Source organism: Lathyrus oleraceus, chromosome 4 (assembly GCF_024323335.1).
Source record: "Lathyrus oleraceus cultivar Zhongwan6 chromosome 4, CAAS_Psat_ZW6_1.0, whole genome shotgun sequence".
Taxonomy (NCBI): domain Eukaryota; kingdom Viridiplantae; phylum Streptophyta; class Magnoliopsida; order Fabales; family Fabaceae; genus Lathyrus; species Lathyrus oleraceus.
In genome coordinates, this window is record NC_066582.1 from 296,003,182 (window position 1) to 296,075,270 (window position 72,089).

The 72,089-nt window shown below is 38.7% G+C and overlaps 2 protein-coding genes, 3 non-coding genes and 1 pseudogene across 17 annotated transcripts; 4 read left to right on the plus strand and 2 right to left on the minus strand.

The window, feature by feature from the left end:
* The first annotated feature begins 3,135 nt into the window (after window positions 1-3,135).
* Window positions 3,136-4,788, plus strand: LOC127137183 (uncharacterized). The gene has a single exon (XM_051063666.1). The coding sequence runs from the start codon at window positions 3,136-3,138 to the stop codon at window positions 4,786-4,788; it is 1,653 nt and encodes a 550-aa protein (XP_050919623.1).
* A 4,567-nt stretch (window positions 4,789-9,355) lies between these two features.
* LOC127076977 (U1 spliceosomal RNA) lies at window positions 9,356-9,518 on the plus strand. Its single transcript, XR_007786979.1, has one exon. It is a non-coding gene; the product is annotated as a U1 spliceosomal RNA (small nuclear RNA).
* A 438-nt stretch (window positions 9,519-9,956) lies between these two features.
* Window positions 9,957-15,514, minus strand: LOC127137184 (respiratory burst oxidase homolog protein E-like; annotated as a pseudogene).
* Window positions 12,687-31,258, minus strand: LOC127075205 (endoglucanase 5). 13 transcript variants are annotated; one of them, XM_051016697.1, is made up of 10 exons: window positions 30,934-31,258; window positions 29,440-30,010; window positions 27,432-27,645; window positions 24,704-24,916; window positions 24,420-24,620; window positions 24,176-24,319; window positions 23,982-24,095; window positions 23,855-23,891; window positions 23,680-23,727; window positions 12,687-12,979 (listed from the first exon to the last, which is right to left on the minus strand). In XM_051016697.1, the coding sequence occupies exons 3-7, from the start codon at window positions 27,447-27,449 to the stop codon at window positions 24,063-24,065; spliced, it is 609 nt and encodes a 202-aa protein (XP_050872654.1). In that variant the 5' UTR covers window positions 27,450-27,645; window positions 29,440-30,010; window positions 30,934-31,258; the 3' UTR covers window positions 12,687-12,979; window positions 23,680-23,727; window positions 23,855-23,891; window positions 23,982-24,062. The 13 variants fall into 13 exon arrangements, with proteins under 13 accessions (XP_050872654.1, XP_050872651.1, XP_050872648.1 ...); XM_051016694.1 differs by having other exon boundaries at window positions 23,810-23,891; XM_051016696.1 differs by lacking the exon at window positions 12,687-12,979 and adding an exon at window positions 21,416-22,261.
* LOC127077014 (U2 spliceosomal RNA) lies at window positions 25,189-25,383 on the plus strand. Its single transcript, XR_007787003.1, has one exon. It is a non-coding gene; the product is annotated as a U2 spliceosomal RNA (small nuclear RNA).
* On the plus strand, window positions 26,219-26,414 carry LOC127077001 (U2 spliceosomal RNA). Its single transcript, XR_007786992.1, has one exon. It is a non-coding gene; the product is annotated as a U2 spliceosomal RNA (small nuclear RNA).
* Window positions 31,259-72,089: the final 40,831 nt, after the last annotated feature.

Here is a 72,089-nt window from a genome sequence, read left to right on the forward strand (position 1 = left end):
TTATAAAAATATTTAAAATAAAATGTAAATAATAATAGTTTTTTATAATAATAAAAAAATAGATATTGTTTTTTCTAAAATATTAATAATAAAAATAATTATTTTTTAGAATATTAATAATAGAAATAATTAATTTTTTTAAGAATTACAATGGAAGAAATACATTTTATTGATATAATGGAGGCAATACATTTTATTTATAGTGACCGCCTATTTCACATCTTGTGCCAACTTTTTTGCGTTTTCCCTTGCCCAAGTCTTCTTGTCTTTGTCTTGCGAGAGACGGAGATGAGTCGGAAGACAATTCATCAAGGGCGTCTTGTTGTTGTTGATGTTGTTGACTTTGATGTTGTTGTGATGTGTTTTGAGGCATATCCATACCGTCGAGTTCTTGAATGCGAAAAGAAGGCATACTCATTAAATGGTCATCGGTGAGGTCAAAGTTGGGTAGTGAATGTGTGGCTTGTGTGTAGGTTTCGGGTTGGGTGTGTTGGATATGAGGATAATAGACATCATCAGGGTTGTATGTGGGAGTGGGATGTGCGAACGTGGTGTTAGAAGGTTGGGGTTGATAATGAGGGTTTGAGTATTCAAAGTTGGGTTGAGGAATTGGAGTGTATTGTATGGGTGGGCGTATGTTGGTTTGTTGTTGATATTGTTGGTTGTAATAGTAGTTTGTTTGAGGAAATGGAGTGTAGGGATTATGGTGTTGGGTTGAGGTGGAATAAATTGTGTGTTGTTGTGTGGTATGGGTGTGTTGGTAAGTTTGTTGAGCTGAGGATGATGGTTGGTTATGTTGTTGTGGGGGTGATGTTGTTTGTTGGGTTGAAGAAGCTACACGTTGATGGGGATCATTCAAAAACTGTGTCGGAGCAACGTGCATAAAAGGAATTGATAAAAACCAATTCATGTATTCTCTACCCGGCTTAGACTCACCAATTACCGAGTTTCCTTGTAACACCAAATGCCTTCTTCTTTTCCATTCTTTCAGCTCTTCTTTATTTAAATCTTGCCAATGCGTGTCCCAAGCTTGGACCATAGTCATGTTATGGTGTTCACTTAGACATCTTGGCTGAGACGGTATTTGTTGTTCAAATCCAAATTGGAGTTTGACTCGATCCGTCTGATGCATCTCAACGGTAAAGAAACATATCATACATGTTGTTGCACTCCAGACTCGGATGTCATTATAATCAGGCACTGGATATTGTATGTACGGCCTCCAAATAAACTGTTAATAGAAATATAACTATTAGAATGTATAAAATAAGTTTAAATAAATTTAATATTATAATTAATCATTCTTACATCGTTTTCTTCCATGTGTTCTATTGCAACACGGTACCCTCGTAGATGATGACGAGGATTATTTCCATAATTCATACCTCGTTTGCACCATCTTGCATATTAAAAAAAATATGTTAAAGCGACGTATAAATAATTTTGATAAATATAAATTGCATTTAAATGAAAATCGTTACCTTAATGCATAAGGATGTGATGGAACCTCGTTACTAACCGGGGTTAACAAGGGTATGCGTGTGAATGCCCATACAGTTAGTAATACAACACATCCTCTTATGCTCTTGACTCCTTTATGGGCCTCTTGCACATATGTCTATATAGTGTCGCCAAACAAGCAGAACCCCAACTGTATGTATTACACTTTTCAAGGTCTCCTACTAAAGGTAACCAAGAAGAATGCAACAAATTGTGACTCTTATCTAGCATTAAAAAAGTAGCAATTAAAAGTAAAATATAAATTTTTGCATGTAGAATATTTTCTGCCTCTGACGGGTTAGGGTTATTTTTGAGTTGTGTTAATACTGCTTCTAACCAAACTATTTTGACAGAAGCCCCATTTTTATCCGAAGTTGTTTGTTCGATGCCCAAATTTTCCATGTAAACATCATTGGTTACGTTTGTTGGGCCATTAACAGCTTTACCATGGATTCGGAGACCGAGTAACATACTCACATCCTCTAGTGTGATAGTACATTCACCTGTTGGTAAATGAAAGGTATGTGTCTCCGGTCTCCATCTTTCTAACAATGAAATAATTAGTTTAGAGTCTACTTTTAGACTTGCAATCTTGGCCACATTTGCAAAACCTGTCAGTTCCAAATACGGTATTATAACCACACTTGGTTGAATGTATATATGTGAATGTACCCGAAACCTACCGTCTTGCTGAAATTAAAATAAAAAACGGTAATGAATATTTGATCTGATATTTACATATTGAATTTGTGAAATAAATTTGAAAGAGACTTACGTATTCGGCAATGTTTGCCGCCGTCCCACGGTGTGATTCGCTCATCCATAACAAAGACATTTTGGAAGGAAGTGTAGAAATTGAAGAGAGTAAGAATTTGAGAAATAGAAATTGTAGGTAGATGATGAAAAGGAAGTGTAGAGGTATGGATTATTTATAGTGGTAAAATATAATAAACATATTGGTTAAGATTTTAATGGGGGATTTGACATTGCATGGAATGCATGCAAAAAAAAATTGTAAGGAATCCTGCAAGATGAGATTCTCACGCTGATGGTAAGTTGCACTGCACAAAAGCCTGTCTTAAGGCTCGTCACTTTGATGGACGAGTTATGCTTTGGTCTTTGTGAGCTCGTCCAATGGAATGGCGAGATGATGTGTTTGCCGTATTGGCTCGTCCAATGGAGTGACGAGTTTACTCTTTTAGGGTTTTGGCTCGCCCAATGAATGGACGAGCTAGTACAACCTAGGGATCACACCTTCTCTCCTTCTCTCTCTTCCTATTAAATGAATATCAGCATGTGATTTGTATAGGATGGTTTACTATAAATACCACAACATCTTCATTCATTCTCACCAAACCAAATATACATTCATATCTCCTAAACTAAATCAAATATTCCACATCCATGGCTCAAAGAAATTTAATTGTTTCTATCCATTCCGAAGGGTCCCTTTTCACAGATCCAAGTGAGGGATTCTCATTTTGCAATACGAATTTAACTATGTTCAAAATCCACATCAACTCGGACTTTTTTCATTTAAAAGACCGTATTGAAAAAAAGTTGCAACGTTATGTTGAAGACATCATTTATCGTCAACCATTATTTAATGGAGATGATAATACCGTCTTTTACATAATGACACCCATTGATATCGACGAAGATGTCAAGTCAATGTTTCAATGTCATGTAACATTATCTCAATTACCCAGCATTGAGATATATGGTCGTCTAGTCGATAATCTTGAAGAACAACCGAGTCACAATGAAGATGTTGAAGAACAACCGACTCACAACGAAAATCTCGGTTATCCAACGCAATTTGTACAGTCACACGACTATGGAATGAGTCAAGCCATTGACGAAGAGCCGACTCAAAATAATGAACCTTTCATACCAAATGAAGAGATAGGCGAGAATAGTGAGGATGATCTTGAGGAGGTTCGATTTGAAGATCTATTTGGTGTTAGCGATGACGATGAAAATGAGGACATATTCGACACACCGACCGTTGCACTAAGAGCCCAATCAATTAGTTTGTACAACCCACCAGCGCACATGCAAAACATAAGTTTGGATGATGCTGAACCAATCTCCATTTTCGGCAGTTTCATACCAACTCACAATTCTGACGAAATAGAGGAGGGCATCGAGTATGAAGATAAGGAAGAGTGTGTTCTGGCGTTGCAACAATGGCATATAAAACGTAGTCTAGATTTTTCTGTGGTTAAATCTGACAATGTACGTTTTGTCAACAAATGTAGAAATTCAACATGCAATTTCAAATGTAGGGTCTCTTTGCATAAGGGCAACTCAAGGTGGAGAGTTGGTAAGTCTAGTGGGCCTCATACGTGTACAACCACTTCCATGTCACAAGACCATACAAAACTCAGTTCAGAAATGATTAGCAAGAGCATAATAGAGCTTGTAAATCGGGACGCTTCTCTTAAGGTGAAGGTTATCATCGCTCATGTTGCTGAGAAATACAGGTGTATCATATCATACAAAAAGGCATGGATTGCAAAGTGTAAGGCAATTGAGTCGATGTATGGAAATTGGGAGACATCTTACAACGATCTTCCGCAGTGGATACTAGTAATGAAAACATATCTACCAGGTACCATTATAGAATTACAATCCTTACCTGTGATTTCAAATGATGGTTCATACTTGGGTGACCAAAGGATATTTCATTGTCTATTTTGGGCGTTTAGACCATGTATACGTGGTTTCGCGTATTGTAAACCAATTGTGCAGGTTGATGGAACTTGGTTGTATGACAAGTACAGAGGGACTCTGTTGATGGCTGTGGCACAGGATGGGAACGGGAACATATTTTCGATAGCGTTCGCATTGGTTGAAAGTGAGACAAAGGAAGCCTGGAGTTTCTTTCTTAAGAATTTGAGAATGCACGTTACCCCCCAAGCAAATCTATGCTTAATATCAGACAGGCATGAATCGATAAAGAGTGCATACAACAACCCGGAAAATGGATGGCAGTTTCCTCCTTCATCACACGTCTATTGCATTAGACACATCGCGCAAAACTTCATGCGCGAGATTAAAGACAAGGATCTGCGGAAAATAGTTGTTAACATGGGTTATGCGTTAACAGAGGCAACATTTAACTACTATCGGGGGGAAATCCGAAGAATAAACAACGACGCTTTATCATGGATAGACAACATCCCTCGGGAGAAATGGGCAAGGGCATTTGACGGAGGGCAACGATGGGGTCACATGACAACTAACCTAGTAGAAGCAATGAACTCGGTGCTAAAAGAAACCTGAAACCTTCCAATCACTACATTGGTCAAATCTACGTACTATCGTTTAGGATCACTATTTGGTAGAAGAGGCCATCAGTGGACAAAAATGTTAGTCTCTGGGCAGGTTTTCACTGATAATTGCAACAAGGGGATGGCTGAGAAAGTCATCAAAGCTAACACGCACAACGTCATGCAGTTCGATCGAGAGAGATTTTATTTCATGGTCCAAGAGAAGATTAATCATAACGACGGTCGACCAACCGGAACATTCAGCGTTGATCTGAGGAAACAACATTGTAACTATGGGAAATTTCAGGCATTTCACTTACCTTGCTCCCATGTAATCGCAGCATGTTCGAGCATACGCCAGGACTATTCCATTCACATTCCAGACGTCTTCAAGGTCTATCAGGAGAGTTTCCTAGGACTTCCCCATGAGGAGAATTGGCCACAATATGAAGGATTTACTCTTTGCCACGACGACTCTATGAGAAGAAGGAAGAAAGGGCGCCCAAACAGCACCAGGATTAGAACTGAGATGGACGACGTTGAGAAGGAAAAGAGAAGGTGTGAAATTTGCCGTGAAATAGAACACATGCGTAGGAAATGTCCTAATGTTGCAGGACCATCCCAGCGACCATCCAGATGATTATTTTGTTGTTTTAAATATCCGTCCAGATTATTATGTTGTTTTTTTTAATTATTAACTACTATGCACGTAATATATATAAACCATTGTGTATTTCTAATGTCTTTTGGGAACAAACAATTATGAAATACATTTGATAATCAAAGGTTTATGGTTACAAAGTACGACCACATTAACTAAACAACAACAACAACCAACACAACTGGTAATTAAAAAACTAATCAACAACAACAACCAACACAAGTGGACCTTCAACTCCTCTATTAACTTCACCACTATGTGCCAAAAACATACACTGGACATCTTCATCATTTTCTATACGATCCAGGTAATACATGTACGTACCATCGGGACTTGCATCAGTCAACATTATGTATGGACAACGATACTCTACTTTCCTCACCTTCATACGACGCCCGCCCAACTGTCGGAAGCCAGTGTGGATGGCTAAAATCAGTGTTTTGAAATTCCATTGCGGATCAAGGCAAACACTCATTTTTTCACCGTGTCCATAAAATACAAGACCACAAATAGACATTCTGACCAAAAGAAAGGATTTTGTGATCTAAGTTACATTTCTACAATTTCTGCTATTTATAAAAAATTAATAGTTGAATACTCGGCCAATCATTGGCCGAGACAGTACAAACACAAAAACTTTTTGGCGGGAAATATATCATTCCGAAAAAATTATTAAAATTTTGGAGGAAAACATATCAATTTTATTATTAATATATAAGAAAAAAATTATTTCTATTATTAATATTCTAAAAAATAATTATTTTTATTATTAATATTTAAAAAATAACAATATCAAAAAAAATTTATTATTATAAAAAAACTATTATTATTTACATTTTATTTTAAATATTTTTATAAAAATATTATTTTTTTTAAAAAAAAAATCAATTATATTAATTAAATATAGAATTAATTAAAAAACTATTTAATAATAATTAGAAAACTATTTAATAAAGTATTTAAAATATTAAAAAAAAAACCCTTCATACCCTCGGCCATTGATTGGCCGACACAAGGCAAAATGGGCCTTCATACCCTCGTCCAATGGATGGACGAGCCCAATAAGAAAAAGGGGGGAGATTGAGAAATTTTTTCAGAGTGGGACAAAGTGAGAATTTAATTTCAGAAAAAGGGCACTTGAGGAAAAAAGTCTTTTATTTCTTGAATTTTTCATGATTTTTTGATGATTTAACTTCATGATATGAATGTATAACTTGGTGTACCTTCTTCCTTGTAGAAAGTGAGCATTGTAGTGGAAAAATGAACTTGAAGCAACATTGGAAAGTGAAGAAAAAGCCATGGAAGTGAAGCTTGATGGAAGATAGAATTTGTTGGAAATTAGCACTTAACATAATCATGACATAAATCATTTTTGATGAATAATGGTAATTCCTTTGATCAACTGCTTGTAGAGTAGGTCTAAGAAAATTCAAGAGTCAAAATCGAGTCAATGGTCAACAATTGACCCAAGAAATCAATTATTGAACCAAAAAGTCAATTGTACCATAAAGATATAATTTTTTAATCCTCTTTTCTTGTAATCCATTCTTTTAATTTGTATATCAAACATATGCATTGTATCATGGATTTCTAATAAATGAATGAAATCTTCTTTTTATTCTAACTTTGTCCTTTTCTTTGAATTCAAGTAATCTTCTAAATTAAGTAACAATCATTTCAATCTCCCTGATAACCATGAATCTCAAATAAAGAGATGATTTGTACCACAAGTAATATGAAAAATAAACCTAAATAATCATCAAATAATATCTGCCTCGAACATAGAATCCAAAGTACAAGAACATTTCGAGATTTCCATAGGATGTGTGATCAGTACATAAAATTTTGTGAACATCACCCTTCGTTGTTTTGTGAACCAAACCTCACACGTACCCTATGTCTATGACCTACGAAACTCGTATCTTTGCTCAAGTACCATGTCTTAACTCTCAACTTGGGCGGGGTAGGCCAGCATGGTGCAGCCATAAAAGCCCAACATATTAAGCCTTATCATGTCCCATCACCTTGGTGCCCCCTCATGGGTCACAAGTTGTCACTACTTAGCTTGGTAAACCATCTAACATATATGACATTTATAATCACCTACATGCATGATGTTCTAGCCAATATGGAATTTAATGGATACAAATTGGTATAGTATTTAATAATAAGCATGCCAAACTAATTGTAATTCAAATGTTCAAGTTTTGTTAGTATAAAAATTGATGTGATGATAGAATAATATTTTGTGATTCAGTTATCGGTAATACAATATTCATTCCCAAACTCCATTATAGAGTTGATTTCAACATGTGTATTTGACAATTGGTCTAAAAAAATTATGAAGGTATAAAAAAAACACATATAGAGATTGTGATAAATGTTCATTCATTAGTAAAAAGAATAACTTCTAGTGTATGAGTATATATACAAGGTTACACATTATGCTTTGAAAATAAAGCCTAATAATTTGCTTACAAGACTAATCCTAGTGATTCTCAGTTGTTAAATTGAACTTAATTAGGAAAGTATTTCATAGACTACAGATGAATTTATTTGAAGGAAAACAATTCAACTTTTACGAGGGCTTTTCTTCTTTGATTTTTAGCATTTCAGGAAACTATAGATTCAGTCTTGTTCTAACAAATGTTATATTTCAAAATTATTAGTTAACAAAAAGAGAAAATAAGAGTTTTTACCTATTTAATTTTGTTGTTGCAAAAAATGAGAGCCACTTCTTTGCCTTAACAAAACCACTTGTTGTGCCCACACAAACGAGTTATTTCTTATTAAATATTCCAAGAAATGATTTGATGACATTGATTGTATTCTCATTGATAAATGATTCATCTAATCTTTTTAATAACGGATCGAACGCTTTCAACTCTTAACTCAAACATATTTGAATTACACAATTCTCTCTACTTTATTGAAAATACTTTTTTTTGTTAACCAATGGCTTTCCCTTTCTATACATCAAACACCTCAGCCATTTAAATAAATTGATTGTCATTAATAGCATTAGCAACCTTAAGAATTAAATTTTACCATTTAACCTTGGCATAAGATATTATAGACATTGGTTAAAGTAAATATTTTTCAAGATAGTCGTGCATCTTTATGCTTGCTCTACCCCGACTTTAGTTACTCAGACACTCTGTATACACATAATTTTGTGTTGTTTTTAAATTTTAGTCATGTCAACTAATGTGTTGAATGTATTTTATATACCGCCTTTATGTACGGGGAGAATTTGTGATGTTCAAATAATACTACTCAGTCTTAAGTCAAAACGAATCATTTCCCGATGGAGAGAGAATGTTATCTGACTACTTAGAATGTTATACAAGTGAATTAAAAGTAGAAAACAAAGCTAAATCCTACCTTTTGCATTCCAACTACTAAGACCACACCTTTAAATTAATCACTTTCTTTGATAAAGTTATTAATTAACTTGTTAGTGTAGTTGCTTTCATGAAATCAGGTGCACCAACTGACTGCATGTTATGCAGCGGAAAATCAACTTCAGCACAAGTTCGAGTTAATGTCTACAGAGTTTTCTGATAATGCAGTTGTATAGAATAGGCTAGTTAGTGTTCATTCAGCTATCTAGTGAAAAATCTAAGTATTAAACACATGGATAGGGTAGTTAAAATTCATCCAGATGTAGTTCTTAAATTTGATGTCCAAATACCAAATTTCAATTCAATTGGAATATCCAATTCAATAATAAAAGCCAAAGGGAAGCCGTCATGCTTAAAACTGGTGGCTTGCAAGTGAAAAAAATAAAAAGCAACGGTAGAGAGGGTAGGAAATGCATTGCCTACTAGTAGTTGAGTCCAAGAGTCCCACATCGAAAGAAAGGGAAAATATTGAGATAAGCAAGAGTATAAAATAACTCAAATACCGACAATGCAAATTACTTACTTGGATGGGATCAATGGTTGATCATGAAGGACCATGGCCTAGGAGAGTGACCTCCATTGCACTTAGGAGGGGTGCTATCCTAAGGTCTACCCAAGTGGTGGAACCTACATCATAATTTGTTGTTGCACTGGGGCCTGCGTCCGTGCGGCCCCTTCTTATTTTAATATCAAAGTTTTTTTTGTAAGAAATACTTGATTTCTTTATCTTACATGAAATTGTCAACTTTTCTTACTAAATGCAGTGGTCTGTGATCCCTACTGTCCTGTCTAAGACCTATAAGACTCGTGCCTTAGCTCGAGTACTATGGCTCAAATCTTAACTTTTTGAGTGGGTAGGCCAGGAGTGTGCAGCCACCAGCCTAAACTGTCGAGTTTTATTTGTTCCATCACCTTGGTGGCCCCATATGGGTCACAACATGGTGCTACAACACCTACATGTGTGATATTTTAGCCAATGTGAGACTTAATGGATACAAATCTATATAGTATTCAGATGGAACATGGTTTTTTAAATGACTTACTTTGAACTCAACACTACTCGATCACTTTTGACATGTCATAACACTAACCATTGAAAAGATGTTATTGAGGGATTAGATCTACATATATAGAGAGGGACTACTGGACCAAATTAGTGAGGGATTTAATCTATTCAAAAAGTTATACACTCACAAAAATGATCCAAAACCAATGACAGTAGTGAAAAAACAATAAATTTTTGGTTAGTTTTTAACTGGAGATGAAATAAATGAATTGAAACAGTAATAGTTCTTAAAGTATTGAAGATCTCACTTGAGTGCCTGATAGAATATCAACACCATGTTTGGCATGGTTTAACGCTTGGATCATTGTGATTAAGGTTGATCTTGCATCACCTTCTTCATAGACACTTGTGAGATAGTTGTGCAGCTCAATCAAACCCTAACAATGGTTAAGAATATAAAGAGAACAAGAATAGTTATTTTTTATGCATACATCTAAATATATGTTAATGTGATTCCACGTTGCAATATTATTTTTTGATACTATATAATTAAGAATTGAATATTACTTTGTGGTCCATTGCTGCAACTTCGTCCATTACTCCTTTAAACCATTCAAAAGATCCAGGTTCTCTGGTAACCCAATAAAAGTAAGCATTTGTAATCCTTTGCGATCTCTTGTGTCTTCCTGGCGTTACATTTGAAGAGGTGAAACTATTGAAACTCTCATCTGATTTTGTTGTTTCTGTGTTTGAGTCCTGCACTTGGCCTTGTTAAAGTTTACAGGTGATGACAAAATGTAATCAACATTATAAAAATAACTAAACAAGAGCAAGGAGTGTATCGTTTGTTCGTCAATTATTCTCGTGTCACTGAGAAGATCTCTGAGAATACTAATGAAGGGAGTTGCTCCAATGCCTAATCCTATGAGCAGCAATACATCAAAATTCTGGTAATCTTGTGCTGGAGCTCCGTAAGGGCCATCTACGAGCAGCTTCGGCTGTCTGTAACAAAATTCTAGTTTGAATTATTTACAATTTTGTAAGTTGAAATTATTAGAAAGCATATGAGTTGAAGTTTTAAAGTATAGTCACGTCATAATATTTAATTTTGTGAAGAATTATAATCAAATGCGGTTGATGCAGCCTGAAAACTTTGATAAAATTCTTAAATTTCAGTTCTATTATAAACCCTTTTTTAAAAACTTTTACATGATCTATACTTACCCTATTTGATCCATTTTTATTAGTTCTCCGAATGTTGCGCTGGAATTTACCGGAGCCAATTGGTCATCTTCGGTGAAAAGTAGCTTAAGTTCTTGTGTCCAGTCACCTACTGTTCGAATGTGAACACTTAGCTAATCGTCTCCAGGTGCTGATGTAATAGAGAATGGGTGCCTAAAAAATCAAGATCTTATTTGCATGTGCTAGTGGACTGTAAAATTTAGGATGATTAAAAATTGACCTAAGAGAAGAACCACACTCACCACTCAAATGGAGAGATTTTCGGGCATTGTAAAAATATGTACTGGCCACTTTTGTATTTGAATCCATTAGGCTTTGACATGATTAAGCTGAAGACATTTCCTGGTAGCACTGAAACCTGCTAAGTCAAATTTAGAAAAATTAAATGGAAGTTATTATCAAACCATTAAAAGCAGACAATGGAGTGTGGTTTATTTTTATTACCTTCAAAACTTTTACTGCATAGTGTTGCGATCTACGAGTTCATAGAGTACGTTCTGCAATGTACAGCAACAACGGAACAGATATATACATCCATGTCTAACATCAAAAGTAAAAAATATGTTATTGTACATTCATCATCGCTCACTATTCTTCCATACCCACGAAGATTGTGGTCGAAGTTCTTACCGTTTTCTGGTACCACTTATGTGTCAAATTCAAGAAAGATCCATGAATGAACAGAAGAATGTAAACAATACCGAGAAGATGGTGCGAGTACCAGAATGCATTAAATCCTGTCAATCTGTTGATTGGTGAAGGAAGATTTACTGCATTTCGTCGAAACTGGCTAGTTGCAAGAGTAAATGATATAACCATCAAAGTAACCATTGTGATTCCTGTTACACCTTCAATGCTAATCAAAAGGGATTTGTATGTTGGCTTTTTGTTATTGAAATCTGAAGGTGAGAAAAACAAGAAAGGGGGGGTTTGAATTGTTTGGAAAAATAAGCGCTTTTCAAAATGAAAACCACACAATGATTTTATACTGGTTCGCTTATAACACAAAGCTACTCCAGTCCACCCGGCCAAGGTGATTTCGCCTTCAACAAGGACTTAATCCACTAATCTTGAAAGATTACAAACAACGTCTAAGATAAAAATCTCTTAGCCCTCTCAAGTATACAGACTACACAGAGTCACTTGAGGAAATAAACAAACAATAGATATAAAATTTATGTAATCTAGAGTGCTTCTAAGATAAGCAAGTATTACAATAGTATGAACAAAGTGATTCACGTTATAAGCAAAAGCTTCGTGAAGATCTTAGAGAGCAAGAGGGTTTTCTTGTGTTGATGTTTCAGTATAATTTTTCCTTGTATGTGTAGTAGTTACTGAATGTTGATTTGCAATCCTTTATATAGATCAATGAGGTAGTAGTTGAAACTGATGAGTAATAAGATGAATTTACGCCATAACATAAACAGCTTCTGCAGGATAACTTTTTCTCCTTGAAATGACTACTTACCACAAGTAGTATCTTCTTTATTGAAATTGGAGATTAACGTCTCTTTCTTAATTAGGAAAACCATTTGCAAATCTTTACTTCACTTTAACGTTACTCTTTCATGATTAGCAATTCCATGCTCGGAGTATTTGTGTTTCTGGAGAGTCTTGGAATCTTGCTTCTGATGTTTAATCTCTTGTGAGTTCAGATAGTTTCTTCAGATAGCGCTGATAACTTCTGGAGCTTAGAGATAGCGTTGTTCAGAGTCAGAACTTCTAGAGCTACTTCTTGTTCAGATGCTTATGATACTTGTTGTTTTGCTCAGAGTTAGACTTTCTTGAACTTGTTTTCACTTCAGATGCTTCTGATCATTTGATGATTTGTATCTGATCTGGTTTTGTATCTGATGACATCATCAGATTTCTTCCTTCTTTCTTTAGAACCCTGCACACTTAGAAACTTTTCGTTAGGGTGCCATTTTTGGTTTCATCCTTTGTTATCATCAAAATCAAGGAATCTGTTGTAGAACAATTTTTGTTCTTACAATCTCCCCCTTTTTGATGATGACAAAACAACCTTAATTAGCAGATGAAACATGAATAATATTAGATCAGATAGACAGAAGCTCCCCCTGAGATAGTGCTAGGGAGTTCAGAAGTTCTTACCAGAGTTTCTTACGTAAAGAGGTTTCTGAAACTTTCTGCAATTTCTTAAGTTCAAGTTAGATAATTTTATTTTAAGAGAAATATGTTGCAGAATGCTTAAGGTATTAGACAATATTTTCATCAGAGCTATTAATGACTTCTCCCCCTTTTTGTCAGAATCAAAAAGACATAGTAAAAAAAATAAAGAAGTAAAGAGAAAAACTTGAATTCATAGATAGAAGCACAAAGGCAACAGAAGCTAGAAAAACATCAGATTCAGGGAAAATAAAAAACAACAGGCAAGCAAAAAAAAATAAATCCTAAGTGCCTAAGGGTTCGGAGGCGGAGGCATTCTCTGAAGCAGCATTGCAAGCATGTTCTGGATGTTGTCGTTGACAGTATCTTGCTTGTCCATTCTGGCCCGGAGTTCATTCTGATCTTGCTTGAGTTCTTTCAGAGTCTGAAGAACCATAGGGATCACAGAAGAGGACTCTCCCAGAGTCAGAGCCTGCTGGGCTTCAGCTTCAGCAGCAGCTTGGGCTTCTGCATCCGCCAGAGCTTTAGCTTCAGCTTCCTTTTACCTTAGGATTTCAGCTTCCTTTGCAAGCCTTTCTTCTTCTAGCCTTCTTGCTTCTTCTGCTTCTCTTGCAATTCTCTCTTCCTCTAGCCTTCTGGCTTCAGCCTCTCTGGCAAGTCTCTCCTGGAGTTTTGCCTCAGCATCTCTGATGTAGCCATTTCTGACTTGTTCAGAGATACTCTTCAGCCTAAAAGACTCAGAGGTCATCCAGCCAATGACTCTGTTCCAGTGTGTCCTTACAGATTTAGGATCATCACTGATTTCAGAGTTAGTGGTCAGAGACTTGACCTTTTGTACTGAAGCTTCTGCTACCTGCATGATGGCTTCCTCAAGGGTAGGTGTAGAAAGTTCAGGTTCAGGTTCTGGTTCAGAGGTATGAGGTGGAGAGTTTGGAGGGCTGAGATTTAAAGTGTGAGGTTCAGATTCTGATTCAGGTTGGGGTTCAGATTCTGCTTCTGGTTGAGGTTCAGATGTTTGGGGTGAAGCGTAAAGAGGGTTTAAATCTAAGGGTTCATTTTCAGCTTCAGGTGCAGAGGAGATGTTTGGTGGGGTGATATCAGAGGTGTGGGGTTCAGAGGGTTGAGTTACAGAAGGTATGGTGGTTGTTTGTTGTGGTGGAGGTGAAGTTGCTTCAGATTGTGTTTGTGTTTGTTGTTGTGAAGCAAGTTTATGAGCATAAATTGTGGCTATGGTTGGGGAATCAGGGTCAGGATATTCTGGGTCAGAAGAGATGGAAACATATGGGGGTGATTCTGGTTCTGAGGATGATGAAGAGGAAGTGCTTTGGTAGGTTTGTTTAGGTTCATAGGGAGGTATGAATGTACGGGCTACATTTAGAACTGGTGAAGGTTGGGAGGTTCTGGTGGTTGAAGGTGGGATTTCAGAGGTAGTAAAAATAGGTTGTGAAGAGAGAGGGTTAGAAGAAGCCATCAGAGGATTAGTGGTAACAGAAGGAACAGACGTACCAGTAGATATATTCAGAGGAGCTGAAGATCTGCTTCCAGAAGCTTCTCCAAGTCTGGCCTTCTTTGCCTGAGATGCTACCTTCTTTTCAGAAAGACCTCTCTTGTATCTGACGAAGTCTTCTTCAGAATCCAGACAGTCGTCGAGGCTGAAATCAGAGATGTCAACACCTTCATCCAGCAGACGATTAAGATAGATAGCAACAGCATCTCTGGGTTCATTCTTGAAGAACCTGGCCAGGCCATGAGGCATCTTCCTCTGATCTTTCAAACAATCCCAGGATGTATCCAGAGTTGGTTTGACTTGAATTTTCTTGATAATTCCCATACTCTTGAGATTCCTGGCGTTCAGAGGCTTCCCCACATCTATTGCCAGATCATCCATCAGCTTGGTCTTTTCCAGATGATCTACCAATCCATTCTCAATGAAGACGTCAGATAGCAATCTTCCCAGAGGGATGTAGGATCTGGGCTTCATGTTGTTTCTGGTTTCTCTGACGGAATCTCTCAGATATCTGAAAAGGAGAGCAGGGAGGCAGATCTTTACACCCTTCTGAATGCAGTACAGAATGCATTTCTGGTCTGCATTGATGTAGTCAGAGGAGTTAGAGGCAGGACGGTGGTGAATGGTTCCCAGAATAATCTTCAGCCACACTCTGAGGTTCTGGTGCAGCTCTTTGTTCTTTGAAGGATTTCCTTCAACGTTGGGTTTGAAGATTGTTGGGTTGATTACTTCAGTGATGCGCTTTGACCTAGGAGGGATGTTGTAAATCCTTTTACCTCCAGCTCTCTCCATGTTCAGTAGAGAGGCTATTGACCTTTCAGTGATAACAATCTTCACCCCCAGAACATATGAGACAATGAAGTGGTCATCTGCATCTGCAAACCTCCAGAACTCCTTGACGAGAAGTGGGTAAATAGGACCATAAAGCCTTTGGAAATAGTTTTCCCACCCTTGTTGACGAAGTTCTCCAGTTAGATCAACGCCATTTCTTCTTAAGTTGTCGAAATCAACTAACGATTCACACAACACGTCCAATCCTTCAAAAGGGGTTGAAAGGTTGATATGGCGTTCACGGTCAAGAACGTGGGGTTCTTTGTAAACAGGGGTGATAGTGACGCCTGTAACCGTTGGTGTTGGAATGCTTGAGGTTTGAGCAGTAGAACTTGATTTCATTTCTTGAGAGAAGTTAAAGACTTGTTGTTGTTGAGCGTCCATGGTGAAGAAGAAGATGAAGATTGATGAAGATGAAGAGCTTTCAGAGAATGCTTGAGAGGTTTAGGGTTTTAGAGTGAGTGAGAGTGATAAGTGTGTGAAATGTGAGAAAAGTGTTTATATACTCTAAGTAAAACACATGCAAAACGACACACATTTCAGCGTTAGCACAAGAATCAAAATAGCACGCTTGGGGGGAAAAATGATTACAGCTAATTAATGAGTGTCTAATCCCAACAGTACGCACACTACTCTAGGAGATTTCAAACGTTCTGACCTTTGATTTCTTTTGACAGCTGTCTAGAAGTTCTAGGGTTAGACGCTTAGTGCTCCATGTGTTGATGTATCTGATCTTCAGGAATACCAAAGGATTGGTTTCTGAAGATTTCTAACTCAGATATCTTCTTAACTTGGTAGAAGTATTAGAGTCAGAGGCAGAAGTACATTTGTTTATATCAGAGTCTCATTTTACTTTTTCAGAGCCATACTTCATTCAGGGCAATTTTTAATGTTCAGATTTTCTAAGATAAAAAGAAATCTATCTTCAGCTAGAGGCTTAGTAAAGATATCTGCCCATTGATGTTCTGTATCAATAAACTTCAATGTTACTATCCCTTTCTGAACATAGTCTCTGATAAAATGATGTTTTATTTCAATGTGTTTGGCTCTGGAATGTAGAATGGGATTCTTACTTAAACAAATAGCAGCAGTATTATCACAAAAGATAGGAATGTTACTCTCAAAGATTTGCAGATCTTCTAACTGATGCTTCATCCAGAGCATCTGAGTTGTGCACAGTGACGCTGAGATATATTCTGCTTCTGCAGTTGATAGAGCAATTGTTGATTGTCTTTTGCTAGCCCAGGATATCAGATTGTTTCCCAGAAGCTGGCAATTTCCGGAAGTGCTTTTTCGTTCTATTCTATCTCCTGCATAATCTGCATCACAATAACCCGAGAGTCTATACTCTGATGTTTTCTCATACATCAGGCCCAGGTTAGGAGTTCCTTTCAGATACTTAAGAATTCTCTTAACTGCTGTTAAATGAGATTCTCTAGGATCTGATTGGAATCTGGCACAAAGACAAACACTAAAGAGAATATCAGGACGAGTAGCAGTCAGATAGAGAAGAGAGCCTATCATACCTCGATAGAGCTTCTGACAAACCTTGTTGCTTACCTCTTCCTTTTCAAGAATGCAAGTTGGGTGCATGGGAGTTTTTGCAGAGTTGCATTCAGTCATGTCAAACTTCTTCAGAACGTCTTTAATATATTTACTTTGATGGACGTACGTGACTTCTGAAGTTTGATTAATTTGAATTCCCAGAAAGAACTTTAGTTCTTGCATTAAACTCATCTCAAATTCTGCCTGCATTAACTTAGAAAATTCTTGGCAAACAGAGATATTAGCAGAACCAAAAATAATATCATCAACATAAATCTGGCATATCATGAGATCATTATTAAGGTTTTTACAGAAGAGTGTAGAATCAACTTTTCCTCTGATAAAATTTTGTTCCAGAAGAAAATTGCTTAATCGTTCATACCAAGCTCTGGGAGCTTGTTTAAGTCCATATAAGGATTTCTTAAGTTTAAAGACATGTTCTGGAAAATTTGAATTTTCAAAACCTGGAGGTTGGTTGACATACACTTCTTCTGATATATAACCATTAAGGAATGCACTCTTGACATCCATTTGATATAATTTAATAGAATGATTAATAGCAAAAGATACAAGAAGACGAATAGATTCTAACCTCGCGACTGGAGCAAAGGTTTCATTATAGTCAATACCTTCTTGTTGACTGTAACCTTGAGCTACCAGTCGAGCCTTGTTTCTGACAACTTCTCCTTTCTCGTTCAGCTTGTTTCTGAAAACCCATCTGGTTCCAATGACATGAGTGCCTCTGGGTTTAGGAACGAGATCCCAGACATCATTCTTTGAGAATTGATCCAATTCTTCTTGCATAGCTGCCACCCAGTCGTTATCCTGAAGTGCTTCATCACAAGACGTAGGCTCAATCAGAGACACTAGTTCCAGAGTAGTATCTTCAGAAGTCCTGAAGGTAGATCTGGTTCTGACAGGTTCGTCCTTGTTTCCCAGAATCAAATCTTCAGATACATTGATACGACTTTTGACTTTCTTTGGGATTTCTGGAGATTTAATTTCTTCAGAGTTCTGAGTGACAGTTGCTTCTGGAGTTTTATCAGATTCTACAAGAGTGATTTCCAAATCTGCAAACTTTTCAACTAGCTTTGACTTTTCAGGGTCAAACTTATCATCAAATCTGACATGAATTGATTCTTCCACAATTTTGATTTCTGTGTTGTATACTCTGTAGCCTTTAGAGCGTTCTGAGTATCCTAACATAATACCTTTCTGTGCTTTGGAATCAAACTTGTTCAGATGTTCTTTAGTATTTAATATAAAGCAAGAACATCCAAAAGGATGAAAATATGAAATGTTTGGTTTTCTTCCTTTACACAGTTCATAGGGAGTCTTTTCTAGAATAGGTCTTATAGAGATTCTATTCTGAATGTAACACGCTGTATTTACAGCTTCTGCCCAAAAGTGTTTTGCTACATTAGTTTCATTGATCATGGTTCTGGCCATCTCTTGGAGTGTCCTATTCTTCCTCTCTACAACTCCATTTTGTTGTGGAGTTCTAGGGCAGGAGAAATCATGGGATATTCCATTAGAATCAAATAATTCTTCAAAATCTTTATTTTCAAATTCTCCACCATGATCACTTCTGACTCTAATAATTTTAGAGTCAAATTCTTTTTGCACTTTGGAACAGAAACTGGTGAATACAGAGTGAGACTCACTCTTGTGCTTTAGGAATTTTACCCATGTCCAGCGACTGTAATCATCAACAATGACTAGTCCATACTTCTTTCCATTAACTGATGCTGTTTTCACAGGACCAAATAAGTCAATGTGAAGAAGTTCCAGAGGCTTAGAGGTAGAAACAACATTTTTCTTTTTAAAAGATGTTTTTGAAAATTTTCCTTTCTGACAAGCTTCACACAGAGCATCTGAAGAAAACTTCAGTTTAGGTAGGCCTCTGACTAACTCGAGTTTAGTTAGCTGAGAAAGTTTCCTCATGCTAATGTGCCCCAAGCGTCTATGCAATACCCATTGCTCTTCGTGAACTGACATTAGACATTTAACATTTTGATCTTTTAAATCAGAAAGATTTATTTTGTAAATGTTGTTTTTCCTCTTGCCTGTGAAAAGGACAGAGCCATCGTTCTGATTAATGGCTTTACATGTTTTTTGATTGAAGATTACATCATAACCGTTATCACTTAATTGACTTATGGATAACAAGTTATGCATTAATCCTTCTACATAAAGAACATCAGATATAGAGGGAAGAGTACCATTACCAATAGTTCCGAAGCCTCTGATCCTTCCTTTCTGATCTCCTCCGAAGCCTACAGATCCAGCATCTTTAAGTTCCAGACTTTGGAACATAGACTTTCTTCCCGTCATGTGTCGCGAGCATCCAGAGTCCAGGTACCATGACTGGTGTCTGAACTTTGCTGCATAGGATATCTGCAACATACACAATCTTATCTTTTGGTACCCAGAATCTCTTGGGTCCTTTCAGATTAGTTTTCCCAGAGTTTCTTATAACTTTGGGTTTTCTAGCATTTTTAAATTTTTGTTCTTGTGTGTGTGTGTAATGATATGAAAAGGGAGACTTAAGTTGGTTACTGGTAGAAGTTTTATCTTCCTTAGAATCATACCCAATTCCCTTTTTATTGTTCTGACTAACTCCATAAATCATGGATGCCATAATACTCCTATCTATCCCATTTTTCAGAAATTCTTGAAAGGCTTCTTCGTATTTATAAATTATTGCATTTGAAGTTTGTGGAGTTTGAGATAACGCTTCTTCTAATTCTAAGCTTTTTCTTTTTGCTCCATCTCTTTCTAACATTAAAGATTTGATTGTATCTTCTCGTGATAAAATTGTTATCTCAAGCTCTCTACATTCTTCAAATTTTGCTTTAAGACAGCCTTTGATGTTTTTAAACTTTTGTTTTAATTTCTGATATGAGCTTAGAGTTTCTGACAAGCATGATTCTAAATCAGAACGAGAAAGTTCAGAAAATACCTCTTCAGATTCTTCATCTGAGCTGCTGGATGTGGTAGCCATAAGTGCTACGTTGGCCTGTTCATCAGAGTCAGATTCTGATGATCCAGATTCACTATCATCCCAGGTGGCCATTAATCCTTTCTTTTTGAAGGTATTTTTCTTGAAGCTTTCTTTTCTAGAGTTGTCTTTCTTCAGCTTGGGGCATTCATTTCTGTAATGACCTGTTTCTTTACATTCATAACAGGTAATATCTTTGTTAGCTTTACCTTTTGAAGTTGACTCTGATCGATCCCCTCTGGGTCTTGGTCTTCTGAAGTTGTTGTTCCTCTTTTTCCAGAGTTGCTTGACTCTTCTGGTTAGTAGGGACAACTCTTCTTCATCATCAGAGTCTTCTGGTTCAGAATCGTCAGTATCTTCAGTTTCTGCCTGGAGAGCTTTGGTTCTGTCAGGTTTCCGTCTTTCAGATCTGGACTTTAGCGCTACGGACTTGTTCTTTTTCTGAGGCTCATCCTCCTCTAGTTCTATCTCATGGCTTCTGAGAGAACTAACAAGTTCTTCAAGGCTGATATTGTTCAGATCCTTTGACAGCTTCAGAGCAGTAACCATAGGTCTCCATTTCTTTGGCAGACTTCTGACTATCTTCTTAACATGATCTGCAGTCGTGTATCCTTTGTCTAGCACTTTAAGACCTGCAATAAGAGTTTGAAATCTAGAAAACATAGCCTCTATAGCTTCGTCATCTTCCATTTTGAAGGCTTCATATTTCTGGATAAGCGCCAGAGCCTTCGTCTCCTTGACTTGGGAGTTTCCTTCATGGGTCATCTTCAGAGAGTCAAGTATATCTTTGGCTGTCTCTCTGTTGGTGATCTTTTCATATTCGTTGTATGATATAGCATTTAGAAGTATTGTTCTGGCCTTGTGATGATTTTTGAAGATACGTTTCTGATCTTCTGACATCTTGTTTCTGGGAACTTCAGCTCCATTTTCTAAGACTGAAGGTGTATATCCATTTGTGACTATGTCCCAGAGGTCAGCATCATAACCCAGAAAGAAACTTTCGATTCTATCTTTCCAGTAATCAAATTTCTCTCCATCAAAAACAGGAGGCTTAGCATTGTAAGAATCTCTTTCATTTGAGTGGGCCATTGTTTTTCTCGTACTGGATCTCTCTACACGGTTAAGTGTTTGATTAGAAAATCAATAACAGAGCCGGAGCTCTGATACCAATTGAAGGTGAGAAAAACAAGAAAGGGGGGATTTGAATTGTTTGGAAAAATAAGCGCTTTTCAAAATGAAAACCACACAATGATTTTATACTGGTTCGCTTATAACACAAAGCTACTCCAGTCCACCCGGCCAAGGTGATTTCGCCTTCAACAAGGACTTAATCCACTAATCTTGAAAGATTACAAACAACGTTTAAGATAAAAATCTCTTAGCCCTCTCAAGTATACAGACTACACAGAGTCACTTAAGGAAATAAACAAACAATAGATATAAAATTTATGTAATCTAGAGTGCTTCTAAGATAAGCAAGTATTACAATAGTATGAACAAAGTGATTCACGTTATAAGCAAAAGCTTCGTGAAGATCTTAGAGAGCAAGAGGGTTTTCTTGTGTTGATGTTTCAGTATAATTTTTCCTTGTATGTGTAGTAGTTACTGAATGTTGATTTGCAATCCTTTATATAGATCAATGAGGTAGTAGTTGAAACTGATGAGTAATAAGATGAATTTACGCCATAACATAAACAGCTTCTGCAGGATAACTTTTTCTCCTTGAAATGACTACTTACCACAAGTAGTATCTTCTTTATTGAAATTGGAGATTAACGTCTCTTTCTTAATTAGGAAAACCATTTGCAAATCTTTACTTGACTTTAACGTTACTCTTTCATGATTAGCAATTCCATGCTCAGAGTATTTGTGTTTCTGGAGAGTCTTGAAATCTTGCTTCTGATGTTTAATCTCTTGTGAGTTCAGATAGTTTCTTCAGATAGCGCTGATAACTTCTGGAGCTTAGAGATAGCGTTGTTCAGAGTCAAAACTTCTAGAGCTACTTCTTGTTCAGATGCTTCTGATACTTGTTGTTTTGCTCAGAGTTAGACTTTCTTGAACTTGTTTTCACTTCAGATGCTTCTGATCATTTGATGATTTGTATCTGATCTGGTTTTGTATCTGATGACATCATCAGATTTCTTCCTTCTTTCTTTAGAACCCTGCACACTTAGAAACTTTTCGTTAGGGTGCCATTTTTGGTTTCATCCTTTGTTATCATCAAAATCAAGGAATCTGTTGTAGAACAATTTTTGTTCTTACAAAATCAGCAGATACAATTGAGAACTTTTCAGGATGCTTCGAAATTAAATCTTTTTTTTGTCTCAAACAAAGCAATGCAAATTATACGTCTCATCTTTACAAGAATAAAAAGAGCAAGTGATACCTCTATCAATTTCTTACTCTAACATTCCCTCAACACTAAAGGATACAAACCTGCTAAATAATTCACACTCTGGTTAATTAAAGCTGCAGTAATATTAATTCACACTCTGGTTAATTAAAGTTGCAGTAATATTGATTGTTCTACCATACCAAGCAGCTCTCATTGTTATATAAAAAAATGGTTTTCACTTGAACTGAACTAGTAATTCAACAAAAACAAAAAAAAAAAGGAGAAGAATTGGCAGGTAGCGCTTAAAGAAACATCTTTCCACATTAAAATATTTGTCAAGCACGATAGTAGAACATGAAACATTGTAAGCCATCAAATTAATAAACAATGTAGTTTTTGCAGTCAATAACATTATGGTTGTATAAACTATATTAGCTTGTATTTTACCATAATATTATGGGCCACAGCAAAATCACAATAGCAAGGACATTCACAATTTATATTTTGACAATCACCTTAGCAAATGATGATTTGCTTAGTTCTATCAAAGGCCTACGAAACCCTCTCACTGTGTTCTTCATGGCCCGACAATCATACACAAGTTGGGAAATACATTGCATATCCTTCATGTATTATATTGGCAAATGATGATGTATTTCAACTCATACCTTTCTCGGCATTTTGACTAAGATCTTTTGGATTGCACTACTTCAAACCCTAGCACATCCCACTAAATTTAGTTCAAAGCTTCTCGTGAGGGAGGCAATGACTTACAGTGGCTGAATAAAGGGGGTGTGGAGGTCCTATAATGCTCCATAAGGTACTTTGTCAAGTTGTAGAATCTCTTTTATTTATTACACTGTTCGAAACTCTTTTGAATGAGTTAGGCTCACTCTATTTATTTTATAATTATGTAGAATCTCATTAGATGAGATATAATTAAGTTTAGTTTCGCTGCAAATTTATGACCATTTGTTAAACATATGAAAAATCCACTAAAAATTCCACTAAGTCTGAAAATTTTGAGAGGTTTAATACTGTTTGCTTTTAGTTTTTGAAGGATAGTGTCAAACTTGATAGGAATGATGCACATCAAACTGGAAGTGAAATTAAGGATTATAATTCATAGAAATTTAAGGTAAAGCATTAATAATTTTTTAAGCGGTTCGAAGGATAGACATGAAAAACTCAATTTAATTATGAACCCCACCGCCAAAAAGAGATGGTTCAAGGGACTAGGCTCACCAGATGTATTTTTTGAAGGATAGTGTCAAACTTGATAGGCACATCAAACTGTAAGTGAAATTAAGGATTATCAGTCATAGAAATTTAAGATAAAGCATTCATAATTTTTTAAGCGGTTCGAAGGATAGACATGAGAAACTCAATTCGGCAAAGAAACGCGGCAGAGGAAGCATACTGCATGTTGTTCCAATCATGCAAGTACAATAAGCCACCTAGTAAAGAGAAAACACAAGCAGAAATAAAATGATATGATGATACTTTTCTCTGACTGTTTCTTTCAAGTGATTGTTAAGTCAACTAACCTGGAGTTTTCTGGACATTCTAACCGTCATTCTTTTGCAAACAGGCGCAGGAAAAATAATCTGCTTTGGCCTGATATTGCTTTAGTATAGATGCATATGGACCAGCTTTACCTTCTAGTAATACCAACAAATTGGATTTGACCATTTAGTTTTTATTGCATGATTCCTTGAACCAAGTCACAATTGATTATTACCTTTGATAGGAGGGTCTGGACACCGGCATATTTGTTGTCCCAGGAGAATTCTTTCACTGAATAGCCATAAGAAGCATAGAATTGGTGAGCACAGGATATGAACTCATCATATAGCCCTCTGTATCTATCTGCGAACGTGAAGAGCTGCAACAGATAGAAGAATATTAATAATTCCACAACGAGTGTATATTTTGAGAAAATCTCCGCGAATCGGAGAGTGTATTGCTAGTACACTCACACTTACCTGTTTTGCATGGACTAACAAGAGATTAGAGTAAGAAGAGTTGTATGTCCTGAAAGCTATGGCTGCAGCCGCCAATGCAGCTGCAGTTTCACCTGCAAGATCAGAACCAGGATGCTGTTCATCAATTTTGTAAGCAGTTCTCGAAGTCGTCATGTCTTCAGCACGTTCCCAGCCGTAGTGATCAGAAACTCCATCACCCACCTGAAGTTTCACAGAAAAAAACAATTGTTTATTACGCCATAAGCACACTTAACATTCAACCAGATTAGTTGCACTGGTCTAACCTGTCCCCAAAGAACATTAGGCTGAGTATGCGCTTTGACGAAATAATCAGTTCCCCATTTAATGGCCCGCAGTGTATGTCCGATTTGGTTTAAGTCTGTCATTTCCTTGCTAAACTCAATAGCTCCCCATGCAAGCATTGTCACGCTGTAAGTCATTGGCAACCCAAACTTAACATGATCACCTGCATCATAGTACCCTCCCACCAACTCTACCTGTAGTAACAAACAAACACAAGAATTTAATATAAAACAGCTATCATTTTTATATAAAAAATGGGGTTCACTTGAACTGAACTAGCAATTCGGCAAAGAAAAAAAGGAGAAGACTTAGTAGGTAGCATTTAAAAAACAAATCTTTTCACACTAAGATCTTTGTCAAGCACATTGACTAGAACATGAAACATTATAAGTCCCACATCGCGAGATAACAAAGAAGCAGAAAAGATGTCAGATATAAAACACACAATTAGAATGCATTTGAACTCATACCTTTCTCGGCCTTTTGGCTAAGATCAAGTGTAGTATCTGTTTTTATCAGTTTAATATCTGATATGTGGGCCAATGGTCTACACGATATTAAATTTATTTCTTGAGGGGAGAGTCCACTTCAATAGCTTGCTATTGGGTCTCTCAAGTGTCGCTTTTGCGTTGCACCATAGTAATAGCCTGGCACACCCCACCAAATTTAGTTCAAATTATAATCTTGTTTTCTGTTGACATTTTACATTACTTCAGAATTTACTACTGTAAAACTCAACATCCAATTCAACCTCCCTTCAATTCTTTGTGCTCTTAAAAAAAACTCAACATCCAATTCAACCTCCCTTCAAAAAAACTAGTGTTTTAATTTGATTGTATTGAAAACACGTTATAATCCAGGCACAGCTGAGCTAAAAGTGTCCACAAAACAACTCGCTACCAGGAACAGCTGAGCTGAAAGTGTCCACAAAACAACTTGCTTAAAGATCAGCTCTCGCACCCACTTCGATGCTGCTAACATGCCTAATGCTTCTCTGATATCAACTGTCATATAACTGGTTGCAACCGCAGAGTTTTGGCTCCCACCAACATAACCAACTCATTCCTACTTTGATATTGCATTTAACATGTGAAAGATTTTCTCTCCAAATGTTTTTATTTAGCAGCAGTGCATGCTCTGTGTCACCAACATAACCAACCCGTTCCTACTTTGATAGGGTTCACTAGAACTGAACTAGCAATTCGGCAAAGAAAAAAAGGAGAAGACTTAGTAGGTAGCATTTAAAAAACAAATCTTTTCACACTAAGATCTTTGTCAAGCACACTAACTAGAACACGAAACATTATAAGTCATCAAATCCATATTTTATTAAACACTGTCAATACTTGCTCTGTTATTGTCCTTTAGCTTACTTCACTAAATCATGTGCTTTGAGAATAAAGCCTAATAATGCATTAAAGTCCCACATCGCGATATAACAAAGAAGCAGAAAAGATGTCAGATATAAAACTCACAATTAGCATACATTTCAACTCATACCTTTCTCGGCCTTTTGGCTAAGATCAAGTGTAGTATCTGTTCTTATCAGTTTAATATTTGATATGTGAGCCAATGGTTCACACGATATTAAATTTATTTCTTGAGGGGGAGAGTCCACTACAATAGCTTGCTATTGGGTCTTTCAAGTGTTGCTTTTGCGTTGCACTATAGCAATAGCCCGGCATACCCCACCAAATTTAGTTCAAATTATAATCTTATTTTCTGTTTTGACATTTTACATTACTTCATAATTTACTACTGTAAAACTTGTATAATCATATTTTATCTTTACAGCATGTTATCTAAGCAGTTTCAAAATGATTTATCACAAATAAAGAATTCACTACTATAAAATGATTTATCACAAATAAAGAATTCACTACTATAAAATGATTTATCACAAATAAAGAATTTATATCTAAGCAGTTTCAAAGCAGCATGATAATCATAATTGTCAAGTCTTTGTGCTCTTAAAAAAACTCAACATCCAATTCAACCTCCCTTCAAATAAACTCGTGTTTTAATTTGATCGTATTGAAAACACGTTATAATCCAGGCACAGCTGAGCACCAAGCACAGCTGAGCTGAAAGTGTCCACAAAACAACTTAATTAAAGATCAGCTCTCACACCCACTTCAATGCTGCTAACATGCCTAATGCTTCTCTGATATCAACTGTCATATAACTGGTTGCAACCGCAGAGTTTTGGCTCCCACCAACATAACCAACTTGTTCCTACTTTGATATTGCATTTAACATGTGAAAGATTTTCTCTCCAAATGTTTCTATTTAGCAGCAGTGCATGCTCTGTGTCATCAACATAACCAACTCGTTCCTACTTTGATATTGCATTCAAAATCACGCTTAATATAATCATTATGAATATGCATTTCTTGCAATTATGAAATCGCACAATTGACAAAGTCATCATTTTGGACCATTTGATCAAGATTTGATGTCTCACATCCGACCTTGTATAATAGACTCAATTACGAAATCTAAATGTAGACCATCTAATCTTAATTAATTCAACAATCTAGATTGTACGACTGTGGCAGATGAGGGATTTCCCGACTACATGGGTTCGAATCCGCAAATGCTTATAATAAAATAACACAAATAATGATTGTGTAAATAAAAAATGAGATACTTTTGAAACTAAAACACAGTGTATTGAAATTTGTTGTTGAAAGCATTATCATAACATACCTGGAGCAATATAACCATCACCTTGGTCTAGTTGCTTCACAGCCACTATCATGTCGTTTTTCTTCAACGCGACTTGATAAATCTTTCTGTTACCACCATGGCGGAATAAATTATCTTCATCCAAATGACTTATTTCCTCAACACCAATATTGAGTTGGTGAAAAGATGTTAGTTTCCATTTTTTAAACTTTTTTCTCTTGGAATCCTTACGCTTCTACAGATCAAAACCACGGCGATGAAGATAACAACAATGATCAAGAACATTACATATTTTTATAACCAAACATAACTCTTCTATGATCAATCTTTATCACAAATGTTCAAATCACATATTTATAACCAAACATAATTCTTCTATGATCAATCTTTATCACAAATGTTCAAATCAGCACTTTGGATGGAGGGAGAGCGTGTCAAAATAAGTTGAAAACAAGAGCTACACATGTTATAACACTGTAATCCAAAAATGTTGCAGCCGATACTGCCATCACAGGCAAGCTTAATATCATAACCTCGCCCACCAATATTGAGTTAGTGAAAAGATGTTAGTTTCCATTTTTTAAACTTTTTTCTCTTGGAATCCTTACGCTTCTACAGATCAAAACCACGACGATGAAGATAACAACAATGATCAAGAACATTACATATTTATAACCAAACATAATTCTTCTATGATCATAATCTTTATCACAAATGTTCAAATCAGCACTTTGGATGGAGGGAGAGCGTATCAAAATAAGTTGAAAACAAGAGATAGACATGTTATAACACTGTAATCCAAAAATGTTGCAGCCGATACTGCCATCACAGGCAAGCAAGGATTCAATCAAATAGCGATTGACTGAAAATACAGGAAAATAACATTCCAAGATGCAAAATGCAGATTAACATTTCATTAAAAAACATGTTTCTGCCATGTTTATTATCTATGCTTATCACCAATCCTTTATTCCCTACTATAATAAGCAATAGAGTAATAAAGAAAAAGATTTACTTAATCCATCACAACCTTAAAGATTTCTGTATTTTAAAGTTGAACAGAATTGGAAAAGGGAAAAAACAGCTTAATATCATAACCTCGCCCACCAACAAAAAGAGATGGTTCAAGGGGCTAGGCTCACCAGGTGTTGTGGGCTGGAGGTGCAGCGGCCCGTGATCCCTCCACTGTCAAGAGTAGGAAGTGTTCGCTGCTCTGTGAAACCAGTCTCACGCTATACCGTCCTGTCTAAGACACACAAGACTTGTGCCTTCGCACAAGTCCCATGGGTCAACTCATGACTTGGAGCGGGCAGGCCAACATGGTGCAACCACCAACCCAACCTGTTAAGCCTTAGCCATGTTCCATCACCTTGATGCCCCCACATGGGTCACAAGCTGACGCAACTCAGCTCGGCGAACTAACTAGCATGTCAGACATTTATAAGCACTTGCTTGTGTGATATTCTAGCCAATGTGGGACTTAAATGGATCTAAAATGGTGTAGTATTATGTTGGAACATATGTGAAATAATAATAATACTAGAGAAGAAATTGCACTTAGTCTCTATTGCATATTGGAAAACAAGACAAAAAGAAATCGATTTTAAGTCGGGGAGTCTTATTTCTATAGTAGCAAGCCTTCTCTCAAATCGTTTTCCCGACGCTCTGCCAATTCTTTTTTCCTTAAGACAGTTTTGCATATGAAAATTTTACCATATCTCAAACATTTTGATTATGTCCAAAAATATGTTGTACATTGTTCTTCCATATTCACCATTTGTTTGATATAGTTTGCATACAAGCATGCTATTAAATCATTGCAGTTATGCTGCAAACAATTATATGACAGGAAAATACGGTCAATGCGATGTTGCGGATACCTCAAAATACTTTTATGCTGCATTTGTAGTTCCATAATGCTTATGATAAAATGTCACAAACAGTAATTGTGTAAATAAAGCATGAGATACTTTTGAAACTAAAAAACAGAATATTAAAATTTCATGTTGAAAGCATTATCGAAACATACCTGGAGCAATATAATCATGGGTGCCAGCAAAAAAGCTATTTTTAAGCAAACCTTACAACACCAAATTCAGCAATTTTCTCATAATCTTCATCAAGCAAGATGTTGCTAGATTTTAGATCCCTACGAATAACAAACAGGTGGAGAACAATCATGGTGCAAATAACAAATCCCTTTTGCACCTCCCAATGCACTTTTATACCTGTGATTCCAATCCCATGCAACCTTCTCATACTTTCTATTTCTATGAAGAGCTTCAAAAGGATTACCATTTCGCATATACTCAAAAACTAAAAGGTTGGTTCCTCCTTTAAAAAAACAAGCATAGACCACCACCTAAAATCTCCATTTCTGCAGCTAAAACCCTCATACCATCACCTTTCTCTAGTTGCTTCACAGCCACTACCATCTCGATAAACCTTTATGTTACCACCATGGCCGATTAAAGTATCTACATCCAAATGACTTATTTCATCAGTATCAATATCCACTTGGTGGAAAGATGCTAGTTTCCATTTTTTACTTGCTGCCATGGCATTTTTGTAACTTTTTTGCTCTTCGAATCCCGATGCTTCTACATTTCAAAACCACAACAACGAAGATAAGAACAATTAATGACCAAGAGCATTACATATTTATAACCAAAGCGCATTCTTATATGAAAATGATCTTTATCACAAATCTTCAAATCAGAATTCAATGAACTTTTTGGAAATTTCTCAACACATGAATGAACCTTTGTTTCCACCAAAAACAGCAGTCTAGATGTTGAACATTTTGATTCAGTCATATCTCAAACATTATGGATCAAAAGTGTATCAAAGTCATCTTTATAATCAAACATTATAATGAATGTGATTATTAGCCATTAGGCTAAATGGATTATTATAAAAGCTTATAATGCATTATTAAAAGTAGAGGTTGGTAGTAACAACTTGCTTTGAGCATGATATGATATCACTAGTCTCAAAGTACTAAAGTCATATATATTCAATATCAAACTCCAGAATCATAAGCTCAATCTTGACAAAATAAGTTCATGTTTGGATAAACAACTTAATTAAGGGATTCTCATAAAAATGCTTGTGTATAAGCTATTCTCTATGACAAAAGATAAACTAAATTTAAAATGTTTTCATACAAACTATAAGCAATTTTTATAAACTATGACGGAAAGATGTCAAAATAAGCTGAAAAAAAGAGATAGACATGTGATATGCTAGGACTGATGAAATAGATAAATCAATTAAAAGATACCCTAAGCTTTCAATACAAAATAACTAACTTGAAGATGATAAGCTAGTACTTATCACCAAGGTTTTAAAAAATGGTCTGTTACCGCGGAAACGGCGGTAACGGTAGAGACAAAACAGTATCGAAAGATGCTGATAACGATTATTCACTACTTTTGTGATAAAGAACAATTGTGATAAAGAACAAATTGTGATTGATTCACGCCGCTATGACCGCAATCGGCGGAGTAACACCTATACATACCAAAATCACAAAAATCATTGTCGTTTTAAACCTTGCTTATCACGAAGCTATACCGAGCAACCATCTATCTAATTCTCTCAAAGAAAAAACTTTCATAGTGAAAAAAAAAAGGAAAAATGAAAAGCTTGTGGTAATTATTTGATAGACGAAGATGAGATGACGGTTGAATCTCAAAAAGGAAGGGATTTGGGAAATGGGTATTTGAGAGACAATAAGGAAAAGGAACGGTTCTTGAAGAAAAATGACTAGTGATGTCGTTAGGCTCAAAACTTTGATTTTTGTTTTCAACTCTGAATTTGTGAAAAGAATAAAAGGAGTGAGTGGCAGCTCTCCCAATTCCTTTTACCCGGGAAATTTTATATTTCATTTTAATATGTATTTATATTTTTAAATTATTATAACCCTCCCTTTAATTAAATTAGAGAATGTGATCTTATGAGTTTTTAATTAATTCAATTTCTATGATTAATTGTTTTATGATTTTCATTTTCTTAATTGAATAAATTTGTATAGATAGAATTTTAGGCATAGGGGTGTGACATACTGATTATTTATTATTTTTGTGATAAATAACAAATTGTGATTGATTCACGCTGCGAATCAGCATAGCAATACCTATACCGACTGAAATCACAATAGGAGTTTTCGTTTAAACCTTGCTTATCACAAACCTATACCAAGCAACCATCTACCTAATTCTCTCAACAACAAAAAAGGAAAAGCACAGATCTGGTGGCATTATTTGATGACTAAGATGAGATGACGGTTGAAGCGCAAAAAGGAACGGTTTTTGAAGAAAGCAACTTGGTGATAGGAAGAAAATAAGTTAGGTTTTGCTTATTAGAGTGACTAATAGTTATGTATGTTGTTAAGCATAATTCTGTGAATGCATTTGTGAAAAGAATAAAAGGAGCGAGTGGCAGCTTTCTCAATTCCTTTTACCCGGGAAATTGTATAGTTCATTTTTATATGTATTTATATTTTTAAATTATTATATCCCTCCCTTTAATTCAATTATAGAATGTGATCATATGAGTTTTTAATTAATTCAATTTCTATGATTTACTTATAGGTTAATTGTTTTATGATTTGGATTACCTTAATTGAATAAATTTGTATTGATAGAATTTTAGGGATAGGGGGCGTGACACATTTAAGAGTGTGTTAATTTAATACTTTAACTCTTTTATTTAAATTATGAAAGTATTAATAAATTATAATATTAGAATTGCCTAATCTTATAAGTGTCTAAGAAAAAAAAAGATAACTTAGTTGTAATATATTCCTTATTGTGAAATGATTAAAATATCCTTTTAGTAGACATGTCAATCCATCGTAAATATATTTCATAAGATAATTACTTTTTTGTGATATAATTATTTTCACGGTGGATATTGAGAGACCTTAGTAGTTTTATAAGAGTTAGGACTTGCCCACGATAGCGAGAGGCCATGCATGGTGATTATCGAGTTTGTGGCGATGTGAAAGGGTCAACTCACGTAAGGTGAGAGGCTCTGTGTATAAGTGTTGTGTTGGGTTAATTGTATCATGTTTATCTCCCGTTAGGGGATAAGTATTTATAGAGGGTCCACTAGTCAATTGTGGATCGTTAAATCTCTATTTTTTAGGAGGACGTGAATCAACTATTAACTCTGATTTCACTTTGACCAAGAAACGTATCTCTCCACATTTCTCATGGCTTGGCGAGTATGAGACATATATAACAAGGTGATTCCGCCTATGGGCGACATATCGTCATCACCCATTGTGAGAGCTACAACCTTCCCACCTTAGCTAGGCCTTTTATGAATATAACACTTCACATTCCCTCGAGCACAAGGGCTTTGATAAAAGGGAAAGTGCTTCTACACTATCGAGCATTGGAGTATCTTGAGGCCATAAATTTTTAGATGATATGGCATGGCGAACCAGACTAACTAGGCTTCGAGTCCCTCAAGTGAAGTTATATTGAGTTTGACTGATGAGACTATAAGTCCCTTAGGCAAGGCGTTAGACCTCTCGGGGGGATTTCTATGAACCCCTCAGACAATACTTAAATTAAGTCTCTTAGGCTAGACTTTAGTCAGGTCTCGGGCGAGATTTATATGTTAGTCACACTCGAGGAAACTCTAAATCTCTTAGACGGGGAGTTTAAATGACCTATTTAATGGGGAATTTTTATCCCTCGGGCAAAGTTATATTGAGTCTGGTTAATGAGATTGTAAGTCCCTCAAGCGAGGTGTTTGACCTTTCAGATGGGACTTCTATCAAGCCCTCAGACAAGACTAAAATTAAGTCTCTTAGGCTAGGCTTCAGTTGTGCCTCATGGGTGGGATTTATATGTTGGGTCACGCCCGAGGAAACACCAAATCTCTCAGACGAGGAGTTTAAATAACCTGTTTAATGGGAAATATTGGTCCCTCGGGTGAAGTTATATTGAGTATGGTTGATGAGATTGTAAGTCCCTCGGGCGAAGTGTTGGACCTCTCAGACAGAACTTATATCAAGCTCTCGGAAAAGATCAAAATTAAGTCACTTAGGCCAGACTTCAGTCTCGTCTCTGGGGCGAGATTTATATGTTTAGTCCCACCCAAGAAAACTCCAAGTCTCTTAGGTGGGGAGTTTATATTACTTTTTTAATGGGAAACCTTAGTCCCTTACGCGAAGTTATATTGAGCTTGGCTGATGAGACTGTAAGTCCCTCAGGCGAGGCGTTGGACCTCCCGGGTGGGACTTCTATGAAGCCCTCAGTTAAGAAGGTCTCTCTTGCTAAGGAGTTGTTGCTACCTATTGTATGAGAAGGTCTCTCCTCAATTGATCTACTTGTCTTTTTCAAGACATCTCTCTGCCTTTTGTAGGATATCTCACTTCAGTTTTACTTTCTCTAGTATTTGCCTTTTGCAAACACCAGATTCTTTTATCTTCACGGAATCCTGCTGGAATACCTTAATCATCGATCATATGCCAAAATTGGTTAGTGGAGGCAAGAAAAGAAGAAAAAAAAGAATGAGAAAGACAAAAAGACATAAAGACATGAAAGAGATAAGTCATACCCTGCATACATGGCATATTGCATATTTCATGCATACCTTTACGAAACATTTCCTTTGTACAGATGACCCATTTTTCCCCACAATCAGCTAATTCCTAACAGATAATCATATACAAAAAGACTATACACCATCCATTGAATAATTTTCCATTAGTACCCTTACCTTACACCTCACTCATTTCATTCATTCTCTACGGGCAAATTTATTGGTTATTTTGGTATTTAATCCTTTTTTACCACGAATGTTTGAAAGTCGTTATTATTCATACCTTCAGGCTCGAGAAGATTAAACAGGGCATATGTCATACCCCAAAATTGTCCCTCCTCTTTTTACTTTTCATCTAATATATAATTTGAGATTCATCTATATTCATTCATGCCTCATGCATGCGCATCATTCATTCATGATTAACACTTGCTAACAAGCATCATAGATTCAAGGTTTATGGTTAATGAAAATCAGAGTTTTGACTTGAAGATTATGGTATTGCTCATAATGAGAAGTGAAACCCTAATTTCTGGATCCTTTGGGACCTTGACCCATGAATTCTACACCATGGTATTCATATGGGCATCCTAACCCTAATTATTGATTTTGATGATATGAGATCTTGTGTTTGGCTTGTTGTGCATTGACTTGACTTTATAAACCCCAATTGTGGACCCATGGTTGGAGATGTTGCTTGTGGAGCTTTGTGTTTTGTTTGAAACCCTAACCCACTCTATCTTTTTCATTGTGGATTTGGGCTACCTTATGTCTAGGGTTTTGGATCCATCAAGATTCTTTGGTAAATGTGAGGCTCATTCCCCATCCATCTGGTGATCATATGTTTCATTGCATTGGTGTGTGATTGATTAAACCTTGACTGGTTGTTGCATTGTTTAATTGGTTGTTGTCCATCTATTCATTGTGGTGCGCATCATCATAGTTCATATCATCAGTTGATTCATTCACAAGTTGCCTTGGGGCTGTCATACCCTAAAATTCACCATACCCTTCACAATGATCATCTAGGTCACCAACCCTAAGCATTTGCATATCCTGATAAGCATTCATCTCATATACATATCCATAGTATCATGTACATTCCATTTGCATTGAGGAAAAGCATAAAATCATGGATTTAAGGGCCTCAATCACACAAGGCATGGAAGGAAGGTTAAGTCCCCAGGCTAGGCTTCATGTGATGGTCATGGTTGTATTGGAACTTTTCATATTGCAAGTGTCATCAGGATCATTCAAGTCCCTGAAACCCTAATTTTCAGTTATGGCACTATCATCTATTTTGCGTACATTCAAGCTTGAGGATCATCTGGGTCCTTTGGTCATTCATGAAGGATTCATTGGTTTATTAACAATTCATCAAAGGTTGTCATACCCCAAAATTTTCCATGCATTTTTGCTTTTCATCTGACCTATAACTTGAGATCCATCTACCCTCATCCATGTCTCATTCATACACATCATTCATTCATGATTAACATTTACTAACAAGCATCATATATTCAATGGTTATGGCTAATGAAAATCAGGGTTTTGGTGTTGAATGATTGATCTAATTGTGATTTAGGTTAGTGTAAGACCCCAATTTTGGCCCTAAGATCCCCCATGGCATCATAATATTGCATTTGCATAGCCTCAAGGATCATAAGCATCTTGGTTCCCTTTGCCTTTGGGTGGGACACCTTGTGATTGGTTTGAGATTGCCAAGCATGTTTGAATTATATATCATTGTTTCTCTTATTTTTGTTTACTAACCAAAAGCACAAAAATATGTCACTAACATCTTTTGTTTGAAGCTTAAGTATCATCCAAGACACTTTGTGGATTCTATTCGGGTGATCAGTCAATACAAGGGAATGACGTGGGTTACTTCCAACATGTTCCAATGGGATCTATTCGTCATTCAGAATGCTAATCTTGAAAGAGTAAAAATCTGTTTCTGAGTTATCATGCTCGCTAGGCGAGCAGCATGGTTCGCTAAGCGAACTGAACTGTCATGCTCGCTAGGCGAGCAGATCCTTCGCTAGGCGAAGAGCACGCGTTTTCAGAAAATAACATAAATTTTTTGGCTCGAGTTGCCCTCATTTGAGCCCACTAAGCCAGAAAATCAGTTATAAATACTAGAGTTTTCATTGAAACAAGGGCTGGACAGAAAGAGTAGAGAAAGAGTAGAAAAAGGGAGAGGCGAATTAATCTGCAACAACCTCCAGGAAACTCTGAGAAGTTCACCCTGACTCAGACACTTTTTCACCTCCGCCTCACATAAACCCTAACATTGCCTTGCAAACCCAGCCGTTCCATTCAATTTTTATCGGTCTCCCTAATCAGGTTTGCCCTTATTCCCATTACTTTCAATTTGAATGCTCTGAATGTATGAGGTGTCGTTCAATTTTGCCCTCGGGTTTAGATATGCATATATGTTTAAACAATACCTTGAATGTTTAACCGTTTCGTTTCTGAGATGGATGCCATAGGGTTTGGGGTTTCTGAGATCGTGTTGTTATCCATGAAGAACCCAAAACCTGCAGGCGCTCGCTAGCACCTTCGCTAGGCGAGCACGCGGCGAAGCTTCGCTAAGCTTTCGCTAGGCGACGCAGCAGCGATCACGACAGCATTTGTTTTTTCTGTTTGCTCTGATCTGTTTTGTGTTCGTCATTGTTTTCTCCCGATTCCATCCTATTACTCTAACCTTTTTATTGAGTTTTTTGTGAGGACTCACGTGACTCTTGCAGAGATGGCTTGCTTGGCATTCCACTTTATTTATGGGATACCACCTGGAGGTTTATTTCGATCACCTGTACTGACCTGCCCTCCGTTGGCGTGTTTACCTTATGCATGTTTATTTTTGTATTCCCTTGTTGTAGGTCTAGTAAGGTAGCATGGTTCCCTAGCCTAGGACTGCCCATTGCATAACCAACCCCCTTACCCAGATCTCTGACATTTTTACTAATTTTTGATTCGATAAAACTTTTAGGTTTTTGTTCGCTTTCTAACAATTCCTTTGGATAAATAGAAGTGTGGTGCCGACTCGACTTGTATGATTTACCTTGGATTTAGTCAATATCTCTAATGGTAACGAATACCCCGCTACAGGAAAGTGGCAACTCTGTTGGGGACTTTAAATTTGCCTAGTGGGTTTTGCCTACTTTTCATTTTTGTTGTATTATATTGTATATTTGTTTCATGACACATTTTTGTGCAATTTGGGATTACTGTATTGTATGTAATGATTTAATTGCTTGATATTAATTCCTTGTATGCTTGGTGATCTTTGTGAGATGAGTTCTATACCCGGACTCGAGTGCACTTAGGATAGGAGAATGGCATAGTCTTGTTGACTTGTGTGGAGTTATTCCTTAGCAAGTTGACTTGCAAGTCCATTCACTTGGTAGAGGTCATGTTGGGATCAATAATGTCACACAAGTAAGTTGTGGTTAGACATTACTCTTTCCAATATAGACCTTAGAAGCCAAGGACCTTAGTTTACCAAGCCCATCTTGGCATATTCCTAGGATGTAGTGCGAAAGTCGTTCAAGTGTAAGATTTGATACGATTGTTACGCGATACTACACTCATAAGAGTCTCTCTTGAGAATATTTTTGGAATACGAGTAGTCGTTCCTCCGATAATATCTACAAGATGGGATGATGACTATGGGAACCTTTTGTAGAACATGTTTGGAAGGTTTAAACCCTAGTACACTCCCTTTGGGTGGTTCTTAATTGAGACTCCATGCTCGTGACTTGCAACAAACCTTTGATTCATGGTTGATCCGTTCATGTATCCTTAATATCAATGGAACTTGGGTGTTGATAAGGTGTAAACCACAATCCACCAAAATGGATGATTGATATTAAGGATGATATGATCTATCCCATGACCTTTGTTTGGTGTGCTTTGCTCGATCCTTGAGTGTGATTGTTGCATTCATGCATTCATGCACCCATTTGCATCCATATCATCAAAATAATAAAGAAATTTTCAAGGAACTTAAGGGGTTTATTTGCAAAATTTTCAGACATGGAAAGACAAAGAAGGAATACAAAGAAGTACAGTTTCAGACAACCAGACTTGAAAGAGTTAAGGAACTTGACATCCTATGTATTAGATCATTTGGGTTTCAAGGCTCGTTTTGGGAAGCTTCTTCCTCTTCTGACCACTCAGGTGGATGAAGGATTGATGAGTGTATTGGTGCAGTTTTATGATCCTTTGTACCGTTGTTTCACGTTTCTGGATTTCCAGCTTTTGCCTACACTTGAGGAGTATGCCTATCTTGTGGGTATACCTATTCTGAATCAGTTGTCGTTCAGTGGCTTGGAAAGGGTTCCTACTTCTCAAGAGATAGCAGACATGTTACACATAGATGAATCTCTAGTTGATGCTCATATGACTACCAAAGGGGGAATTCAAGGTCTCCCTTCTGAGTTCCTCATTGCTCAAGCTACTATATATGGGAACGCCATGAGTGAGGACGCCTTTGAGGCCATATTTGTACTTCTCATCTATGGGCTAGTGTTATTCCCCAACATCGACAAGTTTGTGGATGTGAACGCTATTAGGATTTTCTCTACTCTTAATCCCGTTCCGACTCTGTTGGGCGATACCTACTTCTCTTTGCATATGAGGAATGAAAAGGGTGGCGGCGCCATTGTGTGTTGTTTGCCTCTGTTGTATAAGTGGTTTATTTCTCACTTACCTCAGACGGTCGCTTTCAAGGAGAACAAGGAATGTCTACGGTGGTCCACGAGACTTATGTCTCTCACTAATGATGATATCTCTTGGTATAACCGTGTGTATGATAGTGTGCAGATTATTGACTCTTGTGGCGAATTCTCCAATGTACCTCTTCTTGGTACATGTGGTGGGATTAACTACAATCTTGTTTTGGCACGTCGGCAGCTTGGGTTCCCCCTAAAAGATAAACCCAATAACATTCTGTTAGAGGGTGCATTCTTTCAGGAGGGTAAAGATCCCCAAGGCTTGAAAGCTAGGATGGTCCGCGCTTGGCGCAAGATTCATAGGAAAGGAAGGAAAGAGTTGGGTCCTAAGAATTGCATCGCTTGGGAGCTTTACACTGTTTGGGTTAGGAAGAGGGCGTCTGAGTATCTCATGCCTTACGAGTATCTGAGACCTACACCTATGATTATGTTTGGGCCTTCAACCCTCCTTAATCAAGGAGTAGAGAAGTTGAGAGACGAAGACCGTTCACGTGCCTGGATCCGTGAACGTGAAGAGTTGCTTCAGCAGATTAAGGAGAAGGATGCGTTGATTGAGTTTCTTGAGCATCAGGTTATTGATGACCCTGATGATGTATGGACTTCTTTACTTCCTCAGTCTTCTAAGTTCTGGAAGAGGAAGTATGATCGACTCGCCAAAGAGAAGGCCGATATGGAGGTAGCCTACGAGAGGGAGGTGAAGAGGCTTCGCGCATCTTATCTTCCTGTGTCCCGAGCTTTAGATGATTGTTTCTAGGGATCCATAGGATGATTATTTTCCTTTTCTCTTGTATATGATTGACAATGCTGCACTTCTTTTCCCTGATATTATTTGATGAGATATTTCCATATGTGATAAAATGCTTAATGCTTCCAAAATTTGCAAATAAAACTCTAAAGTTCCTTTGAAATAAAAAACAAATCATATGCACAAGCATTGCATGCATCATATGCACAAGCAGGTTTTGTTTCCGGTCCCTTGCCCTGTGGTCTAACTCTGCGTCCTTCATTTATTTTGAAGACAAGCTGACTCACCGGTATTACACTAGAGCCAACATTTCAAGACTGATGGATCACTTAGAGCAAGAGAACCGCGAGCTGAAAGAGGAAGTGGCCAGATTGACTACCCTAATGGAGTCATTCATGGCTGCCCAGAGCCAGTCTTCTCCGACACCTTCAACTCCTCCCTAGAGGACAGTTATCTCCGAGATTGTCTCCTTTACTGTGCCCGCTGCCAGTGCACACTCTGTTCCAACAACCATGCCAACCGGGTTCCCGTGGGGGATGCCTCCCAATTTCATGCCTGAGGGTCCTATTCCCGCCTTTGCTTCCCTGCCGGCATCTAGCCCGGTCCTTGTCGTTCTTCCTCCTGTCGTGCATACTGTGCCCAGGGTAGACGACACCATCTATCATTCTGAGCCGTTTGAGGGTCCAGATGTTTATGAGAAGATGGATGCTATGAACAATCAATTTCTTGAGCTCCGCAAGGAATTGAAAACTCTCAGAGGGAAGGATCTTTTCGGCAAGTCTGCTGCCGAACTATGCTTGGTTCTGAATGTGAAGATCCGTGTGAAATTCAAGGTCCCTGATTTTGAAGAGTACAAAGGAAATACTTGTCCTCTCAGCCACCTGGTCATGTATGCCAGGAAAATGTCGACTCAAACCGATAATGACCAACTACTCATCCACTACTTTCAGGACAGTCTGTCCGGTGCAGCTTTGCGTTGGTACATGGGTTTAGACAGCGTGAACGTCCGATCCTTCAATGATCTCGGTGAAGCCTTCGTCAAGCAGTACAAGTACAACATGGATATGGCTCCCGATAGAGATCAATTGAGAGCCATGTCCCAGAAGGATAAAGAAACATTTAAGGAGTACGCCCAGAGGTGGAGAGAGGTGGTAGCACAGATCGTGCCTCCGCTAGAAGAGAAAGAGAAGACTAAGATCTTTTTGAAGACTTTGAGTTCTTTCTATTATGAGCGGATGATTGCTAGCGCTCCTTCTGACTTTACCGAGATGGTAAATATGGGGATGCGTCTAGAAGAAGGGGTCCGTGAATGACGGTTAACCAGAGAAGAAGGCTCTTCTGCGAAACGTTATGGGGCATTTGCAAAGAAGAAAGATGGAGAGGCACATGTTGTGACCTCCCATGAGAAACCAAGAAGACCCTCTGTGAGGAGGAAGACTGTGCGTCCCGCCAGTAACCAACACCAAGTGGCTCATATAGCACATGTCTTTAGAGATAATCAACAACAACAGCATCGTCCATAACAGCAGGCCTACCAGCCTCGCAACAGTAATCAGACCAGCCCAAGTTACGAGAGGAAAAAGGTCACTTTCGACCCTATTTCAATAACGTACGCAGAATTATACCCCTCTTTGATAGAAAGGAAGTTGATTACTCCGAGAGACCCACCGGCTATACCTGCTAACCCTCAGTGGTGGTATAAGCCCGAATTACATTGTGTTTATCATTTTGGTGCTCCCGGCCATGACGTGGAGAATTGTTACCCTTTGAAGACCAAGGTTCAAGACCTTGTGAGGTGCGATATTCTATGTTTTGAGGACGTAGGCCCTAATGTGAAGAAGAACCTATTGCCCGAACATGGGAAATCTGTCAACATGGTCCAGGGTTGCCCTGGAAAATACAAGGTCAAATATGTCAGTCATATTCAACAATCGTTGGTCGAGACACACCGTTTGTTATGTAACTACAGTCATTATGAGCATGACCATGAGAGATGCCGAGTCTGCTCTGTTAACCGATTGGGTTGTTGCCAGGTGCGCAAGGATGTTCAGGAAATGCTGGACGAAGGAGTCATTGAGATCCTTCAAAACAGGAATGTTGATGAAAATGAGCCTGAGGTCAATGTGATCTCCCCAGTGTTCCGGATACCTAAGCATGTTATCATCAAGTACAATGGTAGCAAGCAGAAGGCTTCTCCCGCTCTGATCATTAAGCCTGCTGGTCCTATGCCTTACTCTTCTGAAAGGGCAGTTCCTTATCGCTACAACGCCGTAACAGTAGAGAATGGGAAAGAGGTGTCCTTGCCCTCTTCTTCTGTTGTGAATATTGCCAATGTTAGTGGCCTGACCCGTAGTGGCCGTGTATTTTCAACACCGCCGAAGCCTCAAATTAATGCTGATTTTGTTGAACGCCCGATCAGGAACGTTGCGAATTCTCCGAATCCGGCACTTGCTGTTAAGCCCTCCTCCGTACTGAAAACTCCTACTTCTGTTGGCCCCAGTGGCAATAAGAAAGAAGACTATGATGAGATGCTGAGACTCATCAAAAGGAGCGAGTACAATGTTGTAGACCAACTTCTACAAACGCCATACAAAATATCTGTGTTATCCTTACTCTTAAATTCAGAACCACACCGAGAGGCTCTGCAGAAGGTGTTGGATGTGGCATATGTGGATCACGATGTCACTTTGGAGCAATTCGATAGCATAGTTGCAAACATTACTGCTTGTAACAACTTGAGCTTTTGTGACTCTGATCTCCCTGAGGAGGGAAGAGACCACAACTTGGCATTACATATATCTATGGGTTGTAGAGACGACGCCATGTCCAATGTACTGGTGGACACTGGGTCATCATTGAACGTATTGCCAAAGTCCACTCTCTCAAAGCTATCATATCAAGGGCCTCCCATGAGGCAGAATAGAGTAGTTGTGAAGGCTTTCGATGGGTCTCACAAAACTGTGATTGGGGAAGTTGATCTCCCAATCAAGATCGGACCAAGTGATTTCCAGATTACCTTCCAGGTTATGGACATTCACCCATCGTATAGTTGTCTCTTAGGCAGACCATGGATTCACGAGGCAGGCACCGTGACGTCCACCCTACACCAGAAATTGAAATTCGTGAAAAACAAGAAGCTGGTGGTGGTAGGGGGAGAAAGGGCTCTCCTGGTTAGCCATGTGTCTTCCTTCTCTTATATAGATGCCGAGGTCGAAGTTGGAACTCCTTTCCAAGCGTTATCTATTGCCGAGCCTATTGAGAAAAGAGCCCCTTCATTTGCTTCCTACAAAGATGCAAAGCTGGCCATTGAGCATGGTGCAACCACTGGTTTAGGAAAAATGATTGAGTTAGAAGACAACGAGTCCCGGGCTGGCATAGGTTTTTCCTCTGGTACTTTCAACAAGCAAGGGTTATTCAAGAGTGGAGGTTTCATTCACACTGGTCTAGATGAGGAGGCTGCTGCCGTTTTAGAAGATACAAAGGATTCTGGCAACTTCATCATCCCTGGTGGGGTCTGCAACAATTGGGTCGCTGTGGATATTCCAACAGTTGTCCATAAGTCAACGTAATAATCACTTTGTTTGAAAACCCTTCTCCCGTGCCAAAAGGAGGAGTGATGACATTGTTGGCGCATAAATGCAATGATATTTTCATTCAATAAATTCATGTTAAATGTTTGTTTTTCCAATTATTTTCCCTTTTTGCTTTTTGCATGAAATTGGTGATCACATAAAACCTTAAAAATAGAATAAAATCAATCTTTTCATCTGCATAATGATTGCCTTGTTTGAATTCTAAAGCTTTTCATATCCAAAATCATTATGCAAGCTGATTTCTAGACCCATTGAACATAATGACCCAACACCATCTCCCAATTTCGAATTCCCTGTATTTGAGGCAGAGGAAGATGATGTTGAAGAGATTCCTGATGAGATCACCCGGCTACTTGAGCATGAAGAGAAGATCATTTAGCCACATCTTGAGAATCTGGAAGCAGTCAACTTGAGGTCGGAAGATTGCGTGCGAGAGGTAAAGATTGGGGCACTTCTGGAAGAATCTGTTAAGAATGGGTTGATTAAGTTGCTACGAGAATATGTTGACGTCTTTGCCTGGTCATATAAAGACATGCCTGGTCTAGATACTGATATTGTGCAACATTTCCTACCTTTAAAGCCTGAGTGCGTGCCTGTGAAGCAGAAACTCAGAAGAACTCATCTTGATATGGCAGTGAAGATCAAAGAGGAAGTTCAGAAGCAAATTGATGTGGGGTTTCTGGTGACTTCTACATATCCTCAATGGGTGGCCAATATTGTGCCCGTGCCTAAGAAAGATGGAAAGGTCCGGATGTATGTGGACTATAGAGACTTGAATAAAGCTAGTCCGAAAGATGATTTCCCTCTACCACACATTGATATGTTGGTAGATAATACAACTAATTCAAAGTCTTCTCGTTTATGGATGGATTTTCCGGATATAATCAGATTAAAATGGCACCCGAGGATATGGAGAAGACAACATTCATCACACCTTGGGGAACATTCTGTTATCGAGTGATGCCCTTCGGTTTGAAGAACGCCGGAGCCACGTATCAACGAGCTATGACTACCTTGTTCCATGACATGATGCATAAGGAGATTGAGGTGTACGTTGACGATATGATCGCTAAGTCAAGATCGGAGGTTGAACATGTAGAGCACCCATTGAAGCTTTTTCAGCGCCTGAGGAATTACAAGCTTCTTCTGAACCCCAACAAGTGTACATTTGGAGTCTGTTCCGGCAGGTTATTGGGCTTTATCGTCAGTGAAAGAGGTATTGAATTTGATCCTACAAAGATCAAAGCAATACGAGAGATGCCTACGCCCAAAACTGAGAAGCAAGTCCGAGGTTTTCTTGGCCGCTTGAATTACATTTCCAGATTCATATCCCACATGACTGCCACATGTGCGCCAATATTCAAGCTCCTTCGGAAAGATCAGTCTCATGATTGGACCGAGGATTTCCAGAAAGCTTTTGATAGTATTAAAGAGTATCTGTCTGAGCCTCCGATTCTGTCTCCGCCTGTGGAAGGGAGACCATTAATCATGTACCTGACTGTTCTTGAAGATTCTATGGGTTGTGTCCTTGGCCAGCAAGATGAATCAGGGAAGAAAGAGTATGCTATCTACTACTTGAGTAAGAAGTTCACAGATTGTGAGTCTCGATATTCAATGCTTGAGAAGACATGTTGTGCTTTGGCTTGGGCCGCTAAGCGCTTACGTCAGTATATGTTGAATCATACCACTTGGTTGATATCCATAATGGACCCAATCACGTATATATTTGAGAAGCCTACTTTGACTGGAAGGATTGCCCGTTGGCAGATGTTGTTGTCTGAGTATGATATTGAGTATCGAGCTCAGAAAGCTATTAAAGGTAGTATTTTGGCTGACCACTTGGCACATCAACCAATTGAGGACTATCAGTCAGTTCAGTATGACTTCCCAGATGAGGAGATTCTGTATTTGAAAATGAAAGATTGCGATGAACCCATACTTGATGAAGGGCCAGAGCCTGGTTCCAGATGGAGTATGGTATTTGATGGCGCTATAAATCAATATGGAAATGGTATTGGGGCGGTAATCATTACGCCTCAGGGCACATATATTCCTTTTACAGCAAGGCTAACTTTCAAGTGCACAAATAATATGGCTGAGTATGAGGCCTGTATTATGGGATTGGAGGAATGCATCGACCTAAGGATCAAGCACCTTGATGTTTATAGTGATTCCGCCCTCGTTGTTAATCAGATTAAGGGTGAGTGGGAAACGAATCAGCCTGGCCTCATTCCATACAGAGATTATGCAAGGATGATTTCAACGTTCTTTACTGAGGTGGACTTTCACCATATTCCTCGAGATGAGAATCGGATGGCAGACGCTCTTGCTACACTTGCTTCAATGATTATGGTCAAACTTTGGAATGAAGTTCCCAATATTACTGTGATGCGCTTGGATAGGCTAGCTCATGTGTTTGTGGTAGAGGAAGTAAAAGATGACAAACCATGGTATTATGATATCAAGTGTTTCCTTCAGAACCAGACTTACCCACCTGGGGTGTCTATGAAAGATATGAAGACTTTGAGGAGATTGTCAGGCAGTTTCTACCTCAATGGTGATGTGCTTTATAAGATAAATTTTGACATGGTCCTGCTCAAATGCGTGGGTAGACACGAGGCAGACCTGTTAATAACTGAAGTCCATGAGGGTTCATTTGGTACTCATTCCAATGGACATGCCATGGCTAGGAAGATGTTGAGAGCAGGCTACTATTGGCTGACAATGGAGTCTGACTGTTGTAAATATGTGAAGAAGTGCCATAAGTGTCAGATTTATGCGGATAAGATTCATGTTCCCCCGACACTTTTGAATGTGATTTCATCACCATGGCCTTTCTCCATGTGGGGAATTGACATGATTGGCATGATAGAGCCGAAAGCGTCCAATGGACACAAATTTATTCTCGTAGCAATTGATTACTTCACCAAGTGGGTCGAAGCGGTGTCCTATGCAAATGTGACCAGGAAGGTGGTCGTGAAGTTTATCAAGAATCAACTCATATGCCGATATGGTGTGCCAGATAAGATCATTACCGATAATGGATCTAACTTGAACAACAAGATGATGAACGAACTGTGTAGTGAGTTCAAGATTGCGCATCATAATTCTTCTCCTTATAGACCCAAGATGAATGGGGATGTTGAAGCTGCTAATAAGAACATTAAGAAAATTATCCAGAAGATGGTTATTACGTACAAAGATTGGCATGAGATGTTGCCATTCGCTTTGCATGGATATCGTACATCTGTCCGCACTTCAACAGGGGCAACCCCTTTCTCTCTGGTTTATGGCATGGAGGCTGTACTCCCTGTATAGGTGGAGATCCCATCAATGAGAGTCCTGATGGAAGCCAAGTTGACCGAGGCTGAATGGGTTCATAGTCGTTATGACCAGCTGAATTTGATTGAAGAGAAGAGATTGACTTCCATGTGCCACGATCAATTATATGAGCAAAGGATAAGAAGGTCAAGCCCCGTGTGTTCCGAGAAGGTGACCTTGTGCTCAAGAAAGTCTTGTCTTTCGCGCCCGATTCCAGGGGCAAGTGGACTCCAAACTATGAGGGTCCGTATGTTGTTAAGAGAGTCTTTTCAGGCGGTGCTTTGATACTTACAACTATGGATGGGGAGGATTTCACTCCTCCTGTGAATTCAGATGCAGTCAAGAAATATTTCGCCTAAAAAAATAAAAACTGAATAGCTCGCTAAGTTGAAAACCCGAAAGGGCAACTTAGGCAAAAATGAGCGTCTCGGTGGATTGAAAACCCGAAAGGGCGATCCAGGCAAAAGTTAGAGACGCAAAAAAATATATAATAATGATATATGTATCCCGCTAGATTGAGTACCTCATCCTGGGGCAATCTAGGCAAAAATTAGGGATTTGGCAAGTAACTGCATCCTGACAAGACTTTGTTCTACAACTGTCGTCCGTCAGAGATTCTTGCTCATTATCAACCAAAGCTTCAAATACATCGGATTTAGAATTGGTGGAGAAATGGTCATTATGTTCAATGTAGCCCTTTTCCAATATATATCACCAATTTCAAATTTGTAAAGATCTATGGAGTCTTGCCATTCGCAGACTACCATTCTATCAAATAAATTTAAGCCTTTTTATCCAGTTATTGGCATTCTTATCTGTTTCTATTCAACAAATGTTTTGCATGTTTTGATTAAGAAAATATCATTGTTTTAAACAATCAAATTTTTCATAATTTGTTTTTAAACAAAGTGAACATTCACAATGACGAAAGGATACTTAGGAGATCCTCAGTGCTCTCCCAAGGATGGTACGATCCCCAACAGGGTAGGACTTTTGTCCATATTCATGGCATGACTGTATCTCCTCCTTCCGGAACCTTTTGTGGTTTATCCTACCAAGTGGATTGCTTGTTGAGAGTCACCTATCTTCCCTTCAGCAGAGTAGCAATCTTTCTTCCTCAGCAGCTTGGATCTCTTTGGGCAAGAGCGATATTTGGTGGTTGATCCCGATAAGTCCTTTATCTCCTCGGATAAATTCCCCAGTAGAGTTGTTGGTGTGGTGGACCTTGTCTGTAATAACTCTCGTCCCCAGCTAGAACGACTGATGTTCATCCCTTTCAAGGACAGTCGCCCTTAGGAGACTTGGCTTTCTCTCTTGAGATGTAGTACCAGGTGGTTGATTCCTGGACCTGGTTGTGTTAGATATGTCTGTTTGTTAGCATACCTCATACATAAACCACGCATGTACATGCATAATTATAACATTCAGCTATTCATGTTGCATTCTTTGCCGTATGCCGTTGTTTGTTGTCTCCTGCTATTTGGTGATATATTTCCCCAAGCAGATGTGTGTGTCTGATCTCTCCATATAGAGTCAGTTCCATAGGCAGAAAGCGTCTATCCTTTCTTCCATATTCCCCACCGGGTTATATCCTCGTGGATGTTGATTATTTTTGTTCCTTCCCAACACATATATTGGGATGGTTTTCCCCATTGAGCTATATCCTCACCGGGACAAGTCTTGATTTGGTGTGCCTATCTAGTTTGATCCTAGATCGGTCTCTTGAGACTCTTTTCCTGTTTCCCCGTGGTAAATGAATAATTGCTCAATAATTAGTAATTATTATCCCCGACGGAGTCTGTGGTTCTCTACCCTCATACCGGTAGTTGTAAACCCTACTTCTTCCCTTTTTGCAGAGTAACTATTTTTTGCGCATCTTTAATTGGTGAAAGTTGTCTTCATCCAATATTCGGTGATGATATCCCCTCATCTGCTTGGATAATTTCCCTGATTACGCAATTTATCCCCAGCGGGTCATCTCTCGTCTACCCTGTTGTTGTTGGCGACGATTGTTTCTCTCCTGAATTGGTCATCATTATATACCTAGTTTCGGTATCCCGATGCCTTTTCTTTTCGGTCGATTTATCCTTTATTAACCCAGTAACTGGTTGTGGATAATCGCCCATGCGAGTATATTATCTATGTTCTGACGGTAATAGATGATGTATCTCATGCACTCTTCGGTCGAAGCTTTGTTCTTCCCCAGTCGAGTAAGAGTCGTATCCCCTTGACGGAGTCGAATATCCATCCTATAATCGAGTTTGCTTTTTAGCCCTCTTGTGGATGATGAGTGTCTTGGGAATATTCCCCAATTCACGTCTTGGTTGGTCACCTATTATATGCCCAGTAGCCGGTATCCCTGGTGTTCCTTCCTCTCTGCTCCCTATTATGACCTTTTAGTCCCCTGTGGAGTCAGAATCCCTGAGTTGAAGTATACCCTTTTAGGTCTTCCTCAGACGTTTTAGAGGCTTTGATATCTCTCACCCTTATACCGATCTTAGATATTCATTCTCCCAGAGCATGTTTTTTCCCTCACCCTGACCGATGGAATCACATGATTTCTCTTTGAGCTTATTACCCAGTAAACCGGTAATACCTCGTCCCGCTGCTTCCCCAGGAGTGTCCTTGTGAACATCCCCAGCGAAGTCCCTTAGTGGATTGTCCTCATCCGAATTTTTATCCGAAGTATCCGTTGTGGATAGTTTTTGCTGTATTGGCATATTCCCCAATACGGGCGTCTTCGAGCCAGCTCGAGTCTTTCCAACGGATTTATTCCCTTTGGAATTTTGTTCCCCAAGCTTTGAGTCGTGACCTGCTCGCGCACTTTTATCCCTTTTCTATCCCCAGGAGAGTCCTCAAGGTCTTGGTCCCATGGAGTGAATTGCTCATATGGATTATCAGTGGCTTTTGATTTCTTTGCTTTTGTGGATACATATCTCCACAGAGGGTTACCATTTTTTTTTCATACCTACATTTGCATCATGAGGTCTCTTAGGGACCAAAATTCGTCTCTTTGTTATTATTTAAGCCCATTCTACCCCGTCGAGATGAAGATTTCAACCTTCACTTCTCCGGCTAGAATGACCTTAAATAGGGGCATCTGTAAGATCCCAATTTTGGCCCTAAGATCCCCCATGGCATCATAACATTGCATTTGCATAGCCTCAAGGATCATAAGCATCTTGGTTCCCTTTTCCTTTGGGTGGGACTCCTTGTGGTTGGTTTGAGATCGCCAAGCATGTTTGAATTATATATCATTGTTTCTCTTATTTTTGTTTACTAACCAAAAGCACAAAAATGTGTCACTAACATCTTTTGTTTGAAGCTTGAGTATCATCCAAGACACTTTGTGGATTCTATTCAGGTGATCAGTCAATACAAGGGAATGACGTGGGTTACTTCCAACATGTTCAAATGGGATCTATTCGTCATTCAGAATGCTAATCTTGAAAGAGTAAAAATCTGTTTCTGAGCTGTCATGCTCGCTAGGCGAGCAGCATGGTTCGCTAAGCGAACTGAACTGTCATGCTCGCTAGGCGAGCAGATCCTTCGCTAGGCGAAGAGCACGCGTTTTCAGAAAATTACAGAAAGTTTTAGGCTCGAGTTGCCCTCATTTGAGCCCACTAATCCAGGAAATCAGTTATAAATACTAGAGTTTTCATTGAAACAAGGGCTGGACAAAAAGAGTAGAGAAAGAGTAGAAAAAGGGAGAGGCGAATTAATCTGCAGCAACCTCCAGGCAGCTCTGAGAAGTTCACCCTGACTCACACACTTTTTCACCTCCGCCTCACGTAAACCCTAACATTGCCTTGCAAACCCAGCCGTACCATTCGATTTTAATTGGTCTCCCTAATCAGGTTTGCCCTTATTCCCATTACTTTCAATTTGAATGCTCTGAATGTATGAGGTGTCGTTCAGTTTTGCCCCCGGGTTTAGATATGCATGAATGTGTAAACAATACCTTGAATGTTTAACCGTTTCGTTTCTGAGATGGATGCCATAGGGTTTGGGGTTTCTAAGATCGTGCTGTTATCCATGAAGAACCCAAAACCTGCAGGCGCTCGCTAGCACCTTCGCTAGGCGAGCACGCGGCGAAGCTTCGCTAAGCTTTCGCTAGGCGACGCAGCGATCGCGACAACATTTGTTTTTTCTGTTTGCTCTGATCTGTTTTGTGTTCGTCATTGTTTTCTCCCGATTCCATCCTGTTACTCTAACCTTTTTGTTGAGTTTTTTGCGAGGACTCACGTGACTCTTGTAGAGATGGCATGCTTGGCATTCCACTTTATTTGTGGGATACCACCTGGAGGTTTATTCCGATCACCTGTACTGACCTACCCTCCGTTGGCGTGTTTACCTTATGCATGTTTGTTTTTGTATTCCCTTGTTGCAGGTCTAGTAAGGTAGCGCGGTTCCCTAGCCTAGGACTGCCCATTGCATAACCAACCCCCTTACCCAGATCTCTGACATTTTTACTAGTTTTTGATTCAATAAAACTTTTAGGTTTTTGTTCGCTTTCTAACCATTCCTTTGGATAAATAGAAGTGCGGTGGCGACTCGACTTGTATGGTTTACCTTGGATTTAGTCAATATCTCTAATGGTAACGAATACCCCGCTACAGTTAGTTCTTGATTTTAGATATTAGGAATTAGCATTTTTTGTTGATTAATTAGTTTAATCCATAGTTAGAATCGATTAGTTAATTAGGATTTAGAAATTAGGTTTAATGATTTTTTAGATTAGATTTAGTTCTTGATTTTCCAGATTTAATTCATAATTGATTAACCTTTCCATGATTAGAATATTAGTCATTAGGTTTTGATAATTCTTTTTGTGGATTTTTATGTTGATTAACAAGGTTAATGGTTGATTTTACCATGATTAGATTTTAGATTAAATTTCCATTCAATTTGACCATTGTATGATGATTTCCATGATCATATCCATTAGGTTTCAAGTTGTAATTTTGATTGAGAATTTCTCATTTTGATTAAGTTTGACCATAATTTATGCTTAGGTAGATTGTTAATCTTTAGAATTAATACTCATTTTTTAATTGACTTTTAATTGATTCACTCGGTTTGTGATCATATTGATAAATTAAAAATCCCATTTCAATTTAGATGGTGAATGTCTTGTGTACCTTAGTTCATTTTCCATGATCACATGATAGATCTTTGATTACTTTTCATTGATTAATACATTACCATTAGAATTGATTTAAACCATTGAATGTGCTTACATTTTTTGCATCATTCTCATCCATTTGACTTGATCTCATGCTAACCCCATTTATTGTTGTGTTTCCACGTGTGACGTTGAGATTCAAGCATACTTGTACCTAGCATTGTCTCTAACCAATCCATTCCTATCTAATGGCCTTGAAATATATGAAGTGTCATGCCACTTGTATGTTTAGGCATGGTACATGTCATACCCAAAAATTTACCCTACCCTTCACAAAGTTCATCTAGGTCACTAACCTTAATCATCTGCATATCATTGTGATCATTCATTTCATCTGCATAGTCATGGTCCAATATAAGAGGACATATATCATGGATTCAAAGCTTTGTGCTTACACCTAGTGGAAGCTAGGGTTTCCTTGCAAATAGAGGTGGCTCAAACTATCAAACCCTAAATTGGAGGTAACTCTTGAAGCTTGTACATTGCGCCCAACATTGGTGATCCATCTTTGGCTTCTAGGTGAAGCAAAACCCTAGTTTGGGATCCTCACTTGATCATGGTATCCCCTAAACCCTAATTTACCCCATAAACCCTAATTATGGCTACCACCCATTAGGTGTACTCCTAACCCCATTTCATTGGCACTTCATCATTCCATGGTGTGTATGCTTCACTTGCTTGGTCAAGATCCATTCTAGGCACTCTTATTCGTGGTCTATTATGGAGGTCTCCTCGGTTTGATTAGCATTCACTTATAGCCCTAGCTTCATCTGATTCTCTTTCATCCATTGTATGGGTTTTCTCTGGTGTGATCAAGCTTCACCCAATGATCATTTGTTCATAACCATTCATGTTGGTTCCTTGGTTTTGATCCCCATTGATCTCATGCTCCCACATGTTACATCCATAACTGTTTCATCTGATCATTCCATCTGGCCATTTCCAGTCTTGTTAGGTCATTCATGGTTGTTCATATGGCCATTGATCCTTTATTCAAGTCCCACAAACCCACTTCATGCCATTGGTGTTTGATCCACATGCCTTTGGTCATGTCATGGTCATTGTACATTTTTGTCATTGTTAGGTTTATGTTTCATTTACTATTGGCATCCTTTGGTTCATGTTAGATGTTTCATTCATTCCATTATCTTTTATCGTTTTCCATTCCAATCTATATAATACATGCCAAGTCATGTTCATTTAGTTCAAATTCAAATTTATGATCAAATATCAAATTCAAGATCATACAAGTACAAAACTCATTTCAAAGTTAAGCCAATTTCATTCATATCCATTCCATTCCATACAAATCATGAGAATGTATATTCCATGTGAAAAAAATACGAAAAATGGAAACGTTGACCAAATGTTGACTTTGGTCAACAATTGACTTTTTGTCAACTTTGACCAAAGTCAACCCAAATTTATCCAAACCCTAATTTCCCAATCCTAATCCTAAGTCCATCCCTAATTTTTCAATGATCCATGTTGACTCTTAGTTGATCAATGGCAAATGGCTCATTCCCCCCCAAGCTTGGAGTAATGTTGAACCACTATGATGCATGAACCAAGCCACCACATGGATATCAACTTACAACCAACATACCATACCTGTAATTCTGTTGCACAAATCAAGCCAAATAAATTAACTAGCCCGACCAAGACAGTGCTGTCGCAACACAAAAAGCAACCGGCGGGAAAATAAAGAGCCTCCACCGATGCTATTCATCCTATGACGGAAAGAGAGCGCAGGAATAACCTAAGAAAGGGAAAGGAACGGTTTTACGACCAGAGATTACAAGGTACAGGAGTCGGTTACGCAAGGGGAAGGTATTAGCACCCCTCACATCCGTCGTACTCGACGGGATCCACGCTCAAAAGATAGCTCAAAGAATAGAAAAAAGTTGCTAATAAAAACTGCTCAAAGAAATTGCACAAACTAGAATGATAAACATGTGGATGAAGAAATAAAACAGAGGAAGTGGACTCGGGAGGATGTCGCATCCTGGGCCTACGTAGTTTGTCAGAAACAAACATCAGAGTCAACGTAGTTCGGGAAAAGGGAGGCATGCTCGCTAAGACATCGCGTCCTATGCCTACGTATCTTCTCTATCCAGAGAAGAATCAGAGCACTCGTAGCTCGGCTAACGCACGCCGAAACAAGACACCAAAAGAGAGACACTGAGACGTCAAAAGAAACACTCAAAAGGAAACAGAATGCCAATACATGGACTTATATCCGACTCCCAACAATAACCAAACAAAAGGAAACAGAATACCAATACATGGACTTACACCCGACTCCTGACAATAACAATCAAAACAGGAAACAGAATGTCAATACATGGACTTATATCCGACTCCCCACAATAACAAACAAAACAAATGAACCCCGAGATGAACCCCAAAATGAATAACAATCACCACAAATGATCCCCAATATGAACCCCAAGTAACAACAACTGTCACAGATGAACCCCATAAATGATCCCCAATATGAATAACAGATGAAATTCCCAAGGTATGAACATACCACACATGTCCACGCTGAACAAACAAAAACTCACACCAAAACAAAGAAGAGGGTGGACACACACAAGACAACACATCAAAAAAGAAAAAGGGTGCCCGGAGAGATTGCTTACAACCTCCTGCCTACGTATCTCATCTGGTATGAGAATCAGGGCGACGTAGTTCCCCTTAACAGGGGTACAACACTTTCCTAACCAGAGACCAGGGAAACAACAACTAATAGGAAGATGTAGCGGTGTATTCGTTACCATTGGAGATATTGACTAAATCCAAGGTAAATCATACAAAGTCAAGTCGCCACCGCACTTCTATTTATCCAAAGGAATGGTTAGAAAGCGAACAAAAACCTAAAAAGTTTTACAAACAAAACTAGTAAAAGAAACATAGATCTGGGTAAAGGGGTTGGTTATGTAATGGGAAGGTGTTAGGCACCCAAAACATCCTAGGTACTCCTAGGGAGCTCTTTTCACACTTGTTGCAAAAGGTTATTGTTTTATGAAATTTTTTGTGCAAACATGATTGAAGAGATGAGAAAAGAATATACAAGTTTCTTTACATTTTGTGTTTGGATGGATAAACCCATTGCCTACGTACCCTCTTATAAAAAGATTAGGATCAAAACCTCGTAGTTCGGGTAAAAAATCTCAAAACAAATGAGTGGATTGATTGGTCCAAAAGCCTTAAGGTCTTTTGTTATCAAAGGGAGAAAACTCAACCTGAAAAACCATAAGTCCACCATGTGAGGATAGCTTCAACATGCTAGTGAGGGGTTAACCCTATAATAAGCATGGAAGACTTATTGTCCATCACTAAGGACAAAGGTGAGTATTATATCTACCACAAAGATAACTCAAACCTAACAGCTAAAGGTTATGGAAAATTTGATTAAGAAGTGGACATATGGAACCACAAAAGAACATTTGAGTGGGTTATATTAACCAATTAGAAGTATATACAAAATGGTCGAAGTTGACTTAAAGATTCAATTCAAAAAGAGTATTATGAAAAGAAAGTTTGAAAATCAAAAGCATAAGGCTTAGGTTTCTAATGTTGAAAACAAGTCAAATGTTTGCACAAAAGTTTTTTGGTTTGGGTTAGGATGTAGATGAAGGAAATCAACAAGGTGAGGGATAAACAATGAAACCACATTAGGAGTTCCTCTCTTGAGATCATAGAGATGATCCAAGTAAGTTCCTTTGGAATAAGCAAGCTCAAAGTACAAGCAAACACCAAGTCTCAATAGAGATCCACAAATAAAAGGAAACAGAATGCCAATAAATGGACTTACATCCAACTCCCAACCACAAAAAGGAAACAGAATGCCAATATATGGACTTAGATCCAACTCCCAACCATAAACAGGAAACAAAATGCCAATATATGGACTTATATTTGACTCCTAACAACAAACAAACATCAAAAGCAAACACATCAAAAGCAATGAAGCAAACAATGCATCACACACTATATACATACAAGAGGCTCAACAAATGGGTGGGCTTTAGTCAAGAGGGGTCATATCAACCTCGACAAACAAGCCAAACTGTACAAGTGTAATTTGTAGCTCTTAACCACTAACATTGAGAGTTAGGGTGAAGCTGATCAAAAATGGAAATGAGGATGAGACCTCATGCTCTTAACCCTGGCCAGGGTGAGCTTATGATAAAGGAAGCGTGGGGATCCAGAAAGAGGGATCCTATTCCACTTGACAGACACTGGACAAAGATCTTGGGTACTTGTTCAGAAGCATCAGCACGTAGTGCGAGCATAAAGAACGACTCACTGAATAACGGGAGATTGATTGCTAATCCCTTTTATCCGTCAATTGCCTCTCCACTTAGGAGGAGTTATCAAGTAGCACATGCCTCAACTTGGAGGTCTTTGGCACAATCTGTAAACAAACACAAACAAAGCCTCTTAAGGAGGACTTCCAGCCAAATGCCTGCCAAAAATGTGACAGGACTTCCAGACTACATGAAGTAAGAGAATAGCTACCTAAGTGGTGTATCAACCACAATCCAAAGCTCAAGCAAGAGCTAAAAGCAAGCAACTAAAGTACCTGTACAAAAGGCTAACCAGTTAGTACTTCAGACATAAAATCATAAAACAAACAGTGAAACCATCCAACTGTACACAACTCAATGAACAATGCTCAAGCACTCAAATGAGCTCAAGCCTATCACTTAGAACCCTACAAAACAAACAAAAGTTAGAATTCAAATCATTTGCATCTCACAAAGTGAGACCAAACCAACCATCAATGCTAAATGTCCAAACCTGAAACACAAGTCAAGGTTAGTTCATGTACAAAACACTAGTACAAAGACTAAGTTCAAAACCAAACCAAATGATAAAAACAGAAGTCAATCTTTTGCACAAAGCACATTCAAACATGTCACAAAATGTCCTCAAAAGGACCAACATCAACTCAAAAAGCAAAGGCATCAAATGTCTCATGCTATGCAAAGACCAACAAATGAGCACAAAATGGACATCCAAATTAGAAAATCCAAATCAAAACAGTAAAGCATGCAATGACCTTGAAATTTTTTATGCAAGTTTCTCATGTCATGAAAAAACAATGTGCAAAAAATCAAATGCAGAAAGGTTCAAATGATAGGTGAACAAAAATGCACAAGTTGAATGTCCAAAATGTGACACAAATTGTCACATTATATCTTCATGTGTCAAAAAAAGTGATAGCATATGAGAAAAATTCCAAACCAATTACCAAAAATCATATCATGAATGAAGATCAAGCATACAAAAAATCAGATCAATTGGATCAAAGATAGGATTTCACAAAGCATTGATCACAACATGTCAAAATAGAACAATGTTCCATCAAAAATTCACAAATAAAAATCCATCAAACAACAATTCATGAAAATTATCCTATAAAAAACTAGACATTAAAACAAAACTATGAAAAAAAACTGGAGTTAAGTTGGAGCATTTTTCAATTTTTAATGATTTTTCAAAGATGAGCAAAATAATATGAAATATTAAAAAGAAATGGAGGGAAAATAATATTTGAATTAAATCCAGAATAAACCACAGCCATTGGATGAAGCGCGAAAAAGCAATCCACGGTCCAGAATTGAACATCAAAACGCACAATTTTACTAATACACGGTGGCATGCACACTAAGCAAGTCAAACACATACGCAAGCAGTCAAAGCAATGAGAACCAATCAATAACACACGCAAGCAACACAATCAGCAGACAACGAGGCAAGATGAAACGCATCGTTTCATTAATCTATTTGGCACGCTCACTCATCATTCAATGCAACATATGGCACGGTCAATGGAATCATGGCCAATTAAACAGACAAGCAAGCACAAACGTGGCGTACACATGGCATAAACCCTAGCATGAACCAGACGCCAGAGTTGTAGCTCCGGTCGTCTTCTCCGGCCAACTCCACGGTGGAGCTCCAACAAAATTTCCAGAATTCTACAAACCATACATCATTCGAACCGCTCTCTCATGCACAATCCAAATCCATAATCAATTGATCCTAATTCTTCCTAAATTCCATGGATCGAAGAGAAACATAATTGAGATCTAAAATTCCAGTAATCATACATGTTCATTTCTCAACCAAATCAAGATCTAAACATATCTACATGACCTACACAATGAGGTCTACACATTCATATCAAGAAAACAGCAAAAGGAGATGATCGATTTCAACCTACTTGGAATTGCAGTTCTCTGAAATCAAGCTCTCAAGTGTCCAAAAGCTCCAGATCTTCTTCTTTAACCTTGCCTTGAAGCTTTGTGCAAAGAGAATCAATTGAAAACACCTAGATCCACTTCAATTTCAGAACTCCATTGCCATGTTCATGCACTTGATCTGCTCGAAATTCAGCTCAATTGTCCAATCCAGATGATGATTCTTGTTCAGAATTACACCAGGAGCAAGAATATGCAAAGAGATTTGGTGTTTGTGTGAAGAAAATTGAATTTCGAAGAGAGAGAAAAATGGAGGGAAATTTTGAAATTCTAGATCTGAAATTCTGTTATGAGCAATTGAGATTAGGGTTTGGCTTTTATATGGCCTGCTAATGACACTGAAAATCCAATTAGGCATTGGTTAAACATGATTAGTGAGATTTGAAGTGAAGTGCAAAAATGCAAATGAGCTTAGCATAGCCAATATCCACGTGTACATGCTCATGCAAGGGTTTGATTTCACTTAAAAGCAACCAAGGATCATCATGGGATTGGTAATTTGCTTGTATCATAAGCCAAATTTAAATTATGAAACTTCCCTCCAAAATGAACACATGTGAAATAATGGGCATAAAAGCCTCTCTCATGCATGGCAAGGCTTGTTTTGAGAAGTATTGGTCATGAGGAGTATTTTGCAAAAAGAATGGACCAAATTGGAGCTTTGTATCAAAAGTTAGGCCATTTTGAATTTCCATGTATACTTTGTGATCATTTGGCCATAACTTCTCAACCAATCATCCTATGGACATGAATTAGGACTTTTTGGAAAGGGGAGACAAATATCTACAACGTTCATGTTCACCAAAAATCCATTTGAAACTTCTTTGATGTTGAAAAGTCAAGTTGTATGTGGACCAAAAACTTGCCAAATTTGGAAACTTTGAATTACAGGTCACTTTCCATTTTTAGTAACTTTTGCCATGACTTTTGAATCTTCAAGATAGATGTTTAGAATGTAAAATAGGCCTTGTTTGAACATGATTGAGGTGTCTCACTTCATTTCCCCACCTCAAAGCCCTCAGTTGACTGCACAGTTGACTTTTTTGGTCCTCAGATGACCTTGACATGCTTTGATTAGCTTTGGCCTTTATCACTTGAGGAAATTGCTTCAAAATGAAACCCTAGCTCATATAAGCTCCATATAATGATCATGTGATCCTCATCTCAAGAAAATACCTCATCTCTTGCACAAAGGAATTCCTTGAAGCTCTTGACCTGATGATTGCTTCAGCTACAAACAAAAAGGTTAATGACATATTTTTGTGCTTTTGGTTAGTGATTAAAACAAGAAAAGCAGTGATATAAAATTCAAGCATGCCTGGTGATCTCAAACCACTCACAAGAGATCCCAACCCAAAGGGAAAGGAAGCCAAGATGCTCAAATGATCCTTGAGGCAATGCAATGCAATGTTATGATGCCATGAGGGATCTTAGGGACAAAATTAGGGTCTTACAGATGCCCCTATTTAAGGTCATTCTAGCCGGAGAAGTGAAGGTTAAAATCTTCGTCTCGACGAGGTAGAATGGGCTTAAATAATAACAAAAGAGACAAATTTTGGTCCCTAAGAGACCTCATGATGCAAATGTATGTATGCAAAAAACCAAAACTCTGTGGGGATATGTGTCCACAAAGGAGAAAAGACATCTGGAAAAAATTGAAAATTCATAGGAGTAATACACTTCATGGGACAGAGACTCTAACGGGACTCTCATGGGGATAAGAAAGAATGCGTGAGCAGGACACGACTTGAAACTTGGGGAGCAGAATTCCAAAGGGACAAATCCAATGGAAAGATTAAACGGAAATTGACGACTCTCATGGATAATTCAATCAATGGAGCAGAGACCCTATTGGGGAGTGAAGGGATAAAAAATGCGTGAGCCAGGTCACGACTCAAAGCTGGGGAAAAAGTTTCCAAAGGGAAATAAATCCAATGGAAAGACTCAAGTTGACTCAAAGATGCATGTGCTGGGGAATACACCAACACAGCAAGACTATCCGCAATGGATACATCGGATAAAAATCCGGACTCAGACTGGGGAAAGATCTGAACAAGACATCCCTGCCGGGGAAAATGCATGTATTGAGGAAATACGCCAATACAGCAAAACTATCCGTAATGGATACTTCGGATAAAAAAAAATCCGGACAAAAACAATCCACTAAGGGACTTCGCTAACGACTTCGCTGGGGAAGTCTAAAAAGACTCTCCAGGGGAAGCAGCGGGAAGAGGTGTTACCGGTTACTGGGTAACAAGCTCGGGAAGAATGAATATCTAAGACCGGTATAAGGGTGAGAGATATCAATCAACCAAATCATTTGAGGAAGACCTAAAAATGGTATATTTCAACTCAGGAAAATGTGACTCCACAGGGGACCAAGGTCATAATAGGGAGCAGAAGGGAAGGAACACCAGGGATACCGGTTACTGGGTATATAATAGGTGACCAACCAAAGCGTGAATTGGGGAATATTCCCAAAACACTCATCATCCGAAAGGAGGGCTGAAAAAAGCAAACTCGACTTACAAGATGGACATTCGATTCCAACAGGAAATACGAATCTTACTCGATTGGAGAAGAACAAGACTTCAACCGAATAGTGCATGAGATATATTGTCTATTACCGTCAGAACATAGATAATATACTCGCATGGAAGATTATCCACAACCGGTTACTGGGTTAATAAAGGATAAATCGACCGAAAAGAAAGGACATCGGGATACCGGTTACTGGGTATATAATGATGACCAATCAAAGGGAGAAACAATCATTATCAACAAAGGATAAATGAAAGATGACTCACTGGGGATACATTGACAAAGGTAATGATCCGGGAGACATATCACCGGTTACTGGGAGATATGCTCAAAAAGGGGAGAACGACAAACATCACCGACAAACAGTAAATGAGAGAGGACCCGCTGGGGATAAAATTGCTTACTCAGAGCAATTATCCACAAGAAGGAGGGAAAATCAAAACCGAATACTGGATAATGATAACCGTCAAAGAGGGGATTACATCTACCGAATACTGGGTAGAAAACCACGGAAGAGTAACCGTCATCAACTAGGATGAAAACCAAAGGTTAACTCTGCGAAGGGGGAAAAACATTTGATTCCGCAAAGGGACACGAATCTTACTCAACTCGGGAAGAACCAAAAGGCTTCGACCGAAGAATGCATGAGATATACTATCTATTACCGTCAAAACATAGATAGTAAACTCGCATGGAAGATTATCCACAACCAGTTACTGGGTTAATAAAGGATAAATCAACCGAAGGGAGAAACAATCGTTACCAACAACAACAGGGTAGACGAAAGATGACTCGCTGGAGACAAATTGCGAGCACAAGGCAATTATCCAGGAAAAGGGGTGGAATATCAACATCGAATACTGGATGAAGATAACCATCAAGGAGGGGATTACAACTACCGAATACGGGGTAGAAGACCACAAACTCATCCGGGGATAAGATGAATGATTGCCGATTACTGAGCAAATATTCATTTATACCACGGGGAAGCACAAACTCCGATGGGGAGGGAAAATATAGGATTTACAACTACCGGATACTGGGTAGAAAACCACAACAATAGGACTTATAACTACCGGATACTGGGTAGAAGCCACAAAAATCCGCCATCAACCAGGATGAACCACAATGGTCAACTCTGCTAGGGGATGAAAGTAGGATTTACAACTACCGGATACTGGGTAGAAGACCACAAACACAGGACTTACAACTACCGGATACTGGGTAGAAGCCAACAAACTCCGTTGAGGATAAGGTGAATAATTATTGGCGACCTTACTAGGGATAATGTGAAGGATTGCCGATAAATGAGCAATTATTCATCTATCACAGGGAAACACCAGATACAGTCACAAAAGGCCAATTTAGGATTAAACCAAAAAGGCAAACTGAATCAAGACTCATCCTAATGAGGATATAACTCAATAGGGAAACCCATCCCAATATATGTGTTGGGAGGAAAAGGAAACAACCGTCATCCACGAGGATAAAACTCAGTGGGGAATGGCAGGAAAGATAAACACTTTCTGCTTATGGGTTGACTCTACATTGAGGGATCAGACACCGACATCTGCTTGGGGAAATATATCACCAAATAGCAGGAGACAACAAACAATAGATATATGGCAAAGAATGCAACATGAATATCTGAATGTTAAAAGTATGCATGAATATGCGTGGTTTATGTATGATGAATGCTGACAAACAGACATTTCTAACACAAACAGGTCCAGGAATCAACCACCCGATACTACATCTCAAAGGAGAAAGCCAGGATTACCGGGGAATATCCAAACTGCTGGAGATCCAAGATGCTAGGAAGCAAAAACCTTGCCGGGGAATCAGAGATACCAGGAAATCACAAAATCTCTGAGGGAATGAATCATCAATCAATCCGGCTAGAAACAAAGTTCATTGCACAGGCAGAAATTGCCACAAAGCAACCCTTCTGGGGAAACCAGAGATACCAGGAACAACAATATCTCTGCAGGGGATAACACCATCACAGATAAAATCCAACAACTCTACTAGGGATCCATCTGAGGAAGATAAGGGGAATATGGTGATCCACCACCAAGTATCTGAATTCACTGGACGAGTGAAATCCTCCTCATCCATAGTTGTAAGTATCAAAGCACCGCCTGAAAATGCTCTCTTAACAACATATGGACCTTCATAGTTTGGAGTCCACTTGCCCCTGGAATCGGGCGCGAAAGACAAGACTTTCTTGAGCACAAGGTCACCTTCTCGGAACACACGAGGCTTGACCTTCTTATCAAAAGCTTTCTTCATTCTCCATTGATATAACTGACCATGACACATGGCAGTCAATCTCTTCTCTTCAATCAAATTCAGCTGGTCATAACGACTCTGAACCCATTCAGCATCAGTCAACTTGGCCTCCATCAAGACTCTCATTGATGGGATCTCCACCTCTACTGGGAGTACGACCTCCATGCCATAAACAAGAGAGAAAGGGGTTGCCCCTGTTGAAGTGCGGATAGATGTACGATATCCATGCAAAGCAAATGGCAGCATCTCGTGCCAATCTTTGTATGTAACAACCATCTTCTGGATAATCTTCTTGATATTCTTATTAGCAGCTTCAACAACCCCATTCATCTTGGGTCTGTAAGGAGAAGAATTATGGTGTGCAATCTTGAACTCATCACACAACTTTTTCATCATCTTGTTATTCAGATTAGATCCATTATCAGTAATGATCTTATCTGGCACACCATAACGGCATATGAGTTGATTCTTGATAAACTTCACGACCACCTGCCTAGTCACATTTGCATATGGCGCTGCTTCAACCCACTTCGTGAAGTAATCAATTGCTACGAGAATAAACCTGTGTCCATTGGACGCTTTCGGCTTAATCATGCCAATCATGTCAATTCCCCACATGGAGAAAGGCCATGGTGATGAAATCACATTCAGAAGTGTCGGAGGAATATGAATCTTATCCGCATAAATCTGACACTTGTGACATCTCTTCACGTATTTGCAGCAGTCAGACTCCATTGTCAGCCAATAGTAGCCTGCTCTCAACATCTTTCTAGCCATGGCATGTCCATTGGAATGGGTACCAAATGAACCCTCATGGACCTCAGTCATCAACAGGTCTGCTTCGTGTCTATCCACGCATCTGAGCAGAACCATGTCAAAATTTCTCTTATAAAGCACTTCGCCATTAAGGTAGAAACTGCCTGACAATCTCCTCAAAGTTTTCCTATCTTTCACAAATGCCCCAGGAGGGTAGACCTGGTTCTGGAGGAAACACTTGATGTCATAATACCATGGCTTATCATCTTTCACCTCTTCAACTGCAAACACATGAGTTGGTCTATCCAAGCGCATCACGGTGATATTGGGAACTTCATTCCAATACTTAACCATAATCATTGAAGCAAGCGTAGCAAGAGCATCTGCCATCCGATTATCATCTCGAGGAATATGATGGAAGTCAACTTCAGTAAAGAACGTTGAAATCCTCCTCGCATAATCTCTATAGGGAATAAGACCAGTTGATTCGTCTCCCATTCACCCTTAATCTGATTGACAACAAGGGCCGAATCACCATAAACATCAAGATGCTTGATCCTAAGATCAATGCACTCTTCCAATCCCATAATACAGGCCTCGTACTCAACCATATTATTCGTGCATTTGAAATTTAGCCTTGCTGTAAAAGGAATATGTGTGCCCTGAGGAGTAATAATCACTGCCCCAATACCATTTCCATACTGATTTACAGCGCCATCAAACACCATACTCCATCTAGAACCAGGCTCTGGCCCTTCATCGAGTGTAGGCTCATCACAATCTTTCATCTTCAAATACAGAATCTCCTCATCTGGGAAGTCATACTGAACTGACTGATGATCCTCAATCGGCTGATGTGCCAAGTGGTCAGCCAAGATACTACCTTTAATAGCCTTCTGAGCTCGATACTCAATATCATACTCAGATAACAATATCTGCCAACGGGCAATCCTCCCAGTTAAAGCAGGCTTCTCAAAGATATACTTGATTGGATCCATTCTGGATATCAACCAAGTTGTATGATTTATCATGTACTGGTGTAAACGCTTAGCAGCCCAAGCCAAAGCACATCATGTCTTCTCAAGCATTGAGTATTGAGACTCACAATCAGTGAACTTCTTACTCAGGTAGTAAATGGCATACTCTTTATTTCCGAATTCATCTTGCTGACCAAGGACACAACCCATCGAGTTTTCAAAAATGGTCAGATACATGATCAAAGGTCTTCCTTATACAGGCGGAGACAGGATTGGAGGTTCAGACAGATACTCTTTGATATTGTTGAAAGCTTTCTGGCAATCCTCGGTCCAATCATGAGACTGATCTTTCCGGAGGAGCTTGAATATCGGCTCACATGTGGGAGTCATGTGGGATATGAATCTGGAAATATAATTCAAGCGGCCAAGAAAACCTCGGACTTGCTTCTCAGTTTTGGGCGCAGGCATCTCTTGTATTGCTTTGACCTTTGCAGGATTAACTTCAATACCTCTTTCGCTGACAATAAAGCCCAATAACTTGCCAGAACGGACTCCAAATGTACACTTGTTGGGATTCAGACGAAGCTTGTACTTCCTCAAACGCTGAAAAAGCTTCAACAAATGCTCTACATGTTCAACTTCCGTTCTTGACTTAGCAATCATATCATCAACATAGACCTCAATCTCCTTGTGCATCATATCATGAAACAAGGTAGTCATAGCTCGTTGATACGTGGCTCCGGCGTTCTTCAAACCGAATGGCATTACTCGATAACAGAATGTTCCCCAAGGTGTGATGAATGTTGTCTTCTCCATATCCTCGGGTGCCATTTTAATCTGATTATATCCGGAAAATCCGTCCATAAATGAGAAGATATTGAATTTAGTTGTATTGTCTACCAACATATCAATATGTGGTAGAGGGAAATCATCTTTCGGACTAGCTTTATTCAAATCTCTATAATCCACACACATTTGGACTTTTTCGTCTTTCTTAGGCACGGACACAATATTGGCCACCCATTGAGGATACGTAGAAGTCACCAGAAACCCCGCATCAATTTGCTTCTGAACCTCCTCCTTGATCTTCACTGCCATATCAGGATGAGTTCTTCTGAGCTTCTGCTTCATAGGCACACACTCAGGATTCAAGAGCAGGAAATGTTGCACAATATCTGTATCTAGACCTGGCATGTCTTCATATGACCAAGCAAAGATATCGACATATTCTCGTAGTAATTGAATCAACCCCTTCTTAACAGATTCTTCCAGGAGTGCCCCAATCTTCACTATTCGCACACAATCCTCAGACCCCAAGTTGACTGTTTCCAGATTCTCAAGATGCGGCTGAATGGTCTTCTTTTCATGCTCAAGTAGACGGGTAATCTCATCAGGAATCTCTTCAACATCATCTTCCTCTGCCTCAAATACAGGGAACTCAAAATTGGGAGATGGCGTTGGATCATTATGTTCAATGGGTTTAGAAATCAACCTGCATAATGATTTTGGATATGAAAAGCTTTTAGAAATCAAACAAGGCAAATCATTATGCAGATGAAAAGATTGATTTTATTCTTTTTTAAGGTTTTATGTGATCACCAATTTCATGCAAGAAACGAAAAGGGAAAATAATTGGAAAAACAAACATTTAACATGAATTTATTGAATGAAAATATCATTGTATTTATGTTGCCAACAATGTCATCACTTCTCCTTTTGGCATGGGAGAAGGGTTTTTAAAACAAAGTGATCATTACTCTGACTTATGGATAACTGTAGGAACATCCACAGCGACCCAATTGTTGCAGACCCCACCAGGGATGACAAAATTGCCAGAATCCTCTGCATCCTCTTCCAAGACAGCAGCAGCTTCTTCCTGACCGGTGTGGATGAAACCTCCACTCTTGAACAACCCTTTCTTATTGAAAACCCCAAAAGAAAAGCCAATGCCAGCCCGGGACTTATTGTCTTCTAGCTCAATCATTTTTCCTAGACCAGCAACTGCACCACTCTCAATGGCCAGTTTCGCATCTCTATAGGAAGCAAATGAATGAGTTCTCTTCTCAACAGGCTCAGCTATAGATAAAGCTTGGAAAGGAGTTCCAACTTCATCCTCAACATCTATGTATGAGAAGGAAGACAAGTGGCTAACCAGGAGAGCCTTTTCTCCCCCTACCACTACCAGTTTCTTATTCTTCACGAATTTCAGATTCTGGTGTAGGGTGGATGTCACGGTGCCAGCCTCGTGAATCCATGGTCTGCCAAGGAGACAGCTATAAGATGGGTGAATATCCATAACCTGGAAGGTAATCTGGAAATCACTTGGTCCAATCTTGATTGGGAGATCAACTTCCCCAATCACAGTCTTACGTGACCCATCGAAAGCTTTCACAACAACTCCACTTTGCCTCATGGGAGGCCCTTGAAATGACAATCTTGCGAGAGTGGATTTTGGCAATACATTCAGGGATGACCCAGTGTCCACCAGCACATTGGACATGGCGTCGTCTTTGCAATTCATGGATATGTGTAAAGCCAAGTTGTGGTCTCTTCCATCCTCAGGGAGATCAGAGTCACAGAAACTCAAGTTGTTACAAGCAGTAATGTTTGCAACAATGCTATCGAACTGTTCTATAGTGACATCGTGATCAACATATGCCACATCCAAAACTTTCTGCAGAGCCTCTCTATGCGGTTATGAATTCAGAAGCAATGATAGCACGGAAATCTTGGATGGTGTTTGTAGAAGCTGGTCTACAACACTGTACTCACTCTTCTTGATGAGCTTCAGCATCTCATCACAGTCTTCTTTCAAATTACCACTAGGGCCAACAGAAGTAGGAGTCTTCAGTACAGAGGAGGATTTAACAACAGGTGCCGGATTCGAAGCATTCACTGCATTCCCAACCGGGCGTTCAACACAATCAGCAATAGCCCGAGGCTTCGGGGGTGCAGAAAACACACGACCGCTACGGGTCAACCCACTTACATCAGCAATATTCGCAATGGAGGAGGACGGCAAAGTCACCTTTTTCCCATCTTCTACAGCAACAACATTGTATCGGAAGGGAATTGCCTTTTCGGAAGAATCAGGCACAGGACCGGCAGGCTTGATGATCAAGGAAGGAGAAACCTTCTGCTTGCTACCATCATATTTAATGATAACAGGCTCGGGTATCCGAAACACCAGAGAAATCACATTGACCTCAGGTTCATCTTCATCAACATTCCTGTTCTGAAGGATCTCAATGACTCCTTCATCCAGCATTTCCTGAAGATCTTTGCGCACCTGGCGACAACCCAAACGGTTAACAGGACAGATTTGGCATTTATCATGATCGTGCTCATAATGATTATACTCACACAGCAAGCGATGCAACTCGACCAATGACTGTCGAATATGGCTGACATATTTGACTTTGTACTTGCCAGGGCATCCCTGGACCATGTTGACAGATTTCCCATGCTCGGGCAATGGGTTCTTCTTAACATTAGGACCTACATCCTCAAAGCACAAAATGCCGCACCTCATAAGGTCTTGAACCTTAGTCTTCAACGGAAAGCAATTCTCCACGTCATGGCCGGGAGCACCAGAGTGGTATACACAATGCAAATCAGGCTTTTACCACCACTGAGGGTTAACAGGTATAGCTGGCGGGTCTCTCGGAGTAATCAACTTCCTCTCTATCAAAGAGGGATACAGTTCTGCGTATGTCATCAGAATCGGATCAAAAGTGATCTTCTTCCTCTCATAACTCGTGCTGGTTTGATTAATGTTGCGAGGCTGATAGGCCTGCTGTGTTTTTAAGTGTCGGGTTTTTGTGATGCTCGCAATATCAATTCACAATCCCCGGCAACGACGCCATTTTTTTTATTGTGTTTTTAAGTGTCGGGTTTTTGTTATCGTCTCCACAGGGATTGTGAGATATCGCCGCCGTTCGACAGTTGTTTCAATTCTTAACTCATAGTAACAAGGGGGTTTTGGTTTTAGTCACGGTATCTTGCATAAAAGTGTGAGAAAATACGGTAAAAGATTTGGTTTTAATATTTGAGAAATATTGCCAAAGTTAGGGTTCGATGATCACTTTGCATGTATATGTTCGATCAACAAAACTTATAAACTCCTTTAGATGATAAACTATTTCACAAAGTCCTCCCAATGTGTTTATCTCTAACACACATTGTGAGTTTTCCCATTTTGATCCATTGTTTATCTCTAACACAATCTATCAAAATGACAACTTTTTGGTTCAACCTTATGGTGAACAAAATCATTCATTACTATCTATAGCTAACAAATAAGATTGGATGAAAACCTAGGTAAAGAGTTGGTAAACATCTCTCGATCATAAACCAACACAAAGAGTTTTCAATAAAACAAAGTTTTCACCATATATTCATCATTAAAGAGTCTACAAATGAAGATCATCTCATATACACACAAAGCTTATGACCATCTACATCTAACCTTGACAAAATGAAGAACTTAGCTACTCATTTTCATGGTAGCTTGGTCAACAAGTTTCGGAAGAAGGTTGATCAACATCCGAGTCGAATAATCGAGATTGGATGGGAATCCACCTTCTTTTTGTGAAAGATTGTTAAGAGATGAAGAGAAATGATTTCTAGGTCACAAAGTATCTCTAGAGCAATGCTGGAAAAATATCTCAAAAGTACAAAAGTATGGAAGTGTAAGGTCTGGTTCCAAAAAGTAGCCCCTGCTACTTATAGTGTTGCTACTGAGTTGTCATGCTCGCTAGGCGAGCAGAATGACTCGCCTAGCGAGCCCCAAAATGAGGCACCTGAGGCACCTGCGCCCAAAGAAATATCCTTTTCCAGATTTGCATGTTCGTTAGGCGAACAAAACCTTCTCTAGGCGAAGCCCACGCTTCAACCTTCGCTCCAGCGAGCTTAAGAGGTTTTGCTACTGGAATTGCTCGCTGGGAGCTCGCTGATGGCTCGCCTAGCGAGTGAGTGCTGGCTGCACGTTTGACCAAGTCTGGACGTGTTCGCTACCACCTTCGCTGGCTGCTCGCCTAGCGAGTTTGTTGATGTTTGCTACTGTAAAATACTGGAGTTGTTCGCTGGGTGCTCGCCTAGCGAGCTCTTCGCCACAGCCCTCGCCTAGCGAGCAAGCTGATGAATGCATCCTTTTTTGGTCCCTTTGCCAACTTTCTTGTGCCTTCATTTTCTATTATTTCATGCCTAATTCCTGCACAATAACACACAAATCAAAGGTACCAAGATCGTTTATCATTGTATTGCAATTCATCTAAAACAAAGGTGGTTTCGAACACTTTAGCAAGGAAATGGAGTGAAAGATGCCCATATTTGATAGCTCAAATAAGCACTTTTGGGTATCTAACAACTCTCCCCAACTAGATTCTTGCTTGTCCTCAAGCAAAGTATGCCTCTTGAAGGACAAGAGGATTTGCTTTAAGAAAAAGGTTTCTCCGAAGTCGGATAAAACGGCTCAAACACAAGCGAATCAGCAGATACAAATTTCCAACGGTTAGAATAGCATAATACACAAGAACTAAACTTAATAGCAATGCGAAATATGTATCTATCCACAACAATATTATCTTGAATGAATCACCCTACCTCTCCTCTTCGAATAAGGATTGAAGACATTACTCCAACAAACAATGAAGAAATCAATTCAATTCATACAATGTCTAACAATTATAAATGGTAATGTGGAAGCACGAAGATCACTAAGGACTTTTCGGTTGAAGCTTGGTTAGGTTAACAAACAAGGGTCATTTCTAAGGCCATTGAAAACGAAATTGCCGATGCAAAAGACATTCATTGTACATTATTCATACATCTCAACTTCGTTCCATTTGTTTCTCATTTGAAACCTTCACAACTCTTATTTCACAACTCAACTTTTGTTTTTTACTATTTTTCTTCCAAGCAAGCATTCATTTTCATTTTCTCTATTTTTTTTTCTTTCACATCATATTTACAAAACAGATGTTTCTCTTTTCTATATTTTATATATTTTTTTTATGCTTGCTCGGTTTTTCAAGAGTTGTGGCACTTACCGATTCTCATTTTCATTCTCCCCAACTTATTTCTTACTCACCCTAAGTGAACGCTCTTGACTTTTTACGGCAAAAGAACAATTATCAAAATTTTCCGTGTTTCAAAAAAATGATTTTTGAAATCTCGCTTTATTTCAAGCTGAGATTCAACTGTTTAAGCTCAAAGGGGTTAACGAATACTCTCTCTGCTCACAGGTAAGTTGTATTTGGATATAGTTGTGCTCGATAGAAAACAAGTGCCTTGATCATTTCTAATTGCTTCCACATATTCACAATAATAAAAGACAAAACATGAATCAAACGAATCAACAAAGCTTATTAGAATCCAGCATTTAAGTGTACAAATGGAGGTTTCCTCACAATTTGTGGTTTTAAGTCCTAGATGAAACATTCATTCAATTATGTTGCAAAAAGAAAATATTCAATTACAAAAAAAGTAAAGTTCTTAATGCATTCTAAAATTCTAGCCGGAGGTAACCATGTACCTTAGCATTATTCACTTGTTTATTTTTATCATTGCCATCCAAGCTCGGATGCACCTTCATTGGATACTTCTTTGAGGAGCAACCAATCTAGAAGGTTTGACACTCAACCAACCAAAAATTTATTAAAACAAAAGAAATTTAAAACATAAATAATAACATTACTTCAAAATTTAAAATTGTGCATGGGGGACAAAACACCCCAAAAGTACATAACCAAAATCAAAATACACAAATCTGAAAATACAATAGAAATAAAACATAATATGAAAAATAAAATAAACTTAGCCCTCCAAGGACTCATAACCCTCATCACTACCGGCTTCAAAACTGGTAGCATCATCATCATCATCATCATCATCATCATCATCATCATCATCTTCAGCAGCACCAGAAGAAGCACCAGCACCAGCTGCACCAGCACCCGCCCCCTCTCCAAACACAGGCCTGTCCACAGGCCAGCTAGCGTGCTGCAGAAACTGCTCACGTGTCATCATAGAATGCTCACCGGAGGGGTCGCGCATCTGCAACTGTAACAGCTACATAGAATCGTGCATATCGAGCATGGCGCGCTGAGTTGCCGCCATCCAATCCCAGTTGTAGTTGCAGACAGCCTGCTGGAAAGGATCGGATCCTAGAGTAAAAGTACCAGGACCATCAGAAGCCCCGGTAACCTCAGCAGCTGAACTACTTCTTACATTCTTCGGTTTGCAGTACTTGGCCACGTATCGGTCATCAATGGCCGGCGGGATCCTTACTTGACCCTTGGAGGGTAGCCTCACCCTCGCTTGCTGGCACAAAGCCATGATTAGACACGGGAAAGCAAGGGGACAATTCACTCGTGCCCCCGACTTTAGCCCGCTTTTAATCACGGACTTCAACTCCAAAGCAATAATCCTCGCCACATCAATCTGCATATTTGTGAGGATGCAGTGAACCAAGTGTGCCACTGGGATCGGCACGGTAGAAGTGTGAGATTTGGGTTTGATGTTTGTAAGAACCAACAAAAGGATCAGTTGAGCCAAGGGAATCATGTCCTCCCTATGGTATCTCATCGGAACCCCAGATGGGTTCAGCTCAACTGATTTCCCTTCCAAAAGCAGGGCAGCAGAAATCGAATCGGTATCCCGGTGAAGCCTTAAATCTTGGTGGTAAGTGTCTCTCT

Bases quoted from the DNA above. Each gene is read 5' to 3' on its own strand.
- LOC127137183 (XM_051063666.1), top strand. From the start codon at position 3,136: ATGACACCCATTGATATCGACGAAGATGTCAAGTCAATGTTTCAATGT.
- LOC127075205 (XM_051016697.1), bottom strand. The intron at 24,621-24,703 runs GTTAGACCAGTG...GTGAAACTTCAG, and splicing joins CTAATGTTCTTTGGGGACAG to GTGGGTGATGGAGTTTCTGA. The intron at 24,320-24,419 runs GTAAGTGTGAGT...TATCTGTTGCAG, and splicing joins TGTTAGTCCATGCAAAACAG to CTCTTCACGTTCGCAGATAG.